The 72,089-nt window shown below is 45.1% G+C and overlaps 3 protein-coding genes across 3 annotated transcripts; 1 reads left to right on the forward strand and 2 right to left on the reverse strand.

Moving 5' to 3' along the window:
- The first annotated feature begins 19,620 nt into the window (after positions 1–19,620).
- Positions 19,621–20,182, forward strand: LOC147976371 (RNA/RNP complex-1-interacting phosphatase). Its single transcript, XM_087518751.1, has one exon. It carries the CDS (start codon positions 19,705–19,707, stop codon positions 20,068–20,070), a length of 366 nt encoding a protein of 121 aa, XP_087374877.1. The 5' UTR covers positions 19,621–19,704; the 3' UTR covers positions 20,071–20,182.
- Positions 20,183–20,221: 39 nt separating this feature from the next.
- Positions 20,222–25,135, reverse strand: LOC147976372 (myosin-like protein). The gene is made up of 5 exons (XM_087518750.1): positions 24,510–25,135; positions 24,039–24,377; positions 23,622–23,903; positions 21,691–21,918; positions 20,222–20,869 (listed from the first exon to the last, which is right to left on the reverse strand). Exons 1-5 carry the CDS (start codon positions 24,924–24,926, stop codon positions 20,528–20,530), a joined length of 1,608 nt encoding a protein of 535 aa, XP_087374876.1. The 5' UTR covers positions 24,927–25,135; the 3' UTR covers positions 20,222–20,527.
- A 5,321-nt stretch (positions 25,136–30,456) lies between these two features.
- LOC125530750 (polygalacturonase-like) lies at positions 30,457–32,942 on the reverse strand. Its single transcript, XM_087519764.1, has 9 exons — positions 32,692–32,942; positions 32,454–32,591; positions 32,190–32,363; positions 32,064–32,084; positions 31,768–31,975; positions 31,593–31,674; positions 31,329–31,437; positions 30,985–31,101; positions 30,457–30,849 (listed from the first exon to the last, which is right to left on the reverse strand). The coding sequence occupies exons 1-9, from the start codon at positions 32,914–32,916 to the stop codon at positions 30,622–30,624; spliced, it is 1,302 nt and encodes a 433-aa protein (XP_087375890.1). The 5' UTR covers positions 32,917–32,942; the 3' UTR covers positions 30,457–30,621.
- Positions 32,943–72,089: the final 39,147 nt, after the last annotated feature.

Below are 72,089 nucleotides of genomic sequence, written 5' to 3' on the forward strand. Positions count from 1 at the left end.
TGCTGGCTCAGCCTCTCGAAGGTGCTCATAGGTGTTCGATGATCATGGCTTCCTGAATGAGCAGTGGCCATTGTATCAGACCATTCATAGAGCCCACGAGTCCCGCTCCGTCGTCCTTTGAGTTTTTGCGCTCGCCGTGGCGCCGAGCATTGTCAACATGGTCAACGAACATGAGGAATCAGGAGATGACTTTACTTGGAGAGGATGACAGTAGGAACCCACCAGGGCCATAGCCATACCTACGCAAGGTCCTCCTTATTATATACAACTATAATTTTTTTGTTTCCTCCTAGTTTCCTGACATGACGGTCCCACACCATTGTCAACCTATATAGTCAATAAACGAGAGAATTGCACAGGGAGTGGCCGACAGTTGGGACCCAGCAGCTCGAGCAGTATTTGTTTTTTGAGGTGTGAGCAGACTTTTTCTTGAGCGATGTTTTTGTTGTTGTTCGGAGGAGCAGGGTATCAACTGGGGGGGCTGTGGCCCATCTAGCCCAGGCTATTATTTTATGTCGACCAAATATCTAGCCCAGATATTAATTTCCAAGGTGAAAATGGCTAGCCTAGCTATACTTTTTTTGCGGAGTACCCAAACCAGGTCAATTTGTTATTCTTCGCCCTTCTAGGCTGCAAATCTTTCCTAGGAGGGATGCATTAGGCCTAACAAGAAAACGGGCTTCTAGAAATACTTGTTACGCGCGGAAGAGTAGTGTAAGCGATGAGGATGACAGATGGACCCACTAGCTACATCTTCGCACGCAAGAAAGTGCCTCCTTATTACGCGCGCAGAAAAATGAATCCCCCCTGACATCTCAGACCCACCATCTATATCTTTGCACGGAAGGAAGTGCGTCCTTATCCTCCCTAACAGTTTGGACCCATCCAGTCGAAGCGTACGTAACGTAGTCTATCTGGTCGCGGACGTGTATGTACATACTGGTCGATCGGTCTCTCTGCAACGATGAACCATGACCGAGCAAGCAGCGGCACGTGTAGTAGTAGAGCCCCCGGCGTAGTATTTCAGGCAGTCCCTTCTAAACTGTGTACACGTACGTACAACCACATGCCAAAAAATATGGCCACGTACGTACAAACGGGCTGGGTTTCGAACACGTACTCACGCATACATACGGCCAGGGCTCGTGTATATGGAGAGGCAATGAACGGCAGCAACAACATCATGTTCATCGGCAACCAACCGGCTAGGTCGGAACAGAGAAATAGCATCCTGTTCATCGGGAGGCAACAAACCGGGTCAAAATGCGTTGTGTTCATTGGGAGCCAATCGGCTTGGACGGAACAGCCGAAACAGGGCATGGCGTACCGCAGAACGGAGGAAACGGCCTTATGTTCGACCTGCTACGGTCGAAACAGGATCCTGTTCATCGGGAGGGGTCTGACGTACCACAAAACGGAGGAAATGGACATGTGTTGGAGCGCCTATGGTCGAAACGGGGTCCTGTTCATCGGGAGGGGTGTGGCGTACCGCAAAACGGGACTCCACGGGCTACTATTCATCCATCATCTACTGCCTCTCGCTCCTGCCTCCACGGGCTACTGTTCATCCACCGCCGACTTCCTCCAGCCTCCACCTGCTACTGTTCATCCACCGTCGACTTCCTCCAGCCTCCACTAGCTACTGTTCATCCACGGGGTCCTGTTCATCCAGCCTCCACCGGCTACTGTTCAAGCAGCCCCCATAGGGTCCTGTTCAACCAGCCCTCCATGGGGTCCTATTCAAACATCCCTCCATGGGGTCCTGTTCATCTAGCCTCCACCGGCTACTGTCCAACCAGCCCTCCATGGTGTCCCGTTCATCCACCCCAACCGTCCTGGGTGTGCGTAGCGGCCTCCTCGATCGGGGTCCTGTTCATCCAGCGGCAATGGCCTACTTCTACCATGGGGTCCTGTTCATCCACCCCCACCAGGAACTTTTCATCGAACCCCCAACAACGGTCATTGTTCATCAAGCGGCAGCAGGTTCGATCGGCTTCAGTTAGCAGCAGTAGTGAAGAAATCGCTCGGGTTCAGTTAACATCCAAGGGATCGATCGCTCGGGTTCAGTAACATAGCTAGTACAAACGCTTGGGTTCAGTAAGCGAACGCCTCGCTCGGGATCAGTTAGATCTCGATGCCTCGCACACACGCGCGTACGTGTACGAGACAAACACGCAAAACTTGTTGGGGAACGTAGTAATTTCAAAAAATTTCCTACGCACACGCAAGATCATGGTGATGCATAGCAACGAGAGGGGAGAGTGTGATCTACGTACCCTTGTAGACCGACAGCGGAAGCGTTAGCATAACGCGGTTGATGTAGTCGTACGTCTTCACGGCCCGACCGATCAAGCACCGAAACTACGGCACCTCCGAGTTTTAGCACACGTTCAGCTCGATGACGATCCCCGGACTCCGATCCAACAAAGTGTCAGGGAAGAGTTCCGTCAGCACGACGGCGTGGTGACGATCTTGATGTTCTACCGTCGCAGGGCTTCTCTAAGCACCGCTACAATATTATCGAGGATTATGGTGGAAGGGGGCACTGCACACGGCTAAGAAAACGATCACGTGGATCAACTTGTGTGTCTAGGGGTGCCCCTGCCCCCGTATATAAAGGAGCAAGGGGAGGAGGCCGGCCGGCCCTATAGGCGCGCCAAGGAGGAGTCCTCCTACTAGGAGGGGGGGAAGGAAGTGGGGAGGGAGAAGGAAAGGGGGCGCCGCCCCCCCCCCCTCTCCTAGTCCAATTCGGACCAGGGGGAGGAGGCGCGCGGCCCACCCTGGCTGCCCCTCTCTCTCTCCACTAAGGCCCATATGGCCCATTACTTCTCCTGGGGGGGTTCCGGTAACCCTCCGGCTCTCCGGTTTTCTCCGAAATCACCCGAAACACTTCCGGTGTCCGAATATAGCCGTCCAATATATCAATCTTTATGTCTCGACCATTTCGAGACTCCTCGTCATGTCCGTGATCACATCCGGGACTCCGAACTAACTTCGGTACATCAAAAACTCGTAAACTCATATAACTGTCATCGAAACCTTAAGCGTGCAGACCCTACGGGTTCGAGAACAATGTAGACATGACCGAGACATGTCTCCGGTCAATAAAAAATAGCGAAACCTGGATGTTCATATTGGCTCGCACATATTCTACGAAGATCTTTATCGGTCAGACCGCATAACAACATACGTTGTTCCCTTTGTCATCAGTATGTTACTTGCCCGAGATTCGATCGTCGGTGTCTTAATACCTAGTTCAATCTCGTTACCGGCAAGTCTCTTTAATCGTTACGTAATACATCATCTCGCAACTAACTCATTAGTTGCAATGCTTGCAAGGCTTGTGTGATGTGCATTACCGAGAGGGCCCAGAGATACCTCTCCGACAATCGGAGTGACAAATCCTAATCTCGAAATACGCCAACCCAACATTTACCTTTGGAGACACCTGTGGAGCTCCTTTATAATCACCCAATTACGTTGTGATGTTTGGTAGCACACAAAGTGTTCCTCCGGCAAATGGGAGTTGCATAATCTCATAGTCATAGGAACATGTATAAGCCATGAAGAAAGCAATAGCAACATACTAAACGATCGGGTGCTAAGCTAATGGAATGGGTCATGTCAATCACATCATTCTCCTAATAATGTGATCCCGTTAATCAAATGACAACACATGTCTATGGTTAGGAAACATAACCATCTTTGATTAATGAGCTAGTCAAATAGAGGCATACTAGTGATGTTTAGTTTGTCTATGTATTCACACAAGTATTATGTTTCCGGATAATACAATTCTAGCATAAATAATAAACATTTATCATGATATAAGGAAATAAAATAATAACATTATTATTGCCTCTAGGGCATATTTCCTTCAGTCTCCCACTTGCACTAGAGTCAATAATCTAGATTACACGGTAATGATTCTAACACCCATGGAGCTTTGGTGCTGATCATGTTTTGCTCGTGGAAGAGGCTTAGTCAATGGGTCTGCAACATTCAGATCCGTATGTATCTTGCAAATTTCTATGTCTCCCACCTGGACTAGATCCCGGATGGAATTGAAGCGTCTCTTGATGTGCTTGGTTATCTTGTGAAATCTGGATTCCTTTGCCAAGGCAATTGCACCAGTATTGTCACAAAAGATTTTCATTGGACCCGATGCACTAGGTATGACACCTAGATCGGATATGAACTCCTTCATCCAAACTCCTTCGTTTGCTGCTTCCGAAGCAGCTATGTACTCCGCTTCACATGTAGATCCCGCCACAACGCTTTGTTTAGAAATGCACCAACTGACAGCTCCACCGTTTAATCTAAACACGTATCCGGTTTGCGATTTTGAATCGTCCGGATCAGTGTCAAAGCTTGCATCAACGTAACCATTTACAATGAGCTCTTTTTCACCTCCATATATGAGAAACATATCCTTAGTCCTTTTTAGGTATTTCAGGATGTTCTTGACCGTTGTCCAGTGATCCACTCCTGGATTACTTTGGTACCTCCCTGCTAGACTTATAGCAAGACACACATCAGGTCTGGTACACAGCATTGCATACATGATAGAGCCTATGGCTGAAGCATAGGGAACATCTTTCATTTTCTCTCTATCTTCTGCATTGGTCGGGCATTGAGTCTTACTCAATTTCACACCTTGTAACACAGGCAAGAATCCTTTCTTTGCTTGATCCATTTTGAACCTTTTCAAAACTTTGTCAAGGTATGTGCTTTGTGAAAGTCCAATTAAGCGTCTTGATCTATCTCTATAGATCTTAATGCCCAATATGTAAGCAACTTCATCGAGGTCTTTCACTGAAAACTCTTATTCAATTATCCCTTTATGCTATCCAGAAATTCTATATCATTTCCGATTAGTAATATGTCATCTACATATAATATCAGAAATGCTACAGAGCTCCCACTCACTTTCTTGTAAATACAGGCTTCTCCAAAAGTCTGTACAAAACCAAATGCTTTGATCACACTATCAAAGCGTTTATTCCAACTCTGAGAGGCTTGCACCAGTCCGTAAATGGATCGCTGGAGCTTGCACACTTTGTTAGCTCCCTTTGGATCGACAAAACCTTCCGGCTGCATCATATACAACTCTTCTTCCAGAAATCCATTCAGGAATGCAGTTTTGACATCCATCTGCCAAATTTCATAATCATAAAATGCGGCAATTGCTAACATGATTCAGACAGACTTAAGCATCGCTACGGGTGAGAAGGTCTCATCGTAGTCAATCCCTTGAACTTGTCGAAAACCTTTTGCGACAAGCCGAGCTTTGTAGACAGTAACATTACCGTCAGCGTCAGTCTTCTTGTTAAAGATCCATTTATTCTCAATTGCTTGTCGATCATTGGGCAAGTCAACCAAAGTCCATACTTTGTTCTCATACATGGATCGCATCTCAGATTTCATGGCTTCAAGCCATTTTGCGGAATCTGGGCTCACCATCGCTTCTCCATAGTTCGTAGGTTCATCATGATCTAGTAGCATGACTTCCAGAACGGGATTACCGTACCACTCTGGTGCGGATCTTACTCTGGTTGATCTACGAGGTTCAGTAGTATCTTGTTCTGAAGTTTCATGATCATCATCATTAGCTTCCTCACTAATTGGTGTAGGTGTCACAGAAACTGGTTTCTGTGATGTACTACTTTCCAATAAGGGAGCAGGTACAGTTACCTCATCAAGTTCTACTTTCCTCCCACTCACTTCTTTCGAGAGAAACTCCTTCTCTAGAAAGTTTTCCGAATTTAGCAACAAAAGTCTTGCCTTCGGATCTGTGATAGAAGGTGTATCCAATAGTTTCCTTTGGATATCCTATGAAGACACATTTCTCCGATTTGGGTTCGAGCTTATCAGGTTGAAGCTTTTTCACATAAGCATCGCAGCCCCAAACTTTCAGAAACGACAACTTTGGTTTCTTGCCAAACCAGAGTTCATAAGGCGTCGTCTCAACGGATTTTGATGGTGCCCTATTTAACGTGAATGCGGCCGTCTCTAGAGCATAACCCCAAAACGATAGCGGTAAATCAGTAAGAGACATCATAGATCGCACCATATCAAGTAAAGTACGATTACGACGTTCGGACACACCATTACGCTGTGGTGTTCTGGGTGGCGTGAGTTGCGAAACTATTCCGCATTGTTTCAAATGTACACCAAACTCGTAACTCAAATATTCTCCTCCACGATCAGATCGTAGGAATTTTATTTTCTTGTTATGATGATTTTCAACTTCACTCTGAAATTCTTTAAACTTTTCAAACGTTTCAGACTTATGTTTCATTAAGTAGATATATCCATATCTGCTTAAGTCATCTATGAAGGTGAGAAAATAACGATATCCGCCACGAGCCTCAACATTCATCGAACCACATACATCTGTATGTATGGTTTCCAACAAATCTGTTGCTCTCTCCATAGTACCGGAGAACGGTGTTTTTGTCATCTTACCCTAAGGCACGGTTCGCAAGTACCAAGCGATTCATAATCAAGTGGTTCCAAAAGTCCATCAGTATGGAGTTTCTTCATGCGCTTTACACCGATATGACCCAAACGGCAGTGCCACAAATAAGTTGCACTATCATTATCAACTCTGCATCTTTTGGTTTCAACATTATGAATATGTGTGTCACTACTATCGAGATTTAATAAGAATAGACCACTCTTTAAGGGTGCATGACCATAAAAGATATTACTCATATAAATAGAACAACCATTATTCTCTGATTTAAATGAATAACCGTCTCGCATCAAACAAGATCCAGATATAATGTTCATGCTTAACGCTGGCACCAAATAACAATTATTTAGGTCTAATACTAATCCCGAAGGTAGATGCAGAGGTAGCGTGCCGACCGCGATCACATCGACTTTGGAACCATTTCCCACGCGCATCGTCACCTCGTCCTTAGCCAATCTTCGCTTAATCCGTAGTCCCTGTTTCGAGTTGCAAATGTTAGCAACAGAACCAGTATCAAATACCCAGGTGCTACTGCGAGCATTAGTAAGGTACACATCAATAACATGTATATCACATATACCTTTGTTCACCTTGCCATCCTTCTTATCCGCCAAATACTTGGGGCAGTTCCGCTTCCAGTGACCAGTCTGCTTGCAGTAGAAGCACTCAGTTTCAGGCTTAGGTCCAGGTTTGGGTTTCTTCTCTTGAGTAGCAACTTGCTTGCTGTTCTTTTTGAAGTTCCCCTTCTTCTTCCCTTTGCCCTTTTTCTTGAAACTAGTGGTCTTGTTGACCGTCAACACTTGATGCTCCTTCTTGATTTCTACCTCCGCAGCTTTCAGCATTGCGAAGAGCTCGGGAATAGTCTTATTCATCCCTTGCATATTATAGTTCATCACGAAGCTCTTGTAGCTTGGTGGCAGTGATTGGAGAATTCTGTCAATGACGCAATCATCTGGAAGATTAACTCCCAATTGAATCAAGTGATTATTATACCCAGACATTTTGAGTATATGCTCACTGACAGAACTGTTCTCCTCCATCTTGCAGCTATAGAACTTATTGGAGACTTCATATCTCTCAATCCGGGCATTTGCTTGAAATATTAACTTCAACTCCTGGAACATCTCATATGCTCCATGATGTTCAAAACGTCGATGAAGTCCCGATTCTAAGCCATAAAGCACGGCACACTGAACTATCGAGTAGTCATCAGCTTTGCTCTGCCAGACGTTCATAACATCTGGTGTTGCTCCAGCAGCAGGCCTGGCACCCAGCGGTGCTTCCAGGACGTAATTCTTCTGTGCAGCAATGAGGATAATCCTCAAGTTACAGACCCAGTCCGTGTAATTTCTACCATCATCTTTCAACTTTGCTTTCTCAAGGAACGCATTAAAATTCAACGGAACAACATCACGGGCCATCTATCTACAATCAAACATAAACAAGCAAAATACTATCAGGTACTAAGTTCATGATAAATTTAGGTTCAATTAATCATATTACTAAAGAACTCCCACTTAGATAGACATCCCTCTAATCCTCTAAGTGATTACGTGATCCAAATCAACTAAACCATGTCCGATCATCACGTGAGATGGAGTAGTTTCATTGGTGAACATCACTATGTTGATCATATCTACTATATGATTCACGCTCGACCTTTCAGTCTCCGTGTTCCGAGGCCATATCTGTATATGCTTGGCTCGTCAAGTATAACCTGAGTATTCCGTGTGTGTGCAACTGTTTTGCACCCGTTGTATTTGAACGTAGAGCCTATCACACCCGATCATCACGTGGTGTCTCAGCACGAAGAACTTTCGCAACAGTGCATACTCAGGGAGAACACTTCTTGATAATTAGTGAGAGATCATCTTAAAATGCTACCGTCAAACAAAGCAAGATAAGATGCATAAAAGATAAGCATCACATGCAATCAATATAAGTGATATGATATGGCCATCATCATCTTGTGCTTATGATCTCCATCTTCAAAGCACCGTCATGATCATCATCATCACCGGCGCGACACCTTGATCACCATCATAGCATCGTTGTCGTCTCGCCAATCTTATGCTTCCACGACTATCGCTACCGCTTAGTGATAAAGTAAAGCATTACAGCGCAATTGCATTGCATACAATAAAGCGACAACCATATGGCTCCTGCCAGTTGCCGATAACTTGGTTACAAAACATGATCATCTCATACAATAAAATTTAGCATCATGTCTTGACCATATCACATCACAACATGCCCTCCAAAAACAAGTTAGACGTCCTCTACTTTGTTGTTGCAAGTTTTACGTGGCTGCTACGGGCTTAAGCAAGAACCAATCTTACCTACGCATCAAAACCACAACGATAGTTTGTCAAGTTGGTGTTGTTTTAACCTTCGCAAGGACCGGGCGTAGCCACACTCAGTTCAACTAAAGTTGGAGAAACTGACACCCCTTAGCCACCTTTGTGCAAAGCACGTCGGGAGAACCGGTCTCGCGTAAGCGTACGCGTAATGTCGGTCCGGGCCGCTTCGTCCAACAATACAGCCGAACCAAAGTATGACATGCTGGTAAGCAGTATGACTTATATCGCCCACAACTCACTTGTGTTCTACTCGTGCATATAACATCAACACATAAAACCTGGCTCTGATACCACTGTTGGGGAACGTAGTAATTTTAAAAAAATTCCTACACACACAAGATCATGGTGATGCATAGCAATGAGAGGGGAGAGTGTGATCTACGTACCCTTGTAGACCGACAGCGGAGGCGTTAGCACAACATGGTTGATGTAGTCATACGTCTTCACGGCCCGACCGATCAAGCACCGAAACTACGACACCTCCGAGTTTTAGCACACGTTCAGCTCGATGACGATCCCCGGACTCCGATCCAGCAAAGTGTCGGGGAAGAGTTCCGTCAGCACGATGGCGTGGTGACGATCTTGATGTTCTACCGTCGCAGGGCTTCGCCTAAGCACCGCTACAATATTATCGAGGATTATGGTGGAAGGGGGCACCGCACACGGCTAAGAAAACGATCACGTGGATCAACTTGTGTGTCTAGGGGTGCCCCCTGCCCCCGTATATAAAGGAGCAAGGGGAGGAGGCCGTCCGGCCCTATAGGCGCGCCAAGGAGGAGTCCTCCTCCTAGTAGGAGTAGGACTCCTACTAGGAGGGGGGAAAGGAAGTGGGGAGGGAGAAGGAAAGGGGGCGCCCCCCCCCCCCTCTCCTAGTCCAATTCGGACCAGGGGGGAGGAGGCGTGCGGCCCACCCTGGCTGCCCCTCTCTCTCCACTAAGGCCCATATGGCCCATTACTTCTCTCGGGGGGGTTCCGGTAACCCTCCGGCTCTCCGGTTTTCTCCGAAATCACCCGGAACACTTCCGATGTCCGAATATAGCCGTCCAATATATCAATATTTATGTCTCGACCATTTCGAGACTCCTCGTCATGTCCGTGATCACATCCGGGACTCCGAACTAACTTCGGTACATCAAAAACTCATAAACTCATATAACTGTCATCGAAACCTTAAGCGTGCGGACCCTACGGGTTCGAGAACAATGTAGACATGACCAAGACATGTCTCCGGTCAATAACCAATAGCGGAACCTGGATGCTCATATTGGCTCCCACATATTCTACGAAGATCTTTATCGGTCAGACCGCATAACAACATACGTTTTTCCCTTTGTCATCGGTATGTTACTTGCCCGAGATTCGATCATCGGTATCTCAATACCTAGTTCAATCTCATTACCGGCAAGTCTCTTTACTCGTTACGTAATACATCATCTCGCAACTAACTCATTAGTTGTAATGCTTGCAAGGCTTGTGTGATGTGCATTACCGAGAGGGCCCGGAGATACCTCTCCGACAATCGGAGTGACAAATCCTAATCTCGAAATACGCCAACCCAACATTTACCTTTGGAGACACTTGTAGAGCTCCTTTATAATCACCCAATTACGTTGTGACGTTTGGTAGCACACAAAGTGTTCCTCCGGCAAACAGGAGTTGCATAATCTCATAGTCATAGGAACATGTATAAGTCATGAAGAAAGCAATAGCAACATACTAAACGATCGGGTGCTAAGCTAATGGAATGGGTCATGTCAATCACATCATTCTCCTAATAATGTGATCCCGTTAATCAAATGACAACACATGTCTATGGTTAGGAAACATAACCATCTTTGATTAATGAGCTAGTCAAGTAGAGGCATACTAGTGACGTTTAGTTTGTCTATGTATTCACACAAGTATTATGTTTCCGGATAATATAATTCTAGCATGAATAATAAACATTTATCATGATATAAGGAAATAAAATAATAACATTATTATTGCTTCTAGGGCATAATTCCTTCAAAACTCCGTGCATCATTCAGCCCCGACCATCCACCGTAACCGGGAACTCCCTGATATTTTCCTCGCCCTCGCTTCTACCATGATTTTTTCCATCATGGACGGCCCAAAGAATGTCATGCAGGTGCGTCCCCGGCCCGCTCAGGACAAAAAGCCCATTTTCTGTCATTTTTTGTCATAGAAGTAGGATCCCACCACATCTATGATGATACATGATTTTATCACAATTATCGTCATAGAAGTGTCATAAGCATGACAAGAAAAAAAATTCGTTCGACCCAAAATGTCACAGATGTGTCTTTTTTTTTTGTAGTGCGTAGACGTCCATATCAGTCCCTGTGAGCACATGAATGATACTCGAGTGAACCTTTGGTTATCATGTGACTGATGTCTACTACACAACCTTCTTCTTGTAGACGTTGTTGGGCCTCCAAGTGTAGAGGTTTGTAGGACAGTAGCAAATTTCCCTCAAGTGGATGACCTAAGGTTTATCAATCCGTAGGAGGCGTAGTATGAAGATGGTCTCTCTCAAACAACCCTGCAACCAAATAACAAAGAGTCTCTTGTGTCCCCAACACACCCAATACAATGGTAAATTGTATAGGTGCACTAGTTCGGCGAAGAGATGGTGATACAAGTGCAATATGGATAGTAGATAATAGTTTTTGTAATCTGAAAATATAAAAACAGCAAGGTAACTAATGATAAAAGTGAGCGTAAACGGTATTGCAATGCGTTGAAATAAGGCCTAGGGTTCTTACTTTCACTAGTGTAAGTTCCCTCAACAATAATAACATAATTGGATCACATAACTATCCCTCAACATGCAACAAAGAGTCACTCCAAAGTCACTAATAGCGGAGAACAAACGAAGCGATTATGGTAGGGTACGAAACCACCTCAAAGTTATCCTTTCTGATCGATCTATTCAAGAGTCCGTAGTAAAATAACATGAAGCTATTCTTTCTATTCAATCTATCATAGAGTTCGTACTAGAATAACACCTTAAGACATAAATCAACCAAAACCCTAATGTCACCTAGATACTCCAATGTCACCTCAAGTGTCCGTGGGTATGATTATACGATATGCATCACACAATCTCAGATTCGTCTATTCAAACCAACACAAAGAACTTCAAAGAGTGCCCCAAAGATTCTACCGGAGAGTCAAGAAGAAAACGTGTGCCAACCCCTATGCATAGGTTCATGGGCGGAACCCGCAAGTTGATCACCAAAACATACATCAAGTGGATCAATAGAATACCCCATTGTCACCATGGGTATCCCACGCAAGACATACATCAAGTGTTCTCAAATCCTTAAAGACTCAATCCGATAAGATAACTTCAAAGGGAAAACTCAATCCATTACAAGAGAGTAGAGGGGGAGAAACATCATAAGATCCAACTATAATAGCAAAGCTCGCGATACATCAAGATCGTATCACCTCAAGAACACGAGAGAGAGAGAGAGATCAAACACATAGCTACTGGTACATACCCTCAGCCCCGAGGGAGAACTACTCCCTCCTCGTCATGGAGAGCACCGGGATGATGAAGATGGTCGCCGGAGAGGGATTTCCCCCTCTGGCAGGGTGCCGGAACGGGTCTAGATTGATTTTCGGTGGCTACGAAGGATTCTGGCGGCGGAACTCCCGATCTATTGTGCTCCCCGAAGTTTTTAGGGTATATGGGTATATATGGGAGGAAGAAGTACGTCGGTGGACCTTCGGGCTGTCCATGGGGCAGGGGGCGCGCCCAGGGGGTGGGCGCGCCCCCCACCCTCGTGGGCAGCCCGGGACTCTCCTGGTCCATCTCCGATACTCTATGGGCTTCTTCTTGTCCAAAAATAAGTTCCGTGAAGTTTCAGGTCAATTGGACTCCGTTTGATTTTCCTTTTTTGCGATACTATAAAACAAGGAAAAAACAGAAACTGGCACTGGGCTCTGGGTTAATAGGTTAGTCCCAAAAATAATATACAAGTGTTTTATAAAGCCCATAAACATCCAAAACAGATAATATAATAGCATGGAACGATCAAAAATGATAGATACGTTGGAGACGTATCAGTGACATCCCCTTTGCTTCGCGGTGTTGTACAAAACCCGAGATGCATCGGTATCGTCCTGAGTCATCACTATGCTAGCTATACCAATATCCTCGTTACCGGTTTTGTTCTCATTTCTCGTTATTGTGTTCCGGCATCCCCGTGACGAAGTCACCTGTGTCCGGCCTGACGATGATGGATGTCTTCACACCAAGAGGGACCTAAGAATATCTCTCCATCACCGGAGGATCAAGACCCTCTCTCGAGCTATCTAGTCCCTTGTCAAACTTTTCGATGAATCTGTAAGTTGTCGTTATGATCACCGTGTTACATGTGACGTTTGAGCAACCACAAAGCCTATCGTACGGTAAGAAGTGACTATGATAGTCTCATGGTCTAAGGAGTAAAATCACAAGTTAACACTCTGTGTTATTACAATTGATTAGAGACGATATAAACTCAATTCATAACAAACAAGTTTGGGTCGATACAATATGATCATTCTTCCAATGTCATAATTTCAATGTTGTTTCAGGACTATAGTTACACTTAACGATATCCTAAGATCCGGAAAACGTGATCTCCAACAACACTTGATCTAGTCTTAGAGGCGAGACTAGGAACCTTTATTTTATCCGTTTATCATTTGACACGTGCATGTGAGTTTTCCACTGAATCACATATTCTAGGATCATAGCAATTATAGCATAAAATATAAACACTTAATTATGAATATGGAAATATAATAATACAATATATTGCCTCTAGGGCATATTTCCAACACAAAATTGCTCTCAAGTTGGCCACACCTACACTCTTTTGCCAAAGATCCCCATATTTCCATTCACAATTTGTGGCTTTCTGGGGACTTGTCTGAAAATTTTCATTTACCCCTCTCTAAAGAGGCTTTTGCACAATATCAGGAGCTAGCTCACCTGATCCAAGAGATGTAGTTATTGGAGGATCCAAATATTTAGCAAATCCCAGCTGGAGCTAATATTCCAAGTTTTCAAATTTTATTCTCTTCTTATTGGTGAACATGAGGTTATGCCTGCAATTAAATGGATCTGGGATTCTCGTTGCCAATTGAAACACGAGATTTTCCTTTGGTTGCTCCTCTGCAATAGACTGAACACTAGAGCAATGTAGCAGAGAAAGCACTTTCATCCCAAATTATAGTTGTGCCACATGAGCATGTTCTTTTTTGTTGCCCATTCGCAAAGGTAAGCTGGTCTCATCTTTATCCTAACTGGACGCCTACTGATTAAGGATTGTAGGTTGAAATTGATGTCCTTGCTAAATGTTCCCTTCGCATTTGAAATCGTTATCCTAGCTTCTTGGGCCATCTGGACCACAAGAAATGACAACTTCTTCAAAGGGATTTTTTTAGAAAAAGAGGATTACCCCGGCCTCTGCATCAGAGTGATGCATGCAGCCCTTTATGAAGCAAAGTGACCGAAAAGTCTGTGATCCGGAACAAGCTCGCTCAGAGCTGAAGAAAAATAAAAAAGTATAATATGCCACAACAGGCGAAAATAAAACGAGATGACTAAACACCTATCCTATTATCGGACCGCCATCCAAACCGGTTGTAGATATCCCGAGCTACCATCTTCCATCGGACAGACTCAATAACCAAAGGCTCCCTAGCTTCCACAGAAGTGAGTAACAACCACATACAGATCCAAACAGTGACCCTGTAGATAACCTGCAAAAAGCTTATACCGTTTGTCAAAAATGGTTCAAGGAGGAGTGCCATTGGTTTACATACATAGCTCCAAGGAAACAATACTCAACTTTTGAAGATTGGGTTCAGAGATTCGATTAATCCAGATGAATTCTCTCACCTGGTATGAGATTAATCCTATGGTTTTGTTATGTTTTTTTTAGAACAAAGAGTAATCACATTACTCTAGTGGGGGGTTACATTCAGATCTCATCATGGATCGCAGCATCTCTAGGACGTCTGCAACTAAGTATGTGTCCCCATCTTTTTTAGCCTTTGCTGCCATCTCATGTGCAAGAGAATTGCATAGTCTCCCCACCACATCAGAAAATACAGACAGGGCATCTTTGATGTCGTTTAGGCCGTAGCATGGTGATCTATTTGGAGCCCCTGTCGCTAGCTCACTTGCAATCACTTTGCAATCCATCTCTAAGATAATGGGTCCTCTGTATAGGCTCGCAAGTGTCTTCAGGCCAATCAGTGTTGCACTTGCTTCGGCCTCTTCCACCGATGCACACACCTTCAGGCTCTTGCCGAGAGAGAAAAGTACCAGGCCTCTGTGGTCCCTCGCAACCGCGCCTGCAGTGCTCCTGCCAGAGTCAGCGATGAAGGAGGCATCTGTATTGATTTTGACCAAGCCCTGGTCAGGGGCACTCCACTGTTTGGTCTGGGGTTCAGCACAGCAAGTAGGAGCACCAACTATGGGTACTACTACTTGTTTATCGTTAAGATGTTCAGAGACATCTGCAGCATTCTTTAACTCCTCATCGTACCTGCGCAGAAACAACACTGACTAACTGACAGATTCTTTGCCTTCTCTGTGAACCACATCGTCTCGTAGATGCCAACTTCTCCATAATAAGAGCAAGATTCTGGCATGAGTGTCCTCTGATTCCGTGCTTAGCAGCGCCTGCAGCCAATCAACACCCGTGAACCAGAATTTGTTCTCGGCCGGTAGAATCCAACTCTTCCGCATTTCATGTCTCAAGGCTGTACTTCTAGTGCATGAGATGACTACATGATATTCATCCTCCTCGCCGTTGCCACAAATACTGCAGGTTGCATCCAGTTCAAGTGTCCTCTTGTGTTTGTTTTTCTTGGTTGCCAACATATTTGTTGCAACTCTCCATCCGAATATCCTCACCTTCTCAGGTACCTTAGATTTCCATATTAGATCCCATATGCTCCGATCTCCTAGGTCACTATTAGAGCTGGATGGTACTTGTTGTTCAGAAGGCCTGGTCGAAGCAGCAAGCTTGTAGGCACTCCTCACTGAGAAAACACCATTTTTCTCATAATGCCACACAATACGATCCTCGACCTCCCTGTTTGGAATTTTGATTTTACAGATTTCATCCGCATCGAACTGGTAGAAAATTTGCCGAACTAACTCCTCATTCCATTCTCTCCTATCCTTGTGCATTAGTTGGTTTACCCATCTAAGCCTCGACCTCCTTATAAACGCTGCTGTCATAAGTCCCTCTCTTCTTGGTAGCCATTGGTCTCGTTGTATCTGGATACTTCTTCTGTTTCCCACACGCCATATGATGCCCTTCTTCAGAAGTTCTAGGCCAAACTCAATGGCTCTCCACACTAGAGATGCATGCGAAGCAAATACCGTGTCCAACAAGTTTCCATGTGGGTAGTATTTAGATTTTAGGACCCTTGCACATAGACTGTCAGCCTTCTGAATTAGTCTCCATGCTTGCCTCGCAAGGAGAGCTTGGTTAAAGAGGTGCATGTCTCTAAAGCCTATCCCACCAGCTCGCTTTGGCCTAGTCATGCGCTCCCATGACATCCAGTGAACCTTTCGGTGTTCGTGTTCATCCCCCCACCAGAAATCCCGTATCATTCTCTCATATTTCTCACAAAAGCCTTTAGATAGCATAAAGACACCCATTATGAATGTGGGCAAGGCTTGGACAACTGATTTTACGTGCACTTCCTTTGCTGCAAAGGACATGAATCTCTCGGCCCAGTCGTTGCATCTCTTTCCAAATCTATCCATAATAGGTTGGAAATGTTCATATTTCATTCTCCCCTCGGGTGTTGGGAGGCCCAAATATTTACTCTCAAAAGATGCTGTTTCCACTTCTAAGACTCTCATAATCTCCTGCCGAGTCTCACTAGGACAATGCTCACTGAATAGCAGTGAGCATTTGCTTGCGCTCAGAAGTTGTCCAGTTCCTCCCTGAAATGCAGCCAAGACCTTTTTGATGGTTTTTGCTTGCTCGACCGTCGCCTTGAAAAACAGTAAGCTATCGTCTGCAAAGAGGAGGTTAGAGACGCCCGGATTATTTCTGGCTATTTTAATGGGTGCCAAACTGCCTTCAGCGATCTCTTTCTTTAGCATGCTCACAAGCCCATCCGCAACGAAGAGGAAAAGGTAGGGGCTCAACGGGTCTCCCTGTCTTAGGCCTCGGGTAGGCTTGAACGGTTCCAACAAGTCGGCATTGCATCTCATAGAATATCTAACCGATCGAACACATTGCATTACCCAGTCAGTCCACTTTCTGCTAAATCCACTCTTTAAAAGAACACCTTCAAGAAAATTCCAGTCCACTCGGTCATAGGCCTTGGCTAGATCCAACTTATATGCACAAAAGGAGTTGGTACCCCTTTTACCTGTCTGTATTTTATGGAAGCACTCAAAGGCAATGAGGGCATTATCGGTGATCATTCTCCCTAGGATAAATGCGCTCTGAGTTTCGGTGATTAACTCATCCAACATAGGGCGCAAGCGGTTGACCATACACTTTGCAATTACCTTGTAAATTACGTTACAGAGGCTAATGGGGCGATAATCTTTCAAATTCTGTGGGTCTTTGGTTTTGGGAATTAGCACTATAATTGTATCATTAATTCCTTCCGGCATAACTCCCTCCTCAAAGAAACGAACAACAGCCTTTACCACATCCTCCTTCATGATTTCCCAATTCCTCTGATAGAAACGCGCCGGGAATCCATCAATACCAGGGGCCTTAAGGGTCCGATCTGGAATAATGCATCACTAATTTCCTCACCAGAGAAAGGTTTTGTCAGCGTCATGTTCATATCTTTAGTGACCCTCTCAGCTACATGATCCAGCACCTCATGTGGTGCTACTGTTTCCTCCTTTTCATATAGCTCATGAAAAAAGAGTTAGTCATGCCATGGATTCCCGAAGTACTTTCTACCCATACACCATTGCAGTCTTTCAGTCTAGTGATTGCATTCTTCTTCTTCCTCCAAGTAGACTTTCTCTGGAACCACTGAGTGTTACGGTCGCCACATTTCAGATAGGTAACTCTAGATCGTTGCCTCCACATGGTTTCCTCTCTCAGTAAAAGTTCGTCTAGTTCTTTTGACAATTCCTGAATCTTCTGTTGGTTTCCGGCCAAAGGTGGATAGCACCACAACTTGCTCAGCTTTTTCCTAATATCTGCAGCCTTCTTAGTAACTGAACCGAAATCACAATCAGCCCATTTCTGTAGTTCCTTTTGTACAAGTTTCAGTTTTGCGCCTACTTCATGCAGAGACTCAGCCGTACTGTTCTTACGCCAACACTCCTCAATAGTTGATTTTAGTGATCCCTCACGCTCCCACATTTGCTCATACCTGAACTGTTGCGGGCGTACCGGCCTCCATTCCTTTCTATTACCCAATCTCAGCAGCACCGGGAGATGGTCAGAGCGCGACGAACAAATATGTTCGACAGTTGCCTCCCTGAACATGTTCGACCATTCCGGGGTCGCCACCCCTCTGTCCAGGCGTGCGCGTACATTATCCCTGCCCCCTTGCTTATTGTTATACGTCCATGTCGGGCCTCTGAATCCCAGGTCAAATAAGTTACAGTCGGACAGAACCTTTCTGAAATTTTCCATATATTTCTCTGAACGTTTTGATTTAGAGAAGTGCTCTGACTGCCAAGTTTCATTGAAGTCTCCCAACATGAGCCATAGGACATCTGCAGAATCTTTAATTCTTCTTAGCAAGGTCCACATGAGGTGTCTCTCGTGAGCTTTCGGTTCACCATACACAAATGTGGCTCTCCACTGGACACTATGAGCATTTAACCGGATCAACACATCAATATACCTCGGTCCAACGGCGAGCTTTATTACTTCGATGCTTTCATCATAATAGAGTGCAACGTCGGCACCTTTCCCAGTGCCGGTTTGCGTGATACAATGCCAGAGACCTAGTCTCCATCTCAGGTTATTGACATACTTATTGCTCTGCCGAGTTTCGGAAATGAACACGAGCTTGGGCTTGTATGTGTGCACTAAGCACACTAACTCTTGAACTGTCCGTGGCTGCCCGAGGCCCCGGCAGTTCCAGCTGATGATCCTCATGACTCCTGACGGGCACCGCTATTAGCGTCCGTCAGTTTGCCGGTAGCCCCATGACCGGTCGCTTCCTGTCCTCCCAACGCACCATTGTCTCCACCATCCTCAATTCCAGCAGCCCCTCTTGCTTTCTTCTTCTGTTCCCCTTTCTCTTTCTCAGACTTGTCCTCTGTACCTTTGCCATCCACAGTCCCACGAGCAGCTCTTTTACCCAGCACTGGTTCCCTCTCCTCAGCACCTTCCAATGCCTTGTTCTGAATTTTGCATTGACCATCCCGTTTCTCAAGCTTCTCTCTCTGAATTGTTCTAAGCTTGGGATTGGGTTCGGCTGGTGGGGTACTCCCCTTCTGCACCGCCACATTCCTACCTTCCTGATAGAGATCCAATGCACCCAGTCCAGGATCAGTGCCATTGTCATGTTGTTTTATTCTTTTATTCGTTGAACTCTTCTCTTTTGTCTTATTTATTTGAAGAAGAAAAAGCAGTAGAGTCCTGCTGTTTTCCTAAAAGAAGAAATCTAGTGTGATTTTGACCAAGTTGTACTGTACAAAATATCTCGAGAGTATGAGCTTGCTTGGGCCAACTGCCAGCCTGCTTGCCGCTAAATGACACACGTGGTTGTCACTGTCTTCCCTTCTCCTCCTCCCGTAGTCAGGAGCTACTTATCCTCTCGTGTTGGAAAACTCCACATAGACACCAATACACCATAGATCACACCTCTACTCCTCCTCCTCCTCAGGATCGCAGCCTCCATGCAATGGCTTCCCTTACCACCACCGCCGCCGCTCCACATCTCTCCCATGCCTTGAGACGACGGCGCAACGCCGCCGTGCCTAGGCGAAGGCCCTCCTTCCGCTGCCAAAACCGCCTTCCCACCGAGCCGCCGATCGGCGGCGACGGAGGAGGAGGAGGAAAGAAGAGGGCGTGGTGGGTGACCATGGCCGAGAGGGCGCACAGCGGCGTGGTGAAGGCCGGGATGGACGTGCGGGAGAGCCTGAGCCCGAAGCAGAAGGGGGACTGGAAGGACGTGGCGCTCATGAGCCTCTCCTTCGCCGTCTACGTCTACATCTCCCAGAGGATCGTGTGCACATACTGCGCCTGGGTCTCCATGATCAATCACTAGCTCAAATTTCTAGATGTATAGTCAAATATTTAGCGCCAACAAAGCCTCTGATGCTATCATTGTACTTGTAGTTCATCACTCTAGATGATCTAAGAAACTTTTTCTCGTGCAAGACATGATTCTGAGTTGAGAAGTTGCATACCGTCAGATCTTGGAAGAAGCAGGAAACAAAATTGGCAATTAATCTCAGGAAAAAAGAGGCATTCGCCTTACATACACCTCTGACAGATCGCGCCTATTCCTCGACACTGTACTACGCAAAGTAACTCCGTCCCAGCTGAGCTCAGTGGCCACTCACCACTACAGACCTGACTGACGAGAAGTCAGTCGTGGTGATTACTTATTAGATTAGCAGTAGTAAATCACTTTATTAGAGGCTAAACTAAACTAAAGTGACAGAGTTCATCTCTCCCCACTCCCGCCGGAAACCTTGGTTCCGGAAGAGGATGGTCAGTGCTCACCGCTGCCGCCGCGGCAAGGCGATGTTGCCGATGTCCTGCAGCGGCGAGCGCCTCGGGATGACGCTGGGCGAGTGCTTCACGCGGCAGATCAGCACGTGCTTCTCCTTCTCCTTGCCGCCGTCCTGCTGCTGCTGCTGCGGTGGCCGGTGGTGGTGCTGAGCCTTGGCTGCCCGCGGGTTCTCCATCCTGCAAGCCTCAGACCATGCTCTGCTGGGCAGGTTTGGGGTGGGGAAATGGGACTTGAAGGTGTGCAGCTTGCCTTGCAGCTCCGAGACCTTCTTCTGAAGCTCTTCAGCATGCTGCTCCGACGCCTGCGCGCGTTGTTTCCACTCCAGCATCTGGTGAATGTTAACAAGAATTTTCTTCAGATAACAAGTTAACAACATCACTGGCTTTAATGTGAACATCTGAAAATGTGTAGGTCTGGATCACAAGCAATACGAAAGGGTGTGCTCAACTCATTCTAAAACTTTTATAAAAAAAACTCAGTCAGAAACTGAGATTTGTCCAGAGCCATGAACATGTAGTCCATTCCAAATAAAACTGCAAAGCAGTGTGTCTGAACATGCACTGTATAGGAGTATATAAAGACTTGTTCGTCATTGGATTCTGACAGGTTTTCACTTTCAGTTTCAGAAAAAATTCAGCACCAACCGAAATTCAGTGAATTTCAGTTATTTTGGCTTGCGTTTCAGTCAAAAGACCAAAATGTTCACATGAATTCAATTAGATATTTGTTTAAAAAAAATCTGAATTCGTGTGTACTAGTGAAATTGCTGAAATATTGTGGCCGAAAGGTAAATATTTCAGTGACTGTTGAATTAATGAAATTCAGTGAATTTTATCGAAATTTCACTGAAAGTGAAAACCATCTGACACATTCACTGTTTTGTTTTCAGAGAGAAGTAACTCCAGAGTAAGAAATCAAGGTTGTAATCTTTAGGCGCAATAACAGAACTCCTACTTGAAATGAGTACTCTTTTGTTTCAGCCAATCGATACATCTTTCTCTGAATTCCAAAAGTGGATGCATGTAAGTGTCATTAGTAATGTAAAGGACGATGCAGTTACCAGAGCCTCAACAACGTAAAATTACTTTTGTAAACCCAAGAAGCATTTCTAGGTACTGAAGACGCAAAGCATAATTAGAGGCTACTGACCTCAGAATTCAAGGAACCAAGACTGATGTCAGACGCAATGGCACGGCGCTGCCATGTATCCCTGGAAGACTGCAGCTCCTGCATCTCCAGCCTGACCTGCTCCAGCATGTCCTGCATCTCAGTCCATTGCTCTGATTCCGCTCTCACTTGCTTCATTATCTTCCCCACAATCTCCTTGCAGTCGCAGCAGCTTCCAGAGCGCACCAACTTGCAGTCTTCAGCCACAATCTGCATGGGGAAAAGATTTTAGCAGGACATAATTTAACTCAACTCAAGTTTTCTTTCGGTGCACGCACTCAAAGCATGCATGTAATGTAACATCTTTGGGCCATAAAAAGGAAGAATGTACAGAGTGAGAGAGCGCAATAAAAGTTTCCCCAGTATGTGTCAACCAAATCCAGCAGCCCTGCTGTGCGCATCCAAGCTGAAAGCCTATAATGGTGGATATCTCCGCCATAATCACAAACTGTATGATCTGTGAATGCAATGCCTCTTCAAACAAGAGAGGGTTGCTAATTCAAACTAACTTGAGTCAACAAATAAGTTTTGACAGTGCAATGAAAATGCGCACTTGAGCAGATCAGATGGTCCAGTGGCACAGTAGTTATTGCGGTAGTAGTTCTACAGTAACACACAATGAGCACCTCAATAGTATTCACTGGCCTTTGGGCCTGGCCCATGCCTTTTGCATAAGACAGGAAAGGCTAGCTTTCTTCTTCTTGTTGTGGGCACCCCCGTCCTATTCACTGGTCATACATGGCCCAGATACATCATAAACCAAGCTGCCGCCATGTGCTATCTCTCTCTCTTGCAAAAAAAAGTGCAGTTCCTTTAAAGTTTCAAATTTGCACTCACATTGCATTTAAACATGCCCGTTGGGTGTGGGTGAACCATTCATAACAATCGGCCATGGCAACGTCACATTTCAGCACCAAAGTGCTTACTACTGCTAGATTATTATTTTCCTCTAGAACATAACCAACCATTTTTTGATAAAAACACGCAGTTCACAGAACTAGAACATTTTTTCTTTTTGTAGGACACAACCTGTGGTAATGATTTAAAATTGACAGAGGAGTATCTCACTGGCGCAGGTCTCGCACGAGCGACAGTACAAGAAAGGCAGCAGAATATTTCCAAATTCCAAGGCCCCGGACAATCTCCAAAAGCAAGGGGAAAGGGAGAAGCCTTGGCCCAGGACCACCAACGGCAACGGCACTGACTGACAGTGTGGGCCAACTAACAATCATTGACGGGTTCAAATCATATCATGGGAGATCATGCGGCAAAGCTATTTTTTGAATCGCCTACGGCTACGAGCTATAGTGTAGAAGAAACGAAGAATGGCCCCATCATCCCATCCACCACATCAACTCCTACAGTGGTTAACAGAAGCATACACTGCCGTCGTATCAATCCATGGATGATGATGGGTTTTGCTATTAATCTCTCGTGTTGGGTAGCTGCCGATCCATGGATTGGATGGATGGATGGATGATCCGTGGTGGACCCGGTGGATCGGATCAATTACTCATCTCCCTACGAAACCAGTGCAAAACCCTGTACATGCCATCCCCACAAAGACTCAGGCTTGCATTGCATGCATCCATGATCAATTACTCATCTTGGGCTAGCTGCAGGCCATTTCAAAACTCCGGGATGAGACAAATGGGACCCAATCTGATCGTGGATTCATAATGCCGTCAAGTCGCTGACCAGTAGTTGCGCTGTACCCACCCGAGTCAACGACATTCGGGTGCTCAAGAGTAATCACGCAAAGTAGTAACTACGCTGGCTAAGACGGACACTAATCTTGATTTCGGTACGAAGCAATGGGATAATAAGATAAGCGAAGTGGGCTAGTGGAGCGCTGGGCGTGGTGGCTAAAACAGTATTATGAGCAGTAAGCAAGGAGCAAATTTGAATCCAACCTTCTGCGGGTGTTGATGCTTCTCGGAGGCCACGCTGGCGCCGAGCGAGGCGCTCTGCCGGAACGCCGCCGCGTTGCTGCCGTTGCTCGCGTTGCTGCTGCCGCTCCAGCTCCTCTGGCTGCACGCGCTCGCCTTCCGGCTGTGCCGGCTGCCGCACTTCCTGGACTGGCAGCCGGCGTTGTACCCGCCGGCCGCGACGGCTTCCAGCCGCCGGCCGTACTCCGCCATCCTCTCGCGCATGCCATTCGACATCCCCTCCATCTTCACCCGCAGCATCTCCACCTGCAATGCGTACGTGCATCGTTCGCGCAAATGCTGCACCTTTAGTAATGGATCATCAAACATCACAAGTTCACCACGGTTATTAAGATCGGCGGCACAGTGTACGTGTTAATCTGGACTGGACGCGTTACGTACGTCTGACAGATTGGCGCCGGGGACGTGGTCATCGCCGTCGCTGTGGTCGGCAGGCGGAGGCAGCGGTGGGGTTGCCGGGCGCGCGATCTCGCGGATGTCCTTGATGGTGGGCTCGGCGTCGGCTGGTGGCATCCTCTCGAGGCGCCGACGGAGCGAGGACGCTTGCCGATCGAAGTTCCGGCCGTGGCTCCGCCGCAGCTCCCGCATGCCGCTCATCGCCCTCCTCCCGCTCGCCTTCTCCACCCGGAGCTCCTGCATCATCTCCTCCAGGTCCTCGATCCCTTCCTCCAACGCCGCCGCCACGCCGACCTCGCCGCCTCCGTCTATCTTCTTCCTCCCCTGTTGCATCACCATAACCAAAAGCAGTACGATCAACCACCAGTCCACGGTCATCAATCACTCTGTCGCAACGAATCAGGCAATAAGTCCGATCGGGACGACCAAAAAGGCGGGTGCTTTGACGCGCCGTACCGAGGCGAGCGTCTCGACGGCGGTCTTGAGGGCGGCCTCCATCTGGCCGCGGTGGCAGTCGAGCTTGCGGAGGGCGACCTCGCGCTCCATCCGGAGGAAGTTGCACTCGGCGCGGAGGATCTCCGCCTGGAACCGCCACTTCTCCTCCTGCTCCGCGGCGTCCTCCCGCGCGGCCGCGCGGGAGCAGGGCGGCGACGGCGGCGCCGACTCCAGCCCGCGCACGCGGCGCTCCATCTCGAACAGCGCGCCGAGGTTGACCACCTTGGGCGCCGGGCGGGGCTGCTGCTGCGGCCGGGCCGCGCTCCGGCTCGGCCTCCCGCCCGCCGCCGACGACCTCCTCGCCAGGTTAAGGATCCGCGGCGTGACCGTCGCCGTCGCCGCCGCGTGCTGGGCCCTGGCCGGCCGCCGCGCCGACATCGAGGGCGCTCGCTCGCTCGCCTGGTTTGAACCGAACGCGGACGGCAGGGCGCGAGTGGCGAGGGGTGCGTGCGGATGTGGACGGATGGGCGTGGCGTGGCGTGGGTTCGATGGGGCGGGGGGGCTTATGTGGCAACGGTCGGGTGCTTTTGGTGGTGCGGGGAAGGCGATGGTCGGAGGGGGAAAAGAGGCAGGGCAGGGCAGGGGAATGGAGGCGGTGTGTCTCGTTTTCCGTGAAAAGCCGCAATTTGAAAGGATCTTTGCGCGGAAATGACCGCCGTGCCCCGGCCCCGACCCCAGACCGGCCGGGACTCCGACGCGACGGCGATTGTGCAATGACTGACTGCTTGCTTGGTTGATGATGGTGCGAGGGGACGGACGGGATCGAGCGGACAGCCGCAACTGCTACAGTAGTAGTTTTGGGAGCCCTGGGCCGGGCGTGGTGGCAGGGATGGACATTTGGCAACTTTGGTTTCTGCGCAGCAGCAGCGGCCACTCGTGCAGCGCAAAGCTGCGGCAGCATCTTTCTTTCAAACGATTTTTTTATACCACTAGTTGTGTCTCACTATTCAGTTTTATCACTAGAAAATACAACTGCTCAAAATGTCATTGTTCTGTGAGATGCATGCTCAAAAATACCATTAGATATCTAAAAAATGTCACTGTTTCATTAGATGTTTGCTCAAAAATGTCATTAAACAGCGTTATTGTCAGCTCAAACTCGTTGACCATGTTATATGACAAAGTACCCCTAGACCCACATGTCAGTTCTCTCCATCTCACAATGGTAAGTATGGGGCTCCACATGTCAAAGCATCTCCAGCCGTTGCCCCCCCCCCAAGGGGCGCCTAAAATCGCCGCCTGGGGGTGAGCCGGCGCAAAAAATGGGCCTGGGGGCGAGTTGGTCCCCAGCCGCCGGCCCCAGGGCCGCCCCCAGGCGCGATTAAATAAAGAAAAAGTATAACAAATTTCGGCACAGTTCGGCTAAACACGACAAATTTCGGCCAACTTGAGCATATATTTGGACAAAGTTCGCCGATTTTCATTACATAGCAAATATATAAACTAATCTAAAATAAACTTGCTGAACACTGAGTAGTCGCCGTCGTCGGCCTTCTCCTCCTTGACGCGGGCGCTCCTGCTGGACCCGGCATCGCCATGGCGGACTGGTGGCGGCGGTGGCACGTCGTCGTCGTCACTGTCGTCGATGACGACGACTCCTCCTTCGTCGCGGCCCCGGCGGCGCTCCGCGAAGCGCTGCAGGGCAGCGCACTGGCGCTCCATCGCCATCTTGAGGGAGTCCTGGCGTGCCCATTCAAGGGCCGCGTCGTCGTCGCGCTCGACCTCGCCGTGCTCCGTCTTCGCGGCAGCGAGCCCCGACTCTGCCTTCACCGGCGCGAGCCCCGGCTCCGTCTTTGGCTTGACGAAGCGCGGAGGAGGAGCCGACGAGGAGGCGCGCCGGCCGCCCTCGTTGATGACGATGCCGGCGTTGCGAGTGCGTCGGCCGAGCGGCGACTCCGCCGCGGGTTCGGCCTTGACGCCGAGCAGCGCCGGAGTGCTGGAGGAGTGCGAGGAAGAGCGCGAGGAGGAAGAAGAAGAGGAGGAGCCGAACCTCCTTGGCGCCCATGGCCGGTCGCGTCGGTGCTGCGCCTGGGCGGCCGCCCTCGCTGGGGGGTACGCCAATGGCGGGTCGTTGCCGCCCTTGAGGTGCGTCAGCACGCCCTCGAGTGGGCGGCCGGGGACGCCCACCACAGGTGGCGCCCCTCGCTGTTCTTCAGGCCGCCGACCCCCGCCGCGCCGTTGGTGGACGCCAGCCGCTGCTGCTGACGGTGCTCGAAGTACGCCGCCCAAGCCGCATGGTTGTCGGCGGCGTACTGGGAGAGGGAGAGTTGGGCGTCCGTGAGGGAGGCGCGCACGACGTCGACCTCCTCGGCGAAGTACCCGGGTTTGGCCACGGCGTCGGGCAGCGGGGGAATGGGCACTCCCCCGTTGCTGAGCTTCCAACCCGTCGGCCCGACGCGCATGTCCGGCGCCGCCGGGATGTTCGTCTGGAACAGGAGCCAAGACTCCTGTTCGCGGAGCGAGCGGCGGCCGAAGCCGTTGACCGTCGCCTCGTCTCCGAGGAAACGTTCGGCCATCGGGAGGGGAGGGAGAGCGAGGGCTCGACGGCGACGCTCGGGAGTGGGGGGCTCGGCGGCGGCTCTCGGAAGAGGCAGAGATCGGTGGCTAGGGCGGCTAGGGCTAGGGCTGGTGTGGCTAGAGGCGAGGGAAGCCACCGGCTTTATAGCCGCGCCGCGCCCGTGTGTACGCATGCGAGGGAGGGGAGGCGTCAGCGCCGTCCCGTGACGCGCCGTCCGTGAAGAATCAATGGTAAGGCTAACCGGCGGCAGCCTTGCCATTGATTCCCCGCGGGAAACCGAGGCGTGGGGGGAAGACGACGCGCGGTGTCACTGATGCGGCGGGCCCGTGGCTCTTTCGCGCCAAAACCGCTCGCCCCGGCGTCCCCGAGCGCCCCCCAGCGCGCCGGGTTCGGCCTGGGTCCGCCGACGCTAATTTCGGCCCAGGCCGGCGAAAATCGGACTCTTGGGACGCGACTGGGCCGATTTTTCTGCGCCGGCGTGAAAAAATCGTCTGAAGAGGCCTTTCTGGGGGCGCGGCTGGAGATGCTCTTAGAATTAAGCAAGCTAATAATTTTAGAGAAAAATAAGAACACCGTTGGTATCAAATGGGACGCACACTTTATCGTAACGAGATACAGGAAGAGCCGACATGTTGCTCCATAGGTATTTTAAACGGTACAACAAAGCAAATGAGATTTGAGCTGACAGTAATGATGTCCAGTGATAGTTTTTAGCATGTGCCTAACGATTTTTAAGCAGTTGAAATTCCTAATGACAAAAGTGAGCAGTGGGACATAATCAATGGCATAAATAATAAAACCCCCTTTTTTTGTTTCATGGGATATTCCTCCATCAGCCTGTTGAAGTATCATCCCATCTACTCTTTCCTGTTTGGTAGGCTCGTTGGCTTGTTGTTTACATGCATTAGGGCTAGTTTGAATTGTGGTGTTATCCAGGTTTTCGTCTCATGGGGCATGTTTGGATGACGAACGTGTGCAGTGGGTTTTTTGGTAATGCGTGAACTTGCTTTTCTCTCTTTTCCATCTCTTGTGCTCTGTATACCAGTGTATTTCCATTATGCTTAATGAAAAGGGCATAGCCCGATTCAAATTTTTTGTTACAAAACATTTAAAAATGAATGTGAGCCAAATGCAGCTAGTACTAAACATTTTGCGTATATTATATGGCAATCTACGATGTTCCGTTTGGCAGTTCAAACTTCACGAGCTCAATCACAGCAATGAGGTGCCCACTTGTGTACCTGGGCATGCCGAATTAACGTGCAGACCCGTTTACGAGTGGTACTACGACTGGGAGATGTGCACGGCACGACAATGCATAACAGGGAAATTAATTGGACGGTTTCGCGTGAGCGAACATCACATATGGCAGCAAAGTAGCTTAGCTTTCAACGAAGGCAGAATCGAGCATTCAATCATTCATTCCTTCATCGCCAACTTCGGGAGTGTGTACGTACTCCTACAGAGCCGCGATGGAACCGCGCATGCATCATCCTCAAAAAGCCTAGATTCTCACGGCGGCCTAGCTAGCTAGGCCGGTACAGTGCCAGTGCCAGTCCTACTCCGAGTCCTTGGCGTCCAGAAAAAGGTACGTGCGCGCAAGGCTAGCTAGAGCCCGATGCACGGCGCCTCAGCCGCCCGCGGTGACCGCGCCCGCGCCATGCCATTGCCGCCGCCGGGCCGTGTCACGCGGCGACGTAGCGCATGCCGCCCCGCTCGGCGTGTCTGCCACGCCACGCCGGCCCGGCGCGCGCACCCGACTGCATCTAGTCAGGCGCAGAGGCAGAGGCAGACCGGGTGTGCGGCTGAGCTCGGGCGCTGCGCCCAGACATTTTTAAAAATGATCCGGCCGCTGGGTCGAGCCGGGTCTGGGGAGGCCGTAGTGAATGCGGCCGTTTTGCCACGCCTCGGGCGCGCAGGTCGGCCGGGCCTGCATCGGGCGCGCTCCGCCCCGCCCCGCCGCGAGTGACACGCGGGACCGGGCGGACCAGCGCTGCCGCTGCGCTTCGACGGAGGTCCTCGCCTGTCGTCTCGGGGCGCGGCCAGTTCAAAACGCGACGCCGACGTGGCTCCGGCCGGTGGGCGCCTCCTGGGTGCCGTGCAGCTCGGCTGGCTGGTTCCTAGTAGTTGGAGGCATGTGGAGCGGCTGAGCGGCGGCAGGCAAGCAGGCAGGCACGTTTTGAACTGGCAGCGGGGAGGACGACGAGGATGTGCGTGAGAGGGGTCCGTTAATTGTCCGTCTGCGAGACTGCGACGGCAGGGGCACGCCGACGCAGGTGCTGGTCCGTCGTTGGCCTCGGTCGAAAATTTGAAGTCGCACGCCGGTGCAAGTCGACGCCCGGCACGACAAAACGTCGTGCGGCGGAGCACGTACGAGTCCGACCTCCGACGGACGACCGTCGCGGCGAAACTGGGAGCTGACTGCCGGGCCGGATTCGGCATGGGGTCCTAGTATAATCACCGCGGATGAGGGTGCCGGCCGCTAGCTAGGTGCACGAAGGATACTAGCAGTAGAAAAACTTTAGCACCGGAAACCGTGCATCAACAACGATATAAAACTGGTTCTGATATAGAGTACATAAGGTTATGTATGACGAATTTCATCCTAAAGTTGATGCCTTGCCACGCATGTTCGAGGGAGGACCACATGGATCTTTTTCAGGAACTTCGAATTTTCGATCAAGACAACAACTAGCCAGCACTTTTGCGGACGTTTTACTTGTATAAACAATGGATGGATGGATTGCACCGGACGTCGTCCATATTCTTCCTCACAATCGCGCAAAGCACATGCGTACAGTGGACTAGCGTTCAGCGTACACAAGTACACAACTAAAGTCTAAGCCCTCTGCCTGCCTGCACATGTGTTTGTACGTCCGTCTTCCCGTTCATATTCAAATTTTCAAACCGACATACAATCAACCACAGTGAGAGGGACTATGGTATCTCCAGCCTACCAAAGTTCAGGTCATGGTGCTCGCATGCATTTATTTCTGTATTTATTTCATGATTTCCAGTTATGCGTATTTAGTGAGAGGAGGGAGACGTTCCCGTCCTGATATGCCGGATCAGTCTTTCGGAGATGCTCATAGGGGTAGGGGATGCGTGTGTGCATTCATAGGGGTGAGTGTATACGCGTGTATATGAGCGCTTGCGTCTATACTATGTTAAAAAAATACATGTAAAAAGTCTCCGCACAATGATTTGAAGGAGTACATGGGTGTTCTTTTTTTTTCGTACGTCAATACATGGGGTGCCAAGGCAGTGGCGGCTCCAGGAATTTGCAACCGGGTATTCATGTGTATTCATTTTGCCAAAATCATTGTTGTTTTTCGAAAATTGTTACTGTTTTGCTAAAATCAGCACTGTTTTGTAAAAGTCATGGGTATTCACATGAAGACCCAACAATACTCCTAGTGCCGCCCATGTGCCGAGGGTACTTTTGGACTAGTAAATATTACCAGAACTCCCTAAAAAATACCCCTGGGCTAAACACCCTCTATAAAACAGAGTATAAAATGGGCAAAACTTGTGTAGTACTACTAGAAAAACAAACTACATGTCCGCGGTGCAATAAGGGTAGTTGAATCCTGGTGTTATAACTCTGGCGTTCACGGAGGAACATTTAAGGTAGGCCCCTTTTTGCCCGACCAAAGAAACATCTTGCATCACTATGCCATCGCAATGGACAGCGCTGCTGCAAATGAATTTCACCGCGACTTTCGATGAACTGGTTCCGTGTATGTTGTTGTAGCGTATGTCACTTATGGCAACAGCTGATTCCTGACAAAAAAGAAAAGTTTTGCTGTGTGTTAAACAATTTTTTCTAAGGAGGATGTTAAAAACTTGTCAGCTGCTACTCTGCTAGTAGAAAGATGTGGATGAGAAATTATGGAAAGAGATTTGGATTTACAGTACCTCTTCGGAGCATGGTTTCTTGGAGTCACAGTAGTTCTGGTCAATGATGATAGGGTTAGTGACATTGTACATCTTTATGTCTTGGAAAATAATCCTCTCTGCAGACCCTTCTCCTCCCTGTCAGTGGAATCATAAGAAGCATTGACCCCGTAAGCGTAGAATATACTATACTAGTAGTATTTGTAATGGAGTGGCAGATGATTGTACGGGCGAATATTCAGGCAACTGAACTGTATTTGTAACGAGAGCACGTAGAGTACTACCATGGTGCTCAAATTTCAAAAACGCAAGAGATTTTGGAGGTTTCCGTGGCATGGCAGCGAGGCGAGGAGGTCATGCATTACCTGCCATGTTTTGATCCGCACACCGTTGGTTGTGCCCACCAGCGTGGCCTTCTCCACCAGCACGTCAGAGACATGGGCCCGCGATTTGTTCGCTCCTAGGCTGCCAATGCTGCCGGGCGACGGCAACCAATGCCAACAGAACGTCAGAGGCTCAGAAAACCCTTTGTACTACAGTGTCTTATATCTCAGTGGCTTCTAGCGAGCGTCAAATTCAAATTAGTGTTGACCATTTGGACAGTGGAGGCGTCAAATACAAATACGAACCTTATTCCATGGCCCGGCCCACAATATATGCCTGATGCCCACACAAACTCAGAGCCAGACACAATGGATATGCAGTCATCACCTGCAGGAAGTTCACAATAGCAAGCAAAGAAAAACTGTTACCAACCAAAGCTTGATGATGTTTTCATGCATATGTATCTGCATTGGAGTGTACCTGTGCTGATGATGCAGTTGGTTATGGACACCTCTCTGCTGTTGGATACGTGGATCCCGTCGGTGTTGGGGCTCCACCCCGGCGCGGTGACGAACAGCCGCGAGACGGCGGCTTTCCAGCAGTTGGCGATCACGACGTGCATCTGCATGCTGTCCTTCACCTCCAGGTCGTCCACCACCAGATGGTCGCAGCTCCTGAAGTACAGGGCCTGCAAATTTTGCACACCGATGAACAACATTCCCTCCCGGTACTACGTACATATGCAACCAGGAGAAGTCTCGGGGTCAAGAGCGTACCGTCGGGCCGGCGACGCATTTCTGACGGAAGAGGGGGGAGAAGATGCAGGTTCGGCGAGTCAGGTTCCCTCTGTCGCAGAAATGTACTATACAGCGGAAGCGGAGGTAGGGGGAGCACGCACTTACCATGGATTTGTTGACCTTGCACGAGTTGATCCACCACTCCTGCCCGTGCCCGTTGAGCGTCCCGCCGCCCATGACGTGCAGGCTGTCGACGTCCTCGAACGTGATCCACCGCTCCCGGCGGTCGCCGTCCAGCCACACCGACCGGTTCGACGGCGCCTCCAGCGTTCCCCTGATCTGGTCACCCGCGAGACAAAACGTCACGCACAGAGCATGCAGAAGGAGAGCGGTATGCGTAGTATCGTGATCGATCAGCAGTAGACTCACCATTGCCGTGATCGTGGTAGCCCTGCAGGGGCCGGTGAAGCTGACGGGCATGAGGAGGTAGGCCTTCCCCTCGGGCACGAGGAGCAGGGACGGGTCGGAGGAGGAGTTGCAGGCGTCCTTCCACGCCGCGAGAAACGCCTGTAACGCACGCACGGGTCATGACCGGAGTGCTTGACTGTTACATGGAGAGCTCGGAGAAAAACAGAGCAGCTCTGGGTGGCTAGCTGGTTTCACGTACCTCGGTGGCGTCGCCGCCGGCCGAGGCGCCGTAGTCGTCGACGTCGAATACCATCGGCGGCGGCACTGGGCTGAGATCCCGCGCACCGGCGTCCGGACTCTCTGCGGCCGGGCCATAGGCCGATTCGGGAGGGAGGGCTACGGACTCCGAACTGGCGTGCGGAAACATGTAAAGAAGAACTGATACGGTAGTAATGGAGGCCAAGAGAAACTTCCTGGGACCCATCGGTGCAACTCGGGGAGGAGATCAACTCGGTGATTATGGAGGAGGAGAGGAAGGGACGAGCACCTCGCAGTTGCAGATAAATATATAATCGTTCCTCTTGCATTGTACTGCATGTATAGGACGTGCAATTACTGCTGGCCTGTTCATCTTGGATCACCATCCTGATCCGATATGTTGATGAAGGAAATCTAAGGGAGAGATGAATTGGTTGCCATTCACGTGGTAAATGTTTGTAGAATAATTAGCTAAAAGCAAGTAGGACTAAATTGATGCTAAACTTAGCATCCGATGGCAACTGATAATAATTGTTTTTACAAAAAAAATATTAAAGTTTTCCTTCTTTTATCACTCACTACCGTCTTGTCATAATGCGATGCCAAGCGATGGAGTAAGTTACCTATCTTTTCTTTTTATCTAAAAATGGAGTAAATTTGAGAGAAAAATTATGTTTTTGGTCCCTTAAATTCCCCAAAAATATAGACTTGGTCCCTCAAGACTTTTGGTAGACATTTGGTCCTACAAGTCTCAAAACCGAGTAACTTTGTTCTAAAATCAGATTTTGACCACGTTGACCGGGTTTGGTTTCTCTTCTAGTGAGCATGACCCTGCACTTTTCAGTCATACATCTGACAGTAAATTTGAGAAACAACAAACAAATAAAAAATGCTAATATTTTTGGCATCCAATATGCTCAAGTGCTCAAGGTGCGTGCTAATTTTCATAGTGTTTGAACACTCGAGGAGCTCACAGCAAGAAAAATAATAATACAAATCTACTCTAGGTGAACTGTAAATTCAAAAAAATAGCAAATAAATAAAGAAAAACTTAAATGTTGTGGAAACCAAGATGCTTGGGGTGCACTAGGTGCATGTAAAGTTTTGTGGTCAAATAACATCCGAGAAGATCTATAAAAAACAATTTTTGGCTTTTTTAAGAGCCATAATTTTTTTCACGAGCTCCTTGAATGTTAAAACACCACACAAATATTCATGCACCTAGCGCACCCAAGAATCTTGCTTTCCACAAAATTCACGATTTTTGTGATTTTTTTGCTATTGTTTGAATTTACTGTTCACATAGAATAGATCTGTATTTGCTCCGAGCTCCTCGTGTGTCCAAACACAACGAAAATTTGCACGTACCTTGAGCACTTGAGCATATTGGATGCTCAAAAAAATATCAGTTTTTTTACTATTTTTTAAATTTACTGTTCATCGATCAAACCCGGTGAGCGTGGTCAAAATCTGGTTTGGACCAAACTTATCCAGTTTTGAGAACTGGAGATCCAAATGTCTACCAACAAATCTTGAGGGACCAAGTCTAAACTTTTGGGGAACTTGAGGGACCAAAAACATACTTCTCTCTAAATTTAAAGTATTCCATCTTTGATTTATTACCACCTTACAATAATGCGATGCCAAGTAATGGAGTATCACTCAAAAGAGAGGGGTGATTTAATGCGTCCACCTTCTTATGAGGAGTTCGGCTCTAAGAGTGTTCATCTTTTTTCTTTGAAAAAAGTTGCTTAAACAAACCCATGCGATTCAGGAAAAAGGAAAAACTTCCCATGGTTACTGATGTGACGAACAAGCCGCTCATGGCCTGGTTATTCGGTAAGGATCCCCTAATTCTCATGAAGGCAGATGCGAAAAATGCAACTTCAATGTGAAAAAAATATTAGACACATTGTTCTAACAAAGTTCAATTGGTGAGTGTGCCTAAGTCCGATACTTTTTTAGTCCTAGCACGGATACTGTTACTAAAGTTGATATGGTCTGGATCTAAACATTGATAGTGAGGCTCTAACAGACAAATGCCTTGCAGTACCGGTGTGGATGGGCATGTAGAAGGGATGATTTTATTCACTTCCATGAGCGCACCATTATTGGAATTTGAGGTTGGAAGGAGAAGAAATGCACATACAAGTTGTGCACAATATATTCAGTTTATGTTTTGTCTATCTTTAAGATCTCGAAGAGTGTTTGCAAAGGCATGTCTAATATAATTGCGAAGTTCTGACAGGATGATGGTGATCAAAGCAATAATAGTGCTTCACATGGTGGAAATTGTGCTCCCCGAAAAGGATGGGAGGTTTAGGCTTATGAGATTTCCATTCATTTAATTTAGCTTTGTTGGCCAGGCAACATTGGCGGTTTATCATGAACCAATATTGCCTCTGCCCTCAAGTGTTAAGGGCTATTTTTTCCCGTACTCAAGTATTGGACGCCTACCCGAAGAAGGGATCCTCGTTAACCTGGCAGAGAATCATCGCGGAAATTCAAACTTTGAAGATGGAATATACTTGGAGAATTTGTAATGGACGCTCGATCAATATTTATTGGGATACTTGGGTCCCCTCAAGCCCTTCAAGAAGGGTGATGACTGATAACCCACAAGTATAGAGGATCGCAACAGTTTTCAAGGGTAGAGTATTCAACCCAAATTTATAGATTCGACACAAGGGGAGCCAAAGAATATTTGAAGGTATTAGCAGCTGAGTTATCAATTCAACCACACCTGGAGATTAATTAATTATCTGCAGCAATGTGATCAGTAGCAAAGTAATATGATAGTTTTGATAATGGTGACATCAGTAATAGTAATGGTAACAGTGACAGTAGTAGTTTTGTAACAAGTGCAACAGTAACGATAGCGGTAGTAACTTAGCAAGGACAATATAAGAGAAATTCATAGGCATTGGATCGGTGACTTGTTGGATGATATTCATCATGAGACAGTTATAACCTAGGGCGATATGACACTAGCTCCAGTTCATAAATATAATGTAGGAATGTATTCCGTAAATAGTCATACGTGCTTATGGAAAGAACTTGCATGACATCTTTTGTCCTACCCTCCCGTGGCAGCGGGGTCCAATTGGAAACTAAGGGATATTAAGGCCTCCTTTTAATAGAGATCCGAAACAAAGCATTAACACACGGTGAATACATGAACTCCTCAAACTACGGTCATCACCGGGAGTGGTCCCGACTATTGTCACTCCGGGGTTGCCGGATCATAACACGTAGTAGGTGACTATAACTTGCAAGATAGGATCTAGACCATGGATATAATGGTGATAACATAAACGCTTCAGATCTGAAATCATGGCACCCGGACCCAAAGTGACAAGCATTAAGCATAGCAAAGTCATAGCAACATCAATCTCAGAACACAGTGAATACTAGGGATCAAGCCCTAACAAAACTAACTAGATTACATGATGAATCTCATCCAACTCCTCACCGACCAGCGAGCCTACGAAGGAATTACCCACTCCCAGTGGGGAGCATCATGGAATTGGCGATGGAGAAGGAATTGGCGATGGAGAAGGGTAAATAAAAGGGAAAACAAAAACGAGAAAAACTATTTACACGGGAAAGCTCCCAACAAACAAAAGAAGAACAAGGAAATCTTTTTGGGTTTTTCTTTTTAGTGCTACAGCTAAGCATGCATAGAAAGTAAATTAACTACAACTAATTTTTTGGGTTTTTTCTAAGGTTTTTCAAACACACAAGAAGAAAGCAAGAAAATGAAATTAAGCATGGATGATACAATGAAAAAGTGTAAACACCTACAACTGGAATGAGATGTGTGAACATGAATGTAACGTCGGTGAGAAACACGTACTCCCCCAAGCTTAGGATTTTGGCCTAGCTTGGTAATCGATCAGTAGCCTGGATAGCAGTCGGGGTGCTGAGGAGCGGGCATCCATGCATCCCACTACTGAGGCTCCTCCTCTGCTGCAGCCTGATCGTTCCGATAGGCGATGATGTCCGTAGGCATAATCCTATATCCGCCCCTGGCAACAGGATCAAACAAAGCAGGAGCAGGCAATGGAATAATATCACGAGTCTTCACACTAAAAACCAGGTTATATGGAACAGGTATGTTAGCAGATTCAATATCGGTAAAATGGTGATGATCCATGGCTGCACGATCTAGGTAAATCTTGGTCAGAGGGTAAGCATGAAGGCGTACCTCAACATTAAAGTGAGCCGCCAAAGGAGTAGCGAAAATCCCATCATGTATTTTACCCTTGGACTTATTAACATGGAGGCGACGTGCCACAATAGCTCCCAAGCTATAAGTGTTGTCGCCCTCTAGTGCACGACATAAAACAACAAAGTCTGGTGCGTTGAGCGCACCTACTTTTTCTCTAGCTAGCAAACACTTAGCAACAAATAAAGAAAAATAATGCAAGGCAGGAAAGTGTATGCTAGTGGCAGTGACGGCCGCCACCCCTCTCTCATCTCCCACTATCAAGGGACGATAAAAGGCCTCAAACTCTGCCGGCCTAGGCTCAACTAGGCTCCCGTCAAAAGGGATCATGCATATGTTACAAAATTCAGTAAGTGGTATCTGACGGGTTTCAGCATATAAAGTAAACTGCACCTCAGGAGGATTATTCCTAGGAAAGAAATTAAAATTTTGAACAAAGGTGTTTGTGAGGAGATGATACTGTTCATATTCAACTGCGATGAAGTCGGTGAGGCTGGCATTAGCAGCATATTGTGTAAACTCTTGCAGGATTCCAGCCTCTTCCATGAACGGGGTATGCGGCTATTCGCACGGCCGTACTTCCACCAACCTCTGGGGGTGGAGATCATTGTCAGACGACTCCCCAATAACTCCCTTGGAATTCTTCTTGGAACCAAACTTCCTAAAGATATTCATGTTTTTCCTATGAACAAAAATTCTGAAATTTTTAGTCCACAAAATTTCCTCAACAAAACTTCACAAAAATGATACCAACTACTCATAGGGATACATAGAGGCCATAGCAAGCATTCAAACTACTTAGAACTCTAAGAATTCAACATGCAAGCTCATCTACAGCAGCACCAAGAGTAGCTAATTATTCAAAATATAAACAACAAAAACAAAAACTAATTGGACAAACGGTGGAGTCACATACCAAGCAACAGTCCCCCAAAACAATTTTGGAAACGGAGATTCGAGCAAAGAGATCAAAATCCGCGGGTTTGAAAGCAAGAACACGGGAGAGAGAGAGCAATGGAGAATTTTTTCAGGAGGTAGGTGATGAGGTGGTGTAAAGAGATAAGTGAGGGGGCCCACGTGGAGACCACAACCCACCACGGCGCGCCTGGGGATCCTGGCGTGCCTAGGTGGGTTGTGCCCACCTGGTGCACCTCCCTATGATGTTATTTGCACCAAAAATTCTTAAATATTCAGAAAAAAGCCGTATTAAATTTTCAGGGCATTCCGAGAACTTATATTTTTGGGTCATTTTTTATTGCACGGAAAATTCAGAAAACAGACAAAATATGGCATTTTATATTATTTAACTAATGAAAACAGAAAACAAAAGGTAGGGACATAAGGTAGTGCTTACTAAATTCATCAACTTCACACCTCTCAAAAATGATCCATTAATAAGGTTGATCAGGTCTTATTAACAACCACTTTCGATTAGCATGAAACCGAAGAACTTTCATAAATCAAGAAGTTACCTCAACGGGGATATGAATGTGCCCAATAATAAGCATTTCATATTTTTTTGGCAGTAGGTAGAGGTATTTGAAAACTTCCAATAATGATTGTCGGAGACTTTGCAATAACATTAATACCATTCACTTGGAATTGTTTCTTCAGAAAGTGCACCGTATGCTCATTACCATTGATATGAAATGTGACCTTGCTTTTATTGCAATCAATAACAGCCCCTGCAGTATTCAAGGAGGGTCTACCAAGGATAATCGACATGTTGTCGTCCTCGGGCATCTCAAGTATAACAAAGTCAGTCAAAATAGTAACATTAGCAACAACAACGGGCACATCCTCACAAATACCGATAGGTATGGCAGTTGATTTGTCAGCCATTTGCAAAGATATTTCAGTAGGTGTCAGTTTATTCAAATCAAGTCTTTTATATGAAGATAAAGGCATAACACTAACACCGGCTCCTAAATCACATAAAGCAGTTTTCACATAATTCTTTTTAATGGAGCAAGGTATAGTTGGTATTCCCGGATCTCCAAGTTTTTTAGGTACTCCATCCTTAAAAGTATAATTAGCAAGCATGGTGGAGATTTCAGCTTCCGGTATTTTTCTCTTATTAGTGATGATGTCTACTTTGCATAAGGAGGCATTTTCAAGATATCAGTCAAGCGAGTACGCAAAAAGATTGGCCTCGACATTTTAGCAAAGCGTTCAAATTCTTCATCATCTTTCTTTTTAGTTGACTTAGGTGGAAAGGGCATAGGTTTTTGAACCCACGGTTCTCTTTCCTTACCGTGTTTTCTAGCAACAAAGTCTCTTTTACCATATCTTTTATTCTTAGGGTGTGTGTTATCAAGATCAACTGCAGGTTCTATCTCAACATCATTGTCTGGTTCTTTATTATTTGTTTGAGTGTCTTCATGAACATCATCATTATCTTTTTCATTATCATAAGGTGAGTGTTCACTACTAGGTTGAGTTTCAGCATCAGAGATAGAAACTTCATTATCATTATCAGGAGGTTTCTCTACTTCAGGTTCACTAGAAGCATGCAAAGTCCTGTCATCTTTCTTTTTCTTTTTCTATTTAGAAGGACTAGGTGAAGTGGTGTTGTTCCTTTGTGAATCCTGTTCAATTCTTTTTGGATGTACCTCAGGATAAAGTGGTTCCTGAGTCATTTTACCTCCTCTAGTTGCAACTCTAAGAGCAAAGTCATGTATATTATTGTTCATTTCATATAGCAACTCTCTTTGAGATTTAGCAACTTTCTCTAACTGGGTTTGTAGCATAGAATCATGCTTTCCAACACCTCTAACATCATTTGAGATTCTAACACTCAACGAGCAATCATACCAGAATTGTATTTTAATTGTTTCATAACATTTGCATTGAAGTGATCTTGTTTTCTAATATAGTTTTCAAACTCATAAAGGCATTGGCTAGGGTGCATATTGTGAGGATTGTCATTATCACTGAATTTCATAAGAGAATTTACCTCTACCACCTTAGGTGGTGGTGGTGTATTAAGCTCATGTATTTCTTCAATAGGAGGTAAATTTTTAACATCCTCGACTTTAATACCTTTTTTCCTTCATAGATTTCTTTGCCTCTTGCATATCTTCTGGACTGAGATATAATATACCCCTCTTCTTCGGAGTGGGTTTAGGCGGTGGTTCAGGAAGATTCCAATCATCATGATTTTTCAATATGTTATTCAATAATTCTTCAGCTTGCCCAATAGTTCATTCCCTGAAAACACAACCAGCACAACTATCTAGGAAATCCCTAGAAGCATCAGTTAGTCCATTATAGAAGATATCAAGTATTTCATTTTTCTTAAGAGGGTGATCAGGCAAAGCATTAAGTAACTGGCAAAGCCTCCCCCAAGCTTGTGGGAGACTCTCTTCTTTAATTTGCACAAAGTTAAATATTTCTTGTAAATCAGCTTGTTTCTTATGAGCAGGGAAATATTTTTTAGAGAAGTAATAAATCATATCCCGGGGACTACGCACACAACCAGGAGCAAGAGTATTGTACCAAGCTTTAGCATCACCCTTTAATGAGAACGGAAATAATTTGAGAATAAAGTAATAACGAGTCTTCTCATCATGAGTAAAAAGGGTGGCTATGTCATTCAACTTAGTAAGATGTGACACAACAGTTTCAGTTTCATAACCATGGAAAGGATCAGATTCAACCAAAGTAATTAACTCTGGGTCGACAGATAATTCATAATCCTTATCATCAATAAAGATTGGTGAAGTAGCAAACTTAGGATCATATTTCATTCTAGCATTCAGAGATTTTTCTTTATACTTGCATAGTAATTTCTCTAGATCATCTATATCCTTACAAGCAAGAATATCTCTAGTTGTCTCCTCATTCATAACATAACCTTCCGACACCTTAGGCAATTCATATCTAGGAGGGCTAGTTCTAGCAGGTGTTTTAGGAGTTTCAGTTTCAAGCTCATCATCAGATTCAACAACATCATGTTGAATTACTCTAGCAATTTATTCATCAAGAAAATCACCAAGTGGCACATCATTATCATCAAGCAAGGCACTAGCATCATCATAAGTATCATTCATAGAAGAATTAGCATCAGCATTAACTTGCGACATATCAGGATTAATAGCATGTGGTGGTGTTGCAAGTTTACTTATAACAGAAGGTGAATCTAAAGCAGAACTGGATGACAGTTCCTTACCTCTCCTCGTCTTAGAGGGATAAATCTTAGTCTTAGCATCCTTCAGATTCTTCATAGTGATAAATTGATAATAATCCCAAGTGACTCAACAAATATAGCTATGCTCCCCGGCAACGACGCCAGAAAAAGGTTTGATAACTGATACGTCTCCGTCGTATCTACTTTTCCAAACACTTTTGCCCTTGTTTTGGACTCTAACTTGCTTGATTTGAATGGAACTAACCCGGACTGACGCTGTTTTCAGCAGAATTGCCATGGTGTTATTTTTGTGCAGAAATAAAAGTTCTCGGAATGACCTGAAAATCGATGGAGATTATTTTTGGAATATATAAAAAATACTGGAACAAGAATCCATGTCAGGGGGCCCGCACCCTGTCCACGAGGGTGGGGGCGCGCCTACCCCCTGGGCGCGCCCCCCTGCCTCGTGGGCCCCCTGACGCTCCACCGACCTCAACTCCAACTCCATATATTCGTGTTCGGGGAGAAAAAATCAGAGAGAAGGATTCATCACGTTTTACGATACAGAGCCGCCGCCAAGCCCTAAACTCTCTCGGGAGGGCTGATCTGGAGTCCGTTCGGGGCTCCGGAGAGGGGAATCCATCGCCATCATCATCATCAACCTTCCTCCATCACCAATTTCATGATGCTCACCGCCGTGCGTGAGTAATTCCATTGTAGGCTTGTTGGACGGTGATGGGTTGGATGAGATTTATCATGTAATCGAGTTAGTTTTGTTAGGGATTGATCCCTAGTATCCACTATGTTCTGAGATTGATGTTGCTATGACTTTGCTATGCTTAATGCTTGTCACTAGGGCCCGAGTGCCATGATTTCAGATCTGAACCTATTACGTTTTCATGAATATATGTGAGTTCTTGATCCTATCTTGCAAGTCTATAGTCACCTATTATGTGTTATGATCCGTTAACCCCGAAGTGACAATAATCGGGACCATTACCGGTGATGACCATAGTTTGAGGAGTTCATGTATTCACTATGTGTTAATGCTTTGGTCCGGTACTCTATTAAAAGGAGGCCTTAATATCCCTTAGTTTCCAATAGGACCCCGCTGCCACGGGAGGGTAGGACAAAAGATGTCATGCAAGTTCTTTTCCATAAGCACGTATGACTATATTCGGAATACATGCCTACATTACATTGATGAACTGGAGCTAGTTCTGTGTCACTGATACGTCTCCAACGTATCTATAATTTTTGATTGTTCCATGCTATTATATTATCAACCTTGGATGTTTTATATGCCTTTATATGCTATTTTATATGATTTTTGGGACTAACCTATTAACTTAGATCCCAGTGCCAGTTTCTGTTTTCCCTTGTTTTAGAGTACCATAGAAAAGGAAAATCAAACGGAGTCCAATTGACCTGAAACTTCACGGAACTTATTTTTGGAAGGAAAGCAACCCGGGAGACTTGGAGTCCACGTAAGGGAAGCAACGAGGAAGCCATGAGGCAGGGGGCGCGCCCTCCACCCTCGTGGGCCCCTCGTGGCTCCCCTGACGTATTTCTTTCGCCTATATATCTCCATATACCCTAAAACGATCGGGGAGCACAATAGATCGGGAGTTCCACCGCCAGAAGCCTCTGTAGCCACCAAAAACCAATCTAGACCCGTTCCGGCACCCTGCCGGAGGGGGAATCCTTCTCCAGTGGCCATCTTCATCATCCCGGTGCTCTCCATGACGAGGAGGGAGTAGTTCTCCCTCGGGGCTAAGGGTATGTACCAGTAGGTATGTGTTTGATCTCTCTCTCGTGTTCTTGAGGTGTTACGATCTTGATGTATCGCGAGCTTTGCTATTATATTTGGATCCTATGATGTTTCTTCCCCCCTCTACTCTCTTGTAATGGATTGAGTTTTCCCTTTGAAGTTATCTTATCGGATTGAGTCTTTAAAGATTTGAGAACACTTGATGTATGTCTTGCCGTGCGTATCTGTGGTGACAATGGGATATCACGTGATTCACTTGATGTATGTTTTTGTGATCAACTTGCGGGTTTCTCCCATGAACCTATGCATAGGGGTTGGCACACATTTTCATCGTGATTCTCCGGTAGAAACTTTGGGGCACTCTTTGAGGTTCTATGTGTTGGTTGAATAGACGAATCTGAGATTGTGTGATGCATATCGTATAATCATACCCACGGATACTTGAGGTGACATTGGAGTATCTAGGTGACATTAGGGTTTTGGTTGATTTGTGTCTTAAGGTGTTATTCTAGTACGAACTCTAGGGCTGTTTGTGACACTTATAGGTATAGCCCAACGGACTGATTGGAAAGAATAACCTTGAGGTGGTTTCTTACCCTACCATAATCTCTTCGTTTGTTCTCCGCTATTAGTGACTTTGGAATGACTCTTAGTTGCATGTTGAGGGATAGTTATGTGATCCAATTATGTTATTATTGTTGAGGGAACTTGCACTAGCGAAAGTATGAACCCTAGGCCTTATTTCCTAGCATTGCAATACCGTTTATGCTCACTTTTACCATTAGTTACCTTGCTGTTTTTATAATTTCAGATTACAAATACCTTTATCTACCATCCATATACCACTTGTATCACCATCTCTTTGCCGAAATAGTGCACCTATACAATTTACCATTGTATTGTGTGTGTTGGGGACACAAGAGACTCTTTGTTATTTGGTTGCAGGGTTGCTTGAGAGAGACCATCTTCATCCTACGCCTCCTACGGATTGATAAACCTTATGTCATCCACTTGAGGGAAATTTGCTACTGTCCTACAAACCTCTGCACTTGGAGGACCAACAACGTCTACAAGAATAAGGTTGTGTATTAGACATCAAGCTCTTTTCTGGCGCCGTTTCCGGGGAGGTGAGTGCTTGAAGGTATATCTTTAGATCTTGCAATCGAGTCTTTTAGTTTCTTGTTTTATCACTAGTTTAGTTTATAAAAGAAAATTACAAAAAAATGGAATTAAGTTTACCTCATACGCTTCATATTTTTAATATCTTTCGTGAGTATGATGGAAAGGAAAATTGTGCCAAAGTGTTAGAATAAGAATGCATTAAAATGTTTGGCACTAAATATTTGAATGATGAGCATGATTGCAATTTTGTTAGTATAAATTCCTTGAATATCCATGATGCTAATGATATGCAAAGCCACAAGCTTGGGGAAGCTATGTTTGATGAAGATGATATTTTTTGTCCCCCAAGTTTTGATGAGCAAATTTATTATGATAAAAGCATGGCTCCTATTTATGATGATTATATTGATGAAAGTGGATTTGGAGAGGTCATGACTTTATTTTGTGATGAATCCACTATTCCGGAAGAGGTTCCAATTGATTATGAGAACAAAGTTGCTATCTATGATGATTATTGTGATGACTTGTATGCTATAAAGAATAATTATATCCATGAAACTTGTCATCATGATTTTAGTTTTCAATTGGATTATGCCTCACATGATAATTATTTTGTTGAGTTTGCTCCCACTATTATTCATGAGAAGAATTTTGCTTGTGTGGAGAGTAATAAAATTTCTATGCTTGTAGATCATGAAAAGAATGCTTTAGGTGCTGGTTATATTGTTGAATTCATTCATGATGCTACTGAAAATTATTATGAGGGAGGAATATATGCTTGTAGGAATTGCAATAATATCAAGTTTCCTCTCTATGTGTTGAAAATCTTGAAGCTATACTTGTTTTACCTTCCTATGCAAGTTGATTCTTGTTCCCATAAGTTGATTGCTCACAAAATCCCTATGCATAGGAAGTGGGTTAGACTTAAATGTGCTAGTCATATTCTTCATGATGCTCTCTTTATGTTTCAATTCTTATCTTTTATGTGAGCATCATTGAAATCATCATGCCTAGCTAGGGGCGTTAAACGATAGCGCTTGTTGGGAGGCAACCCAACTTTATTTTTGCTCCTGTTTAGTAATAAATAATTTATCTAGCCTCTATTATTATTGATTTTTTATGTTTTAATTAGTGTTTGTGCCAAGTAGAACCGTTGGTAAGACTTGGGGAAAATCTTGTTAAGTTGCTGAAAAAACAGAAACTTTAGCGCTCATGAGAACTGCTGCCATTTTTATTAGGAGAGTGCTATTTAGTTAATTCTTTTTGTATATGATTAATAGAAAAATTCCTCACGTCCAGAAATTTATTTGAGAATTTTACGAGTTCCAGAAGTATATGTTTGATCCATATTACTACAGACTATTCTGTTTTTGACAGATTCTGTTTTTCGTGTGTTGTTTGCTTATTTTAATGAATCTATGGCTAGTAAAATAGTTTATAAACCATAGAAAAGTTGGAATACAGTGGGTTTAACACCAATATAAATAAATAATGAGTTCATTACAGTACCTTGAAGTGGTGTTTTGTTTTCTTTCGCTAACGGAGCTTACGAGTTTTCTGTTAAGTTTTGTGTTGTGAAGTTTTCAAGTTTTGGGTAAAGATTCGATGGACTATGGAATAAGGAGTGGCAAGAGACTAAGCTTGGGGATGCCCCGGAAGGCATCCCCTCTTTCGTCTTCGTTCATCGGTAACTTTACTTGGAGCTATATTTTTATTTGCCACATGATATGTGTTTTGCTTGGAGCGTCATCTTATTTTATTTAGTTTTGCTTGCTATTTGAATAAAATACCAAGATCTGAAATTCTTAACTATTAGAGAGTCTTCACATAGTTGCATAATTATTCGACTACTCATTGAGCTTCACTTATATTTTTCGGAGTAGTTTGTTGTTGCTCTAGTGCTTCACTTATATCTTCTTAGAGCATGGTGGTAGTTTTATTTTATAGAAATAATTGATCTCTTATGCTTCACTTATATTATTTTGAGAGTCTTTAGAACAGCATGGTAGTTTGCTTTGGTTATGAAACTAGTCCTAATATGATGGGCATCCAAGAAGGATATAATAAAAACTTTCATATAGAGTGCATTGAATACTAAGAGAAGTTTGATACTTGATGATTATTTTGAGATATGGAGGTAATAATATCAAAGTCGCGCTAGTTGAGTAGTTGTGAATTTGAGAAGTGCTCGTGTTGAAGTTTGCAAGTCCCGTAGCATGCACGTATGGTAAACGTTATGTAACAAATTTGAAACATGAGGTGTTTTTTTGATTGTCTTCCTTATGAGTGGCGGTCGGGGACGAGCGATGGTCTTTTCCTACCAATCTATCCCCCTAGGAGCCTGAGCGTAGTGCCGAGGTTTTTGATGACTTGTAGATTTTTGCAATAAGTATGTGAGTTCTTTATGACTAATATTGAGTCCATGGATTATACGCACTCTCACCCTTCCATCATTGCTAGCCTCTTCGGTACCATGCATTGCCCTTTCTCACATTGAGAGTTGGTGCAAACTTCGCCGGTGCATCCAAACCCCGTGATATGATACGCTCTTTCACACATAAACCTCCTTATATCTTCCTCAAAACAGCCACCATACCTACCTATTATGGCATTTCCATAGCCATTCCGAGATATATTGCCATGCAACTTTCCACCGTTCCGTTCATTATGACACGCATCATCATTGTCATATTGCTTTGCATGATCATGTAGTTGCCATCGTATTTGTGGGAAAGCCATCGTTCATAATTTTTCATACATGTCACACTTGATTCATCGCAATCCCGGTACACCGCCGGAGGCATTCATATAGAGTCATACTTTGTTCTAGTATCGAGTTGTAATCATTGAGTTATAAATAAATAGAAGTGTGATGATCACCATTTTCTAGAGCATTGTCCCAAGTGAGGAATAAAAAAAGAGAAAGGCCATAAAAAAATAGAAGGCCCAAAAAAATAGAAAGGCCATATAAAAAGAGAAGGCCCAAAAAAAATGAGAGAAAAAGAGAGAAGGGACAATGCTACTATCCTTTGCCACACTTGTGCTTCAAAGTAGCACCATAATCCTCATGGTAGAGAGTCTCTTGTTTTGTCACTTTCATATACTAGTGGGAATTTTTCATTATATAACTTGGCTTGCATATTCCAACAATGGGCCTCCTCAAGTGCCCTAGGTCTTCGTGAGCAAGCAAGTTGGATGCACACCCACTTAGTTTCTTTTGTTGAGCTTTCATACATTTATAGCTCTAGTGCATCCGTTGCATGGCAATCCCTACTCCTTGCGTTGACATCAATTGATGGGCATCTCCCTAGCCCATTGATTAGCCACGTCGATGTGAGACTTTCTCCTTTTTGTCTTCTCCACATAACCCCCTCATCATATTCTATTCCACCCATAGTGCTATGTCGATGGCTAGCGCTCATGTATTGCGTGAAGGTTTATGAGTTTGAGATTACTAAAGTATGAAACAATTGCTTGGCTTGTCATCGGGGTTGTGCATGATGAGATCATTCCTGTGTGATGAAAATGGAGCATGACCAAACTATATGATTTTGTAGGGATGAACTTTCTTTGGCCATGTTATTTTGAGAAGACATGATTGCTTAGTTAGTATGCTTGAAGTATTATTATTTTTATGTCAATATTAAACTTTTGTCTTGAATATTATGGATCTGAATATTCTTGCTACAATAAAGAGAAATACATGATGAATATGTTAGGTAGCATTCCACATCAAAAATTCTGTTTTTATCATTTACCTACTCGAGGACGAGCATGAATTAAGCTTGGGGATGCTGATACGTCTCCAACATATCTATAATTTTTGATTGTTCCATGCTATTATATTATCAACCTTGGATGTTTTATATGCCTTTATATGCTATTTTATATGATTTTTGGGACTAACCTATTAACCTAGAGCCCAGTGCCAGTTTCTATTTTTTCCTTGTTTTAGAGTATCGCAAAAAAGGAAAATCAAACGGAGTCCAATTGACCTGAAACTTCACGGAACTTATTTTTGGAAGGAAAGCAACCCGGGAGACTTGGAGTCCATGTAAGGGAAGCAACGAGGAAGCCACGAGGCAAGGGGCGCGCCCACCCCCTGGGCGCGCCCTCCACCCTTGTGGGCCCCTCATGGCTCCCCTGACGTACTTCTTCTGCCTATATATCTCCATATACCCTAAAATGATCGGGGATCACAATAGATCGGGAGTTCCGCCTCTAGAAGCCTCCGTAGCCACCGAAAACCAATCTAGACCCATTCCGGCACCCTGTCGGAGGGGGAATCCTTCTCCGGTGGCCATCTTCATCATCCCGGTGCTCTCCATGATGAGGAGGGAGTAGTTCTCCCTCGGGGCTGAGGGTATGTACCAATAGTTATGTGTTTGATCTCTCTCTCTCTCTCGTGTTCTTGAGGTGATACGATCTTGATGTATCGCAAGCTTTGCTATTATATTTGGATCCTATGATGTTTCTTCCCCCCTCTACTCTCTTGTAATGGATTGAGTTTTCCCTTTGAAGTTATCTTATCAGATTGAGTCTTTAAAGATTTGAGAACACTTGATGTATGTCTTGCCATGCGTATCTGTGGTGACAATGGGATATCACGTGATTCACTTGATGTATGTTTTTGTGATCAACTTGCGGGTTCCGCCCATGAACCTATGCATAGGGGTTGGCACACGTTTTCGTCGTGATTCTCCGATAGAAACTTTGGGGCACTCTTTGAGGTTCCATGTGTTGGTTGAATAGACGAATCTGAGATTGTGTGATGCATATCGTATAATCATACCCACGGATACTTGAGGTGACATTGGAGTATCTAGGTGACATTAGGGTTTTGGTTGATTTGTGTCTTAAGGTGTTATTCTAGTACGAACTCTAGGGTTGTTTGTGACACTTATAGGAATAGCCCAACGGATTGATTGGAAATAATAACTTTGAGGTGGTTTCGTACCCTACCATAATCTCTTCGTTTGTTCTCCGCTATTAGTGACTTTGGAGTGACTCTTTGTTGCATGTTGAGGGATAGTTATGTGATCCAATTATGTTATTATTGTTGAGGGAACTTGCACTAGCGAAAGTATGAACCCTAGGCCTTATTTCCTAGCATTGCAATACCGTTTACGCTCACTTTTACCATTAGTTACCTTGCTGTTTTTATAATTTCAGAGTACAAATACCTTTATCTACCATCCATATACCACTTGTATCACCATCTCTTCGCCGAACTAGTGCACCTATAAAATTTACCATTGTATTGGGTGTGTTGGGGACACAAGAGACTCTTTGTTATTTGGTTGCATGGTTGCTTGAGAGAGACCATCTTCATCCTACGCCTCCTATGGATTGATAAACCTTAGGTCATCCACTTGAGGGAAATTTTCTACTGTCCTACAAACCTCTGCACTTGGAGGCCCAACAACGTCTACAAGAAGGTTGTGTAGTAGACATCAGTCACCCTATGTTATAATTGTTGTATGATCGATCGCATCCGACATAATTCTCCATCACTGATCCAATGCCTACGAGCTTTTCATATATTGTTCTTCGCTTATTTACTTTTCCGTTGCTACTGTTACAATCACTATAAAATCCAGAATATTACTTTTGCTACCGTTACCATTATTATCATATTACTTTGCTACCAAATACTTTGCTGCAAATATTAAGTTTCCAGGTGTGGTTGAATTGACAACTCAGCTGCTAATACTTGAGAATATTCTTTGGCTCCCCTTGTGTCTAATCAATAAATTTGGGTTGAATACTCTACCCTCGAAAACTGTTGCGATCCCCTATACTTGTGGGTTATCAAGACTATTTTCTGGCGCCGTTTCCGGGGAGCATAGCTCTATTCTTTAAGTCGCTTGGGATTTATATCTGCTTATCATTATGAAGAACTTGAAAGATCAAAGAACCAGGATTTTTCCCTCAACTACGAGGGGAGGTAAGGAACTGCCATCTAGCTCTGCACTTGATTCACCTTCTGTTTTGAGTAAACTTGCGACACCTACACATGCTCTTGATTCCGATAGGTCACATGTTATTGATGATGCCACTTCTGCTTTGCATGATATTTATGATGAAACTACTTCTATGCTTGATAATACTGTGCCACTAGGTGAATTTCTTGATGAACAACTGGCTAGGGTTAGAGAGAATGAAATTATTGAAACTGATAATATTGATGAAAGTGATGATGAAGATTCTCCCCCTAAATATGAATTGCCTGTTGTTACTAAGGGTTATGTTATGGATGAAGAAACTGCTAGAGACTTCTTAGCTTGCAATGATAGATCTGATCTTAAGAAATTATTAGCTAAGCTTAAAGAAAAGTCTTTGAATGCTACAATGAAATATGACCCTGCTTTTGCTACTTCACCTATCTTTATTACTGATAAGGATTATGATTTCTCTGTCGATCCTGAGTTAATTACTTTGGTTGAATCTGATCCTTTTTATGGCTATGAATCTGAAACTGTTGTGGCACATCTTACTAAATTAAATGATATAGCCACCCTGTTTACACATGATGAGAAAACTCGCTATTACTTTATCCTTAAGTTGTTTCCATTCTCATTAAAGGGTGATGCTAAAAGATGGTTTAATTCTCTTGATCCTGGTTGTGTGTGTAGTCCTGAGGATATGATTTATTACTTCTCTGCTAAATATTTCCCCGCTCATAAGAAACAAGCTACTTTAAGGGAAATATATAATTTTGTGCAAATTGAAGAAGAGAGTCTCCTACAAGCTTGGGGGAGGCTTCTCCGATTACTTAATGCTTTGCCTAATCATGCTCTCAAGAAAAATGAAATACTTGATATCTTTTATAATGGACTAATCGATGCTTCCAGAGACCACCTAGATAGTTGTGCTGGTTGTGTTTTCAGGGAAATAACTGTTGATCAAGCTAAATTTTTATTGAATAATATGTTGACTAATGAAAATAATTGGACACTTCCTGAACCAACTCATAAGCCAACTCCGAAGAAAAGGGGTATTCTATTTCTCAGTCCTGAAGATATGCAAGAGGCAAAGAAATCTATGAAAGAAAAATGTATTAAAACTGAAGATGTTAAGAATTTACCACCTATTGAAGAAATACATGGTCTTAATTTGCCGCCCGTTGAAGAAACACATGGTCTTGATAACTCGACACAGGTAGTAAAGGTAAATTCTCTCTATAGATTCAATAAAAGTGAAATCCCATTTACTAAGTTTGCTAGCCCATGCTTGGATGAGTTTGATGACTTTATGGTTAAGCAAGAAAACTTCAATGCTTATGTTGGTAGACAATTGAAACATAATGCTGATATGCTTGAACACTTGGGTGATTATATGGATAATGTTAAAGGTGAACTTAAACTTATTAGTAACATGCTTCTATGGTTACCACTCAAGTAGAACAAGTACTTAAAGCTCAGAATGATTTGCTCAATGAATTAAATAATAAGAAAAATGATAATGCTATTAGAGTTATGACTAGAGGTGGTAAAATGACTCAGGAACCTTTGTATCCTGAGGGCCATCCTAAGGGAATTGAGAAAGATTCTGAGAGAGCTAATGTAGATGTACCTAGTCCTTCTAAAAGGAAGAAAAAGAAAAATGATAGGACTTTGCATGCTTCTAGTGAACCTGTTATTGACACACCTGAGAATCCCAATGATATTTCTATTTTTGATGTTGAAACACAATCTGGTAATGAACATGAACCTAGTGATAATGTTAATGATGATGTTCATGTTGATGCTCAACCTAGCAAAGATAATGATATAGAGATTGAACCTGTTGTTGATCTTGATAACCCACAATCAAAGAATCAACGTTATGATAAGAGAGACTTTGTTGCTAGGAAGCACGATAAAGAAATAGAACCATGGGTTCAGAAACCCATGCCTTTTCCTCCTAAACCATCCAAGAAAAAGGATGATGAGGATTTTGAGCGCTTTGCTGAAATGATTAGACCTATCTTTTTGCGTATGCGTTTGACCGATATGCTTAAAATAAACCCTTATGCTAAATATATGAAGGAAATTGTTACTAATAAAAGAAATATACCGGAAGCTGAAATTTCCACCATGCTTGCTAATTATACTTTTAAGGGTGGAATACCAAAGAAACTTGGAGATCCAGGAGTACCAACTATACCATGCTCCATTAAAAGAAACTATGTTAAAACTGCTTTATGTGATCTTCGAGCCGGTGTTAGTGTTATGCCTCTCTCTTTATATCATAGACTTGATTTGAATAAGTTGACACCTACTGAAATATCTTTGCAAATGGCTGACAAATCAACTTCTATACCTGTCGGTATTTGTGAGGATGTGCCTGTTGTGGTTGCAAACGTTACTATTTTAACGGACTTGTTATTCTTGATATTCCTGAGGACGACAGTATGTCTATTATTCTTGGAAGACCCTTTTTGAATACTGCAGGGGCTGTTATTGATTCCACCAAAGGCAATGTCACTTTTCATGTTAATGGTAATGAGCATACGGTACACTTTCGGAGAAAACAACCTCAAGTCCACAATGTCAATTCTATTGGAAAAATTTCAACAATTACTATTGGAGGTTTTGAATTTCCTCTTCCTACTGTCAAGAAGAAATATGATATTCTTATTGTTGGGGATGTGCATATCCCCGTTGAGGTAACCTAGTATTATTCAAAAATTCTCCGGTTTCATGTTATTCGAAATGAGTTTGTTAACAAGACCGGATCAACCTTGTTAGTGGATTACTTTTGATGAGCATGAGATGGATGAATTTAGAAAACACAACTCTATGTACCCTCTTTTTACTTTCTGTTATTTATATTAAATAAAGCAAAAATAGTATTTTTTGTCTGTTTTTTGAATTATCCATGCAATAAAAAATACCCCAAAAATAAAAGTTCTCCAAATGCCCTGAAATTTAAGTATGATTTTTTTCTAGAATATTTTAGAATATCTAGCACTGAAAACACAGCAGGGGGGGGGGGGCAGCCACATGTCCAGGAGGGTGGAGGGCGCGCCCACCCCCCTGGGCGAGCCCCCCTACCTCGTGGACCCCACGTGGGTCCCCTTCACTTATTCCAGCCACCACACACTCCTTCTTCCTCCCAAAAAAATCACCAACCAGCTCAAACCCGAGTTCTTGCTCCTCTTGCTGCCATTTTCGATCTCATTGCTCAAAGCTCCATTCACAAAACTGCTTTAGGGGATTGTTCTTTGGTATGTGACTCCTCCAATGGTCCAATTAGTTTTTGTTCTAGTTCTTTATTCATTGCAAATTTTTGCTGCTTAGGTGACCCTGTTCTTGAGCTTGCACGTCAAATTTATGTGGTCAAAAGTAGTTTTAATGCATGATATATCCTCTAGGCACTTGTAGGAGTAGTTGCTATCAATTTTGTTGAGTTTGGTTCACTTTTATTCTAAGTTACAAAAAATTTCAGAAATTTTCAGAAAAAGATGAAGAAATTTTTGAGGGGCTCATCGAGCCGAAGCTCGAAGAATAAGCAAAGTGAAGAGAACAAGAAGCCAAAGTATAATCTCCCTCGTACTGCGGAGGTTCGGCCATGTGAATGGCCTTGTGATGAGTTCTTGAAAGAGGTCGGGATTTATGAAGATTTTTATTATTTGGCTGAGAATGCAGGCCTCACCGCCTTCCTCCACGACCAACGTGAACAGTATCTCTTACTCACCAATATCATTGTGCAAAACTTTCATTTCCATGCTAGAAGCTCGCCACCTTCGGTGGAATTTTATTTATATGATGAGCATAAGGAAATGTCACTTCGTAATTTTTGTCGGGTGATACGTCTCCAACGTATCTATAATTTTTGATTGTTCCATGTTATTATATTATCTGTTTTAGATGTTTATAGGCTTTATTATACACTTTTATATTATTTTTGGGACTAACCTATTAATCCAGAGCCCAGTGCCAGTTTCTGTTTTTTCCTTGTTTTAGAGTATCGCAGAAAAGCAAAATCAAACGGAGTCCAATTGACCTGAAACTTCACGGAACTTATTTTTGGACCAGAAGAAGCCCACGGAGTATCAGAGTTGGACCAAGAGAGTCCCGGGCTGCCCACGAGGGTGGGGGGCGCGCCCCCTGCCTCCACTACAAAAAAATACACTTCCATGATGATACGTGTTTGTCACAGTAGGTCGCGTTTTCTGTCATGCATGTACATCCATGAAAAATTTATGACAGAATCAAGATAGTCATACCTGTGCTGTCGTAGAAGTGTTCCATGACATTAACAAAATTATCATCACAGAAGTGTCCACTTCCATGATGATAAATCGCGCGTCACAGAAGTGCTTTCGTCAAGGGTGACTGACACGTGGCATCCACCGTAACGGAACACCGTTAAGCTATCGGGTCAGGTTTTGGATCCGATAACCCATTAATAGCCCCGACCAATGGGGATTTTCCACGTGTAAAATCATCATTGGCTGGAGGAAACACATGTCGGCTCATCGTTGGGACAGATGGCAACCACTCATTGGATGGAAGGCGCCTATGATACGTCGACACGTGGCACGACCCAACAAAGGCCCATTCCTGTGAAAAGGCCGGCCCATTTGACTTGGTTAAAAGCTGGCGGGCCGGCCCATGGAAAGCCTGTTAACGGCCTGTTCGAATATAGCCCATTTACAGCCCGCTAACCCAAGGCCCATTACGCCCTATCCGAATTAGGCCCAGTAGCTTCATCTGGGCCATCCAATATGATTCCAGCCCGTTTTCACTTCTGGCCCATGTATGGCCCATGACGTCTTTCGGCCCATATGAGGCCCTATGTAACTCTTGGCCTACTAACGGCCCGTGGTGAAACTGGCCCGTAATGAACAGTGTATCACTTTACACCCATTAACGGCCCGTGGTGAAACTGGCCCGTAATGAACAGTGTATCACTTTATACCCATTAACGGCCCATTATTCCGTTGGGCCGTTTCTAGCCCATATTATCTTTCGGCCTTCTCAGAGCCCATTTATTCTTGGGCTCATTTCCAGCATTCGTTTACTTATGGCCCGTTACTGTCATTTTCTGCTTGTGGGCCAAATTCAGCCCGTGGTTACAGTCGGCCCGTTTGTGGTCCATTAATACGTTGGGCCAATTTCATAGCGTCATCAAATACGAACTATTAACGATGGCCCGTTATGGTCGGCCCATGAATGGACGATTCCAACTCTAGCCCGTTTACGGCCATAATGCGGTATGTTTGGCCCATGTTTGGCCAATTGATTATATGACCCGTATAAGGCCCATTGATAATACGACCCGCAGAAGGCCCATTGTTTCTACGGCCCGTAGAAGGCCCATTGTTTCTACGGCCCGTAGAAGGCCCACTGTTTCTACGGCCAGTAGGAGGCCCAGTGTCACTACAGTAAATATTAGCCCATGGTTATTGTGGCCTAGTTTTAAAAAAATAGGTTATTGCAGCCACTAGCTAACCGCGGAAAAAGAACTGCAATGACTACAAGCAAACAAATAAACAAGACAACAAGGAAATAAATAAGCAAGCAACTAACGCTAGGCTATCACGGCTATTACACATATTACATCCACTAGGCATCAAAGTTCGCCACCAGTGCAAATATAGGGAACAAAGCAGCATATCATATACACTGGTTGTCAAAGTTGGCGACCAGCGCAAATAAACGCCGCAGCAAAACAAATCCAGAACTGAAACCACTTCAGAAGATCTCAAGAAACAATATCCTGGGTACCCATAATGCTGGCAAGATGCTTAGCAAGCTTATTAACTTTCTCTTGTTTGGCGCTTAAATCCTCCAGCGCTTGCTGTTGCACCAAAAAATATGCATCCGAATTCTGCAGGGACTTCCTCAGTCCTTCAGCTTCCTGTCGCAACACATCTGATCGATGTCATTCAACTTGAAGTTGAGACTCAAGAAGACGAACTGATTCAGGCAGCGAGTTTGAAGAGCTTGTGCCAGCAGTAGTGGCCAGTAACTCGAACACTACATCAAGACATGACTTTTGGGTTCCCTCACTGTCGTCAAGATAGTTTTTATCAACTTTCTTGGAGACCAACAGGGATGTCTCACTATCTTGAACCTTATCTGCATTACTTCCTTTACCATTGGATAACGCGGTACTGTTCTCCAATATTTTGTCCGCATTCTAGAAGAGAAACAAGCAGACACATCACATGTTTACCATGTTGTATATGAAACTCATTTTGGTAAATGAGTTCAGTAGTAAAGTGGACAGGATAACAACATGAAACAAACATATATCTATGTACCATGGTCACTTTATGGTCTATATCATTCTAGTTTTTGTTGACAAATCAAGACAGAGACACAGTTCAAATAATATTTGTTCAAGATAAAGCAGAATAGACAGAATATAAGTGTGGGTAACTATAGAGAAATAACAACACTTGTAATGTGCATGACATGAGAACATAACTGTTTATTCAATTGAAACTGAAATCAACATAGAGCAGGTTACAACAGCAAACCAGTTAAAGAAATAGGTTTAAAACATACCTGTTGCGCCATTGGAGTTTCAATTCCATCCTTCAAATTTGAAAATAGTTGGTATGAGTAAATACAGTCATGCAACAACAAAGGAGTATGAACCATAGCTACAGAACCTGACCCGAGAACAAATCTTCTTCTCCTTTAAGCGTTGAGTTGGGATTTGGAGTGGTGGTTGTAACGCCCTCGATGCGGCTATATCTCCTACGTGTCGAAGCACGACTTAGAGGCATAACCGCATTGAAAGCAATGTCGCAAGTGAGGTAATCTTCACACAACCCATGTAATACAATAAGGGAAAAGAGATACATAGTTGGCTTACAATCGCCACTTCACACAATTACATGAATAAAGCATTACAACATCCAAATACAATCAAGGTCTGACTACGGAACCAAATAAAAGAGGAACCCCAAATGCGACAAGGTCCCCGATCGACCCCAACTGGGCACCACTACTGATCAACTAGAACGAAACAACACAAAGGACAAGATCTTCATCGAGCTCCTCCTGAGCTTGGTTGCGTCATTTGCACGGACTCATCGGCACCTGCAAACTGGTTTTGGAAGTATCTGTGAGTCACGGGGACTCAGCAATCTCGCACCCTCGCGATCAAGACTATTTAAGCTTATGGGTAAGGTAAAGGTATGAGGTGGAGCTGCAGCAAGCAACTAGCATATATGGTGGCTAACATACGCAAATGAGAGAGAGAAGAGAAGGCAAAAGCACGGTCGAACAACTATGATCAAGAAGTGATCCTAGAACAACCTACGTCAAGCATAACTCCAACACCGTGTTCACTTCCCGGACTCCGCCGGAATGAGACCATCACGGTTACCCATGCGGTTGATGCATTTTAATTAAGGTCACTTCAGGTTTTCTACAACCGGACATTAACAAATTCCCATCTGCCCATAACCGCGGGCACGACTTTCAAAAGTTCAAATCCCTGCAGGGGTGTCCCAACTTAGCCCATGACAAGCTCTCACGGTCAACGAAGGAATAGACCTCCTCCCGAGACATTCCGATCAGACTCGGTATCCCGGTTCTACAAGACATCCTCGACAATGGTAAAACAAGTCCAGCAAAGCCGCCCGATGCGCCGACATCCTGATGGGAGCTGCACATATCTCGTTCTCAGGGCAACGCTGGATGAGACATCCTACGAGTAAAACCAGCCCTCAAGTTTCCCCGAGGTGGCCCCGCAGTCTACTCAGTTCGGACCAACACTTAGACAAGCACTGGCCCGGGGGGGGGGGGGTTAAAATAAAGATGACCCTTGGGCTGGCCTAACCCAAGGGAAAAAGAGGCTAGGCGGCGAATGGTAAAACCAAGGTTGGGCCTTGCTGGAGGAGTTTTATTCAAAGCGAACTGTCAAGGGATTCCCATTATACCCAACCGCGTAAGGAACGCAAAATCCGGGAACATAACACCGATATGACGGAAACTAGGGCGGCAAGAGTGGAACAAAACACCAGGCATAAGGCCGAGCCTTCCACCCTTTACCAAGTATATAGATGCATTAATTAAATAAGGTATATTGTGATATCCCAACAAGGAAACATGTTCCAACAAGGAACAACATCTCCATGTTCCAACAAGGAACAAAATTCAATCTTCACCTGCAACTAACAACGCTATAAGAGGGGCTGAGCAAAGCGGTAACATAGCCAAACAACGGTTTGCTAGGACAAGGTGGGTTAGAGGCTTGGTTCAACAATATAGGAGGCATGATAAGCAAGTGGTAGGTATCACAGCATAGGCATAGCAAAAGAGCGAGCATCTAGCAAGCAAAGATAGAAGTGATTTCGAGGGTATGATCATCTTGCCTGAAATCCCGCAAGGAAGAAGAACGAGTCCATGAAGAAGACAAACGGGTATAGACGAACGGACCCTCACAAACATGACGTTACCGGAACCAACCCGAAGGAGCAAACACCGGAAAGAAACACACAACATAGTAAACAACCAACACAAGAACATGGTATGATATGCGAGATGCGGTATGCGATGCATATGCATGATTTGACAAGGAATGATTGAACCTGGCCTCAACTTGGAAATCCAAGTGTGACACTGGAAAGGTGAGATGAAATCGCTTGAAAACGATATAAAGATCACCGGAATCGAAGTTATGGTTTGGAAATGGCGAGCGATTCAAATATGGCACCGGTCTGCGATAAACAGCAAGTAGCCATCTAAATGCAACAAGACAAACATGCTACAGCACTCAAACATGGCAACAAAATACATGGCAGGGATCCATTCATGATGCTTAACAAAAGATGAACACTGAGCTATGGCTAATGCATCCATTAACAGGCTCAAACAAGCATGGCAAAAAATGCAATTGGTAAACAGGTTTCAGACTTAGTGAAATTAACACTTGTCTGGAATCTCAGATCAGGTAGCACACTTTGGAGCATGAAAACTATATGCTACATGACCTGAACATGGCAAAGTAAAGCATGGCATGGAGCAACTCAAAGAGCTTAACAAAAGTCCCTTAGTGACCTTGAGCCAAAAGGGATCAGAAAATACATTTGCAAGTATGTGAACATAGCAAAAACATAATCAGACTCTTAGACTTAGTGAAAAACTGGAGCATGCAAAACAGATACCAAGTAGGTATGTTTACGAGCTCGATGCACTCACTACAGAGCAAGGCATGACAAACTAAGCATACACCCATCAAGAATGCACAAAATACAAGCTAGACATGGCAAGAACAATAACATAGCATGCACGAGTCAACTACAACATCCTCGGCAAAATTGCTAACAAGTAGACAATCTGCCCAGATTCACGAAATAGCAAAAGTAGAGCTCGATTGACTCAAGCTAGGGTGCTCCATAATTGCAAACAAAGACATGGATGGATAGAGCACCACAAGATGAGAAAATCATACTTACTGATCATCCTCAAAAGAGGCACGGATCACTAGGAAACAACATGAACATATGGCATAATGAGATAAACAGTCCAAGGACTTAGTGGAAATGCTAAGTCCCTGAAATCAGCATTAACGAATGCACCACTTTGCAAGCTTGTGCTAGTCACCACACACATCACAAAAATACATGGGTTGCACCTCTGGAAATATGGCAAAGCATATAACAAAACACATGTAGAGCTCAGGAACATATCATGCACACAATAATCATGGCAAAAATGACAAATAGCTAATTGGAGCAGCAGATCTGACAATTATCTCAAATAGCACTCTCCCAACAGCATTTCGGGCATCAAGATGAGCTCGAATGAAAATTATGCAGTGAGATGAAATGATGTACTCTCTGAGACGAACATTTTGATATGATATATGCCCGAAACGGAGCTACGGATGCAAAGTTACGATGCGATGAACATGGGCATATGAAACATGGGAAACTCGGGGACTTAGTAGAAATTGGACCTCCAGATCTAGGGTTCTTGGCACGGATTTCGATGCAGCACAGATCTCGCCGGAGACGAGGAGGAGGTCGAGGGAGGCCGGGGAAGGAGAGGTCCGGTGAGGCCGGGGTGCCGGAGTCCGGCAGGATCGGCAACCGGCGACGGATGCGGCGTGTCGGGGCGGCGCCGGAGCCACGGGACGGCGGGCGGCGCCGGCAAGGTCGCCGGCCGGCGCGAGATGAAGGCGGCGGCGAGGACCCGGCGACTTCGAGGCGGGCGACCGCGGGCGGGTGGCGCCCGTGCGGCGGCGGCGGCGGGATGGGCCGCGGGGGCCCGGATCGGGCTCCGCGGGCCGGCGGGCGCGGGGCGGAGTGGGGCGACAGGTGGCGCGCGCGGAGTGGCGGGGAGCGTCGGCGGGGCGACGTGGCAGCTCCGGATAGGTCCGGGTGAGGTGGCGGCGGCGGCGGACATTGTCCGGCGCGGTGGGGGTTTTCGTCCGGCGGCGCGAGGGGAAGAAGCTAGGGTTTGTACCACGAATATTTCGGAGGGGATCACATATATATAGGTAGAGGGAGCTAGGAGAGTCCAAATGAGGTGCGGTTTTTGGCCACGCAATCGTGATCGAACGACCGAGATGATGGAGGAGGTTTAGGTGGGTTTTGGGCAAAAATGAAGGGGTGTTGGGCTGCAACACACACGAGGCCTTTTCGGCCCCTCGGTTAACCGTTGGAGTATCAAACGAAGTCCAAATGGCACGAAACTTGACAGGCGGTCTACCGGTAGTAAACCAAGGCCGCTTGGCAAGTCTCAGTCCAATCCGGAAATGTTTAATCCCCACACACGAGAAGAAGGTAGAAATGACCACCGGAGGAGAACGGAGCGCCGGAATGCAAAACGGACAACGGGGAAAATGCTCGAATGCATGAGACGAACATGTATGCAAATGAAATGCACATGATGACATGATATGCAATGCATGACACGCAAGCAATGACAAGGCAACAACAGCGAATAACTGGACGACACCAGCACATCGGTCTCGGGGCGTTACAGTGGTCCTCGTGCTTTGGGCACTGCAGTTCTCTTACTAACTGCTCGTGTTTGGGTGCTCTATGGTGGAGACGGTGCTGTGTCAACTGGAACTGGGTTACTATCTGCCGAGGTTGGGGTTAGAAGGGGTGTAGCTGGTTCTCTGTCCAACTGGGTAGGGGTACAATCTGCGAGAGTCTGGGTTATGTGTGGTGGATCTGGTCCTTGGGCAAGTACAACCGTGGTTCTATCTGCATCAACTGGTAGCACTATCTTTTCTGAAGACCGTGTTTTTACTCCCTTAGATACCGCCATCACGCTCTCCAATTCAAATGGCTGATAAACAAGAAAAGTAATTGGAAGTATAGACATTGTATGATAGACAAGTGCAATGGATAGTGGGGAATAAAAGAGGGCATGAAATAATTCATATTTATGTTGTCTAACCAAACATGATAGCATGACACAATTTCACATATATGATGGCTAACTAAACAGGATAGCATGACACAATTTCACATTATGATGGCTAACTAAAAAAGATGGAAAGACATAGTTCAAAATATGAGACTATGTAAACAGGATGACATGACATAACTATATAATGTGTTTATTAAATAGGTTGGCATGCCATAATTCACATACATTCACGGATAGAATGCCATAATTCAAAATATGATGACTATAAACACTAAACAAGATGAGATGATATAACTATATGATGTCTTTATTAAATGGGTTGCCATGCCATAATTCAGATAGATGATGTGTATGTACTATGTAAACATGATGGCATGATATAATTCAAATATATGATTTATATAGTAAGCAAGTAAGTAGATGGCAATCCATATATGATGTAAAAACTAAGCAATGCAAGAACACATGCATGACATGGGTAATATAACCCTGCCAAGTTTGAGCATAGACCTTAGGGGGAAAATAGGACTGGTCATCAGTCTCTGAATCCTCCTCTGAGGAGCTCTCTGTAACCAGCAAGATGTCTGCTTCAGCAGGTAGCATTGTCTGCTCTGAATACCTTGTTTTCACTCCAGATACTTCCATCACCGCTTCAAATGGCTGATGCACAGGAAGAGTAGTTGAATATACAAATGTTGTCGACAAATGGAACACGTAATACAAAAAAATGATAGCATGATATAATTCACATACATGATGATTGGCTAAACAGCATGGCATTGCATAATTCACATATATAATGCCTTTGCAACAAGATAGCATTGTATAATTCACATATATAATGTCTTGCAACAAGATGGCAATGCATAATTCACATATATGGTAATTAGACATTGAGCAGGTGGCATTCACACAAAGCATGTCTAAACTAATCAAATGACATAGCAATGCGAGACACCATACGCACGATATGAGCAACATAACCCTGCCAAGTTAGAGCACACACCTCGGGGGGGGGGTGGAATAGGACTGGTCATCTGTCTCTGAATCCTCCTCTGAGGAGCTATCCATAACCAGCGAGATATGTGCTTCGTCAGATAGCATAGTCTACTCTGAAGACCTTGTTTTCACTCCAGAATTTGCCATCACCGTGTCAAATGGCTGATGCACACGAAGAGCAGTTGAATGTAATATAATTGTTGAAAAATGTAATATGTAATGAAAAAAAGGATGGCCTGATATAATTTACATATAAGATGACTGGCTAAGCAGGATGTCATTGCAAAATTCACAAATATGATGCCTGGCTAAACAAGATGGTGTTGCATAATTCACATAAATGATGAATAAACTAAACAGATGGCATTCGCACAAAGGGTGTCTAAACTAAGCAGATGACATATTTGATGTATAAAGTAAGCAATGCAAGACACCATATGCATGATATAACCAACATCAGCATGCCAAGTTAGAGCGAAGACCTCAGGGGGTAAATAGGAGTTGTCTTCTCCTTCTGAATCCCCCTCAGAACAGATATCTTCCTCTCGATTACAATCCGAAATGCATGGAGGGGGGGGCTGCCTTTGCGCCTACCATGGAGCGACGTCTGCATGAAATTTTATTGCCACGCAAGGCTCGTCTCTTTTTCTCTACATGTTCAGTTCCATTGTTTACAACAACTGTCATGCATAGGAATAAAACATAGTGAGATTATGTAAGGAGTGCATGCAGAAATCCAGAGTGATGGTAGCAACCTGTGGATACACCCAAAACCAGTAATAGCAGGCAGATAATGGCTTCAGTTAAAAAATACAGATAATGGCTTCTTTACTGTTTGTTTCCCACCCAACATGAAACTCATAGTAGACACCGGAGATTAACCAGATAGTAGATAGATACTATTGATAGCGGCCCCGATATGTACCCCACAACCATTTAAAAACTTAAGTTTGACCATTAGTTTGGAGCTGACTCAGAGTCTAATCGGTGAATAGGATGATAAAGTAGCATGTAATATTAAGCGATGCATAACGTAAGAAGACATGAAAGAGTGCGACCTCTCTTGCAGACCCGTGTAGTCCTCGAGGTCATCTGCTCGGTTAATGATGGTAGTGCATTTTTCATGGCTGCCAGCGGCGGGGAAGAAGATCTGAGGCGACGAAAGACAGTCTGGAGGCCGGATCCCTGCTGTGCTGGACCCTTCTGTCGTTGAAGCAGCTGAGCTGGGGTGGACGACGGTGCATCAGGAGCGGGACAAACCACGCAAGGTTTTCTTTGACAACTATCTGTAAGAGAAGTAATTCTGTAAGGGCTCGTTTGAATTGGAGGATTCCAACAATGCAGGGATAGGAAATAGACAAGAATAGGATAGGAATGCACGTGCAAAACAGAGAATTTAAAAACACAGGATTTCTGCCAATCTGGGTGTTTGATTCACAACAATTGGAAGATCACAGGATGCAAAGAAGCATGGAGAGATTAAGTCAAACCACAAGAAAATGTACGGTTATAATGCTATTATGCTACTATCTCTTAGTCTTGTGCTTCATGAATAGGAATTTAAAAAGGAGGACAAGAGAAAATTAAAATTCCTACATTTTTTATTTCAAGGAGACACTAAAGGAACAAATCCGTGTGCTCAGTGGACAATATATATAACATGTAGAGTAAAAAAGAGATGCAACAAGTGTACAACCTCTTTGGCGAAGCCATGTCGATCTCAGCGTGATTGGGTTGGCCGGTGAGGATGCTCCGGCTGACTTGGCTGTCGGAGGAGGGGAAGAAGATCTTAGGCGTCTGGAGATGGAGCTCGAGGTACTGCTCCGCTGTGATGGAGGGTTTTGTCATTGGAGCAGCTCCGGTGAGTTGTACGACGCCGAGGCTGAAGTAGGACAAGAGAGACAATGAACAACGTTAACCTGAGTGGAATTCTAATAGCATCTCCAATACATGACGTAAAATACATAAACAAAAAGTGCTAGATGTAAAATACATCAGCCGCTCATCTCTGAACTTAACTGTCGAAACTGAATTTAACTGTCGAAACTGAACTTAACTGTCGAAACTGAACTTAACTGTCGAAACTGAATTTTGCTGTCGAAACTGAATTTTGCTGTCGAAACTGAAAGCACTAGCAAGGTGAGGCTACACGTCGGTCGACTGACTTTTTCATCTCTGGTCAGTCGATTTTGCAGCCGTTGGATACGAAATCAAGGGCCCACGGTTCATCTTCGACCTCCACCCCCTGAGCCGGCCAAACAACAGCCCCCCGCCGCCCGCGGACGGCGGTGCGCCGCCCCACCCGCCCCAAAAACACTCCCCACCACCGGTCCGCCGCCACCCCGGCCATCCCTCTAGCCCCCCCCGTGCCGAGCTTTTTCTCCGGCGATCCCCACGCCACCGCCCCGCCAACGCCCCGCCACCGCCCCCATCCTGAACCCTAAGATAGATAGTGGGGTACCTCTCCGGCGAGCCCCCCTCCCCGCTGCGGCTGGTTCTTCCTTCACCCCGGCGGCATTAGAGTGAAGTGTAGCTAAATCGGAGCAGCATCGCAAGCAAGAGCAAGAGCGAGAGCAGCAGCGTGAGCAAGAGCAATAGCAAGAGCAGACCAGGCAGGGGATCGAGAGCAAGAGCAGAGCAGCAGCGCGAGCGAGAGCTAAAGCAGCAGCAGGTCCTACTGATGTGGACGTCGCCGCTGAGGGAGCGACGCCGTGGAGGAAGTGGCCGGCGACGCCGCCGTGGATGGAGCAGCGCCATGTCGGCTCGGGACCGAGCGCCGGCAGCACCGTGAGATCGAATCAAGAAGAAAATGCGGCGATTAGTGTACAACCTATTTGGTGGCGCCGATTAGGCCGCAGCTTCATTCGAGGAAATGGTGATGATGATGCTCTTCCGGTGGTGCAGGTGAAGACGGCGGTGTGGGAATGGAGGTGGCGCGAAAGACGAGGGGAACATCGGGGCAGCTCCTTGGAGGTGGAGGACGGGGTGGCTGAACCGGCGAGACAATGAGATCGACGATGGATCCTCATCCAGTACGGTGGATGAGGGACGTCGAGGTGTTGCTGTGGACGATGTCGTCGGGGAAGAGGCTCTGTCTGGGTGGCGGACGGAGCAGGGTGTGGGGTTTCGTCATGGGTTTTCGCGGCCTCGGTGTACGAATGGGTGGGCGGATGGGATGGCAGTGGGGAACCATGGCTTAGAGACTGTAACATCCCAAATTTTCAATTTGGAATGTTATACACTAGATCATCATTGCATATCATATTTTATTGCATTTTGGTTCATCCTAGAAAATTCTACGCAACTCAAGGACCCTCGGAGAGAGTTGGGGATTTCGTTATTTTCATATTTGAGTTTTCTCAAACTTTGAAAATAGGATCATTTGATTTTATTTATTTTATCTTCAATTATTTCTATTACAAAAATATGAGAGTGGGAATAAAATGACTTTCCCAAAATAAAGAAATACTGGGGATTTAATAAAAAATAAAATAAGATTTTATTTTGGTTTTATTTGCTATTTATTTGAATTTAGGAAAAATGCATGTTTTTCAAAATTGCATTTAGGCCCCAAATAAATGTTCATCCTGTGCGGCTCGATTTTAGAAGCCAGGGAAAATTTAGTGCGGGATTTTTGGAGTCCGTTTAGTATTCCTTTTGTTTTTTTTCTGAGCGTAACTATTTAAAAAAAACGTAACCGACCTATCGGGCCGTGTCCGACCTGGACACTTGGCCCGGCAGGCTTTAAATAGCCGGGGAAGGCCGAGCCGGACCCCCGCCAAACCCTAGCCGCCAACCCTGTTGCCCTAGCCCGCCGCTGCCGCCCGCCGCCGCCGCCGCCCGCCAGATCCGCCGCCGCCGGAGGTTGACCTCGCCGCCACCAGTTTTTTTCGAAAAACCGATCGGTTTTTCCGTCGGTTTCGTTCGTTTTTTAGTTCACTTTTTTATAGATTGGTTTCCCCGGTTTATCTAATTAGCGAGCGTTCACTCGTTCATTCATTTTAATGAACGCATTCTTCGATTAGATCTAGTTAACGAACGTCCGTTCGTTAATCTGTTCGTCGTTTTTTTCTCAGATTAAATCCGTGATTTTTCTGATCGCGATTCCTGATCCGTTTTTCGTTCTAGTATAAGTTTTCGCTCGTTTATCGGAATCAGGCGATTCAAGCGCCTGGAGTTTCGTCTCGAAACCCTCTTTCCGATTAACCAACTCAAACAAGTTTTTGCCACTGTAAAAATTGCCCTAGATCCATAATAGTAAACGAAGCCTGTTTCTTTTGCCGTTTGTCTTTCGTTGCTTCGTTCGATTTGATTCTTTTTGCCAACCGGAGTTCTTAAGTTGAACTTTCTGGTTAGATCTCTAATTCGAGTTTTACCTGTGCATTAGTTGAGTACTTATTGTATGCTTGTTTGTTTGTGATAGAGTACCCGGAGTGCGCCGCTTGCTACTTCGAATCGCTAGGTTTCCCGGATCATCAGCAAGGCAAGTAACACTTCGATCATACCTCTTACTACCCAGTTTTATTGCATTAGATCAATCCCCACACATTGCATGGTTAGGATCTAATTAAATTGTGGGTTTGGGAGGTAGATGAGGTAGTGCCTATTACCTGTTTAGTATCAAACCTTTGGGAGTTACTTCTATGTTTGCTTATTATGCCATGCTATGCTAGTAGACATGGATTGGGTGAGTGAAATTCATGACACATGTGAGATTGTTAAAGTAAAGGTTTATCTAAGGTGGCAACTTAAATACACATCTGGGTGGATTGAGGCACCTGGGTATTCCAGCGATTGCCTGTTTTCTTTTGGACCGCCACCCAGGCTCAAAGGGATCATGAGATTATTCATGCTAGAAACTTCCGTGTGCAGCCACAAGCTACTATGGGCTCTAGCATAGTTGACTAAGTCATGCGAACTCTTACAGTGGTAGACTAGCAGATGTAGGGGAAAGTAGGTGTAACGGTCTACCCGATTGTAAGGTGCTAGCGCTTCTGAAAGACTATGTCTCGGTCATCCATTTCTCAAACACCATGTAGTGCGAGAATCCCAACGGAGGAGATCGAGTCTTGTGGGGAAAAGTGCGCAAACCTCTGCAGAGTGTATAAACTAATCATGGTTAGCCGTGTCCCCGGTTATGGACATCTTGAGTATCTAGTACCTGGATTATCATGTGAATCTCAACATGTTACTTTAAAATTAATTTTGTTGGGTTTTGTTTAATGATGATGCTTAATTGGGATTGAGAATGCTGTCAACCATTCTCAATGTTTAACAACTACCATGATAGTTAAATAAAATATATTCCTTTGCAGTAGGGAAAAATTGGCTTTACGCAAAACTGTAACCATAGAGCTTGCCACCAGCCAAATATGCATGTAGAATAGACTTAATCTTCCATTACTCTCTATGTGTTACATTGCCAGCATATTCCATGTGCTGACCCGTTTCGGGCTGCAACATTAATGTTGCAGACTTTTCAGACGACGATTAAGGTGCTTTTAGGTCATGGTTCTATACTCAGTGATGCCGTTGGAGTTGATGGACTCACTTATCTTCCAAGCCTTCCGCTGTTATCGTTATTAGATGGCCTTAAGCCATATTTATTGTAATAAGTTCTCTTTTGAGACACTCGATGTAATAAGTGTGTGATTGCTACTCTGTTATAAATCCTTCAAGTACTGTGTGGTGTCAGCATTACTGATCCAGGGATGACACCTGAGCACAGAGATTGGACCGTTTGGGGTCTGGTCGCTACAAGATGGTATTAGAGCACATGCTGACTGTAGGACATGACCACTAAGCTAAAAGACCTAGATCACTACTCACTCTCTTCCCATTCTAACTTCTCATCCTTTCTACTCTTTTAGGATGGCGGATGCAAGGAATAAGTTCACGCAACCGGATGAAGATACACCCTTTGGACGTCACTTGAAAGAAGTCACTAGATATCTGAACATAGGAGTACCAAGCTTCACCGGAACTTACAACGCTACTTTACCTGAAGAAGAGCACTGGATGATTCAAGTTCAAGTTCCAGGAAGGACGTTCATGCCAGTAGCACCGAGCCGATAGTAGCAGATGATTGGCTCCGCAAGACAGCAAGGGAGTTGACCACGGCAGGATGCATAACTGCGAAAAAGGTGAAGTTTTCCGCACATCAGCTTGAAGGACCCGCATCATCATGGTGGGAGAATTTCACAGCCACTTTCCCTGTCGACACTGTCACGTGGGACCAGTTTCAGCAGGCTTTTTGTACTGCCCATGTTTCAGCCGGAGCTATGGCCATGAAGAAGCGAGAGTTTCGCAACTTGCGCCAAGGAGGAAGGATAGTTGGTCAGTATGTGGAGGACTTTAGTAAGTTAGCACGTTATGCCCCAGATGACGTAGCTACGAATGCAGCTAAGCAGGAGAAGTTTCTGGAAGGACTGAATGATGAGTTGAGCATGCAGTTGATGGTAGCAACCTTCAACAACTACCAGGAGTTGGTAGATCGTGCTCTTATGATTGAAGGGAAGCAACAACATATTGAGAACCGCAAGAGGAAGTATGGACAAGGGAAGTACAATTCAGGAGCTCAGCAGAAGCCACGTTTTACCCCTAGGCCGGGAGGACATTTTCAACATACCCATGGAGGAGGTAGCTCGCACAATCATAATGGCACCAAGAATGGTAATGGGAATGGAGGAAGCAATGGCCAGAACCGCACCAACCCATCAACCCCAGCCAAGAGAGACCTGAGCCAAGTCACTTGTTTCAAGTGCCAGAAGACCGGACATTATGCTAATGAATGTCCTGAATCCCAGAATGGAAATGGCAATGGAAGCTCTGGGAAGAAGCCGAACCCTTTCAATAGGGGACAGGTGAACCACGTTAACGTGGAGGAGGTTGAAGAGCAGCCGGATGCAGTAATCGGTAAGTTTTTGGTTAAGTCTTTTACTGCAATCGTTCTTTTTGATACTGGTGCGTCGCATTCATACATATCAAGGGGATTTGTGGATAAGTATAACCTGCCCACCAAAGATCTTAGAACGCCTATGTTAGTAAGCTCACCAGGAGAGGAGTATATGGCTAGTCAAGGATGTTTCCAAGTGCCATTGAGTATAGGTAGGCATGTGTTTCCCTCGGATTTAATCATTTTGGAATCAAAAGGATTGGATGTAATTCTGGGTATGGATTGGCTGTCGATGTATGGAGGAAACATCGATTACGCCAGTAAGTCGATCTTGCTTACCACCCCAGAAGGGAGAAGGATCAAGTATGTATCCCGACATGTGCCAAAGAGGACTCAAGTAAATTGTTTAACAGGAGTTGTGCAGGAGGAAGTACCAGTGGTGAAGGATTTCCCTGATGTATTTCCAGAGGAGTTGCCAGGCATGCCACCGGATAGAGATATTGAGTTTTTGATTGAGCTTTTGCCTGGCACCGGGCCAATATCAAAGAGACCATATAGGATGCCCGCAAAGGATTTGGTTGAGATTAAGAAGCAGATTAAGGAGTTACTGGATAAAGGATATATTCGCCCAAGTTCTTCGCCTTGGGGATCGCCAATACTTCTAGTGGAGAAGAAGGATGGATCGTTAAGGATGGTTGTTGATTATCGAGGATTGAATGAAGTAACCATGAAGAACAAGTACCCACTACCAATGATCAATGATCTATTTGATTGATTGCAAGGAGCTAAGGTATTTTCCAAGATCGATCTGCGATCAGGATACCATCAGTTGAAGATTCAAGAACAGGATATACCTAAGACGGCTTTTACCACCAGGTATGGGCTGTACGAGTATACTGTTATGTCATTTGGTATGACTAACGCACCTGCATATTTTATGAACATGATGACCAAAGTATTCATGGAGTTTTTGGATAAGTTCGTCGTGGTGTTCATTGATGATATCCTGGTATACTCGAAGAATGAAGAGGAGCATAAGGAGCATTTGCGTTTGGTACTTGGTAAGCTTAGAGAACATCAATTATATGCCAAGTTTAGCAAATGTGAGTTTTGGTTGAAGGAAGTTGGATTTCTCGGACACGTTATATCTGGAGAAGGTATAGCAGTAGATCCCACTAAGGTTGATACTGTGACGAATTGGGAAGCCCCAACAACAGTTGGAGAGATCCGGAGTTTTCTTGGACTCGCAGGATACTACCGGAGGTTTATTGATAACTTCTCAAAGATTGCGAAGCCTATGACGGAGTTGTTGAAGAAGGATACCAAGTTCATATGGACTAAGGAATGTGAGGCTAGTTTCCAGGAGTTAAAGAAACGTTTGGTTACATCACCCGTGTTGATTTTGCCGGATCAGACCAAGGATTATGAGGTGTATTGTGACGCTTCATGTCGAGGACTTGGAGCAGTACTTATGCAGGAAGGAAGAGTTGTTTCATATGCCTCACGACAGCTTAATCCTCATGAGTTAAATTATGCTATGCATGATTTGGAGTTAGCAGCCGTAGTGCATGCGTTGAAAACCTGGAGACACTTTCTCATTGGAAACCATTGTGAGGTGTACACGGATCACAAGAGTTTGAAGTATATTTTCACACAGAAGGAGTTGAATCTCAGGCAAAGGAGATGGTTGGAGCTCATCAAGGATTATGATATGAGATTGCATTATCACCCCGGAAAGGCCAACGTAGTAGCTGACGTGTTGAGCCGTAAAAGTCATGTCAACACCTTAATGACGGGAGATTTACCAAGGGAGTTAGCCGAAAATCTTCGAGAGCTATGTTTGGAAATAGTACCAAGAGGCTATGTAGCAGCATTGGAGATTCAGTCCACTTTGATGGATAAGATCAGAGATGCCCAGAAGACTGACAAAGAGATCGCTTCTATTAAGGAGAAAATGAGCAAGGGAAAAGCTAAAGGATTTCGTGAGGATGAGCACGATACCTTATGGTTTGAAGACCGCGTTTATGTGCCCAATGATTCGGAGATCAGGAAGTTAATTCTGCAAGAGGCCCATGATTCACCATATTCGATTCACCCAGGAAATACCAAGATGTATTTGGACTTGAAGGATATTTTCTGGTGGACCAGAATGAAGAAGGATATTGCGGAGTATGTAGCAGTTTGTGATGTATGTCAGATAGTAAAAGCCGAGCATCAGAAGCCAGCAGGATTGCTACATCCATTGCCGATACCCGAATGGAAGTGGGATAAGTTAAGCATGGATTTTATTACAGGTTTACCTAGAACTCGTTCAGGCTATGACTCGATATGGGTTGTAGTCGATCGTTTGACAAAGGTAGCTCATTTCATTCCAGTGAAGACTACCTATACTAGTGCAAAGTTGGCAAAGATATACATGACCAGGATCGTCTGTTTGCATGGAGTTCCAAGGAGCATTGTATCAGATAGAGGAACCCAATTTACCTCAAAGTTCTGGAATCAGTTGCATGAAACTTTGGGTACCAGGCTATAATTCAGTACAGCTTTCCATCCGCAGACAGATGGACAGACCGAGATAGTCAATCATATTTTGGAGGATATGCTGAGAGCTTGTGCGCTAGATTACGGATCTAGTTGGGACGAGAATTTGCCATATGCAGAGTTCTCTTACAAGAACAGCTATCAATCCAGTTTGAAGATGGCCCCCTTCGAAGCCTTGTACGGAAGAAGGTGCAGGACCCCATTATCGTGGGATGAAGTTGGAGACCGCTAGTTGTTTGGACCAGATTTGATTAAGGAGTCTGAACAGAAAGTGAAATTGATTCGCGATAGGCTCAAGGTAGCTCAATCCAGGCAGAAGAGTTACGCAGATTCTAAATGCAAGGAGACAGTTTACGAAGTCGGAGACCGAGTTTATCT

The sequence above is a fragment of the Triticum urartu genome, chromosome 4A (genome assembly GCF_056163025.1).
Source record: "Triticum urartu cultivar PI428250 chromosome 4A, HENAU_Tu73, whole genome shotgun sequence".
Lineage (NCBI taxonomy): Eukaryota > Viridiplantae > Streptophyta > Magnoliopsida > Poales > Poaceae > Triticum > Triticum urartu.

What these genes read in the sequence shown, in the direction of transcription:
- LOC147976372 (XM_087518750.1), bottom strand. Translation starts at nt 24,926, where the DNA reads ATGTCGGCGCGGCGGCCGGCCAGGGCCCAGCACGCGGCGGCGACGGCG. An exon ending in AGCATCAACACCCGCAGAAG is followed by an intron (nt 21,919 to 23,621) that starts GTTGGATTCAAA and finishes TTCCCCATGCAG; the next exon opens with ATTGTGGCTGAAGACTGCAA. An exon ending in TTGGTTCCTTGAATTCTGAG is followed by an intron (nt 20,870 to 21,690) that starts GTCAGTAGCCTC and finishes AACATTCACCAG; the next exon opens with ATGCTGGAGTGGAAACAACG.
- LOC125530750 (XM_087519764.1), bottom strand. Translation starts at nt 32,916, where the DNA reads ATGGGTCCCAGGAAGTTTCTCTTGGCCTCCATTACTACCGTATCAGTT. An exon ending in CTACCACGATCACGGCAATG is followed by an intron (nt 32,364 to 32,453) that starts GTGAGTCTACTG and finishes GCGGGTGACCAG; the next exon opens with ATCAGGGGAACGCTGGAGGC. An exon ending in GGGCCGGGCCATGGAATAAG is followed by an intron (nt 31,438 to 31,592) that starts GTTCGTATTTGT and finishes GTCGCCCGGCAG; the next exon opens with CATTGGCAGCCTAGGAGCGA.
- LOC147976371 (XM_087518751.1), top strand. Translation starts at nt 19,705, where the DNA reads ATGGCTTCCCTTACCACCACCGCCGCCGCTCCACATCTCTCCCATGCC.